At 47.6% G+C, this 63,498-nt stretch overlaps 1 protein-coding gene across 1 annotated transcript; it reads right to left on the reverse strand.

Annotated features, from left to right (window-relative positions):
* Positions 1 to 22,618: 22,618 nt before the first annotated feature.
* IL18RAP (interleukin 18 receptor accessory protein) lies at positions 22,619 to 50,487 on the reverse strand. Its single transcript, XM_081101584.1, has 11 exons — positions 50,062 to 50,487; positions 49,754 to 49,912; positions 48,986 to 49,310; positions 48,701 to 48,884; positions 42,809 to 42,959; positions 39,437 to 39,502; positions 30,299 to 30,422; positions 28,364 to 28,515; positions 26,656 to 26,793; positions 23,947 to 24,120; positions 22,619 to 23,341 (listed from the first exon to the last, which is right to left on the reverse strand). Exons 1-11 carry the CDS (start codon positions 50,336 to 50,338, stop codon positions 22,971 to 22,973), a joined length of 2,121 nt encoding a protein of 706 aa, XP_080957710.1. The 5' UTR covers positions 50,339 to 50,487; the 3' UTR covers positions 22,619 to 22,970.
* Positions 50,488 to 63,498: the final 13,011 nt, after the last annotated feature.

Genomic DNA, 63,498 nt, shown 5'->3' on the forward strand with positions numbered 1-63,498 from the left:
GTTAAGTTATTCCTAAATATTTTAATTTTAATTGTCAATGGTAAATGAGATTATTTGTTTAGTTTCTCTTTCTGAGAATTCATTATTATTTTTTTAAATGTATTTTATTGATTTTTCACAGGGAAGAAGGGAGAGAGATAGAAAGTTAGAAACATCGATCAGCTGCCTCCTGCACATCTCCCACTGGGGATGTGCCCGCAACCCAGGTACATGCCCTTGACCGGAATCGAACCTGGGACCCTTCAGTCTGCAGGCCAACGCTCTATCCACTGAGCCAAACCGGTTTCGGCGAGAATTTATTATTGATGTATAAAAATGCTATTGATTTCTGGGTGTTAATTTTGTATCCTGCTACATTGCCATATTTATTTATTAAGTCTAGTAATTTTTGGGGGAGTACTTAGGGTTTTCTATGTACAATATCATGTCATCTGTGAATAATGATAAGCTTTTACTTCCTCCTTTCCAACTTGGATGCCTATTATTTCTTGTCTGAATGCTATGGCTTATACTTCCAGTACTATGTTGAACAAGAGTGGTGAAAGTGGACATCCTGTCTTGTTTCTGTTATTTTAGGAAATGGTTTTAGCTTTTTCTCATTGAGTATGAGGTTTGCTGTGTCATGTATGGCCTTTATCATGTGGTGATATGATACCTCTATTCCCACTTTGCTGAGACTTTTTATAAAAAATGGGTGTTGGATTTTGTCAAATGCTTTTTCTGCATCTATTGATAGGATCATGTAATTTTTGTCATTCAATTTGTTTATGTGATGTATGACATTTATTGATTTGCAAATATTGTACCAGTCTTGCATCCCTGGAATAAATCCTACTTGATCATGGTGTATGATCTTTGTAATATATTGCTGGATGTGATTTGCTAATATTTTTTGAGGATTTTAGTATCTATGTTCATCAGGGATATTGGCCTGTCATTCTCTTACTTTGTAGTGTCTTTATTTGGTTTTGGAATTAGGATAATGCTGGCCTTATAAAAAGAGCTTGGAAGTGTTCCTTCCTCTTGGATTTTTTGGAATAGTTTGAGGATAGGTGTTAGCTCTTCTTTGAATGTTTGGTAAACTCCCCTGTGAAGCCATCCGGACCTGGGCTTTTGTTTGCTGGGAGTTTTTTGATTACGGCTTCTATTTCCTCAGCTGCTAGTGGCCTATTCAAATTTTCTGATTCTTCCTGATTGGGACATTGTATTTTTAAGGAATTTGTCTATTCCCTCCAGCTTGTCCAGCTTGTTGGCATGTAGCTGTTTATAGTGTTTTCTTATAAACATTTGTATTTCTGTGGTATCAATTGTTACTGCTCCACTTTTGTTTCTGATTTTATTTATTTGGGTCCTCTCATTGTTTTTTGATGAGTCTGGCTAATGGTTCATCAATCTTGTTTATCTTTTCAAAAAAAAAAAAAAAACAGCTCTTGATTTCCTTGATGTTTTGTATTGTTTTCTTAGTCTCTGTGCCAGTTATTTCTGCTCTGATCTTTATTATTTCCTTCTTTCTATTTCTATGGGCTTTTCTTGTTGTTCTTTCAGGTGTAGGGTTAGATATTTATTTGAGTTTTTTTTTGCTTCTTGCGGTATGCCTGTAATGCTATAAACTCAGAACTGCTTTCACTATGTCCCACAGATTTTGTGTTGCGGTGTGTTCATTTTCATCTTTTTTCCAGGTAATTTTTGATATCTTCCTTGCTGTTATTGGTAACCCATTCATTGTTTAATAGCATGCTATTTAGCCTCTATGTGTTTGGATGATGTTGAGCTTTTTAAATTGTAGCTGATCTCTAGTTTCATGCCATTGTGAGCCGAGATGCTTGATATAATTTCAATCTTCTTGAATTTGTTAAGACTTGTTTTGTGTCCTTACATGTGGTCTATCTTTAGGAATGTTCCATGTGCACTTGAGAATAATGTATATTTTTCTGCTTTGGGATGAAATATTCTGTAAATATCAATTAAATCTATCTGATCTAGCATGTCATTTAAAGTTGCTGTTTCCTTGTAATTTTTTTGTCTGAAAGATCTGTCCATTGATGATAGTGCAGTGTTAAAGTTCCTTACTATGATGGTATTGGCCTCAACCTCTCTTTTAACGTCCACCAAGATTTTTCTTTATACACTTAAGTGCTCCTATATTGGGTGCATGTATGTTTTCCAGGGTTATATCCTCTTGTCGGATAAATTCCTTTAGTATTATATAGTGACCTCATTTGTCTCTCATTATGGTTTTTATTTTGAAGTCTATTTTGTCATATATAAATATTGCTACCTGAGCATCTTTTTTTGTTTCCACTTACATGAAAATTTTTTCCACCCCTTTACTTTCAGCCTGTCTGAATCTTTTGTTGTTTTTTATTAAATTAAATCTTTATTGTTCAGATTATTACAGATGTTCCTCTTTATTCCCCCCATAGATCACCTCCACCCGGTTCCCACCCCACCCTCTGCCCTTACCCACCTCCCCCACTGTCCTCATCCATAGGTGTACGATTTTTGTTCAGTCTCTTCCCCCACCCCCAACACCCTTTCCCCCCTGAGAATTGTCAGTTCACTCCCTTTCTATGCCCCTGATTCTATTATATTCACCAGTTTATTCTGTTCATTAGATTATTTATTCATTTGATTTTTAGATTCACTTGTTGATAGATGTGTATTTGTTGTTCATAATTTGTATCTTTACTTTTTTCTTCTTCTTCCTCTTCTTATAGGATATCTTTCAGCATTTCATATAATATTGGTTTGGTGGTGATGAACTCCTTTAGCTTTTCCTTATCTGTGAAGCTGTTTATCTGACCTTCAATTCTGAATGATAGCTTTGCTGGGTAGAGTAATCTTGGTTGTAGGTTCTTGCTATTCATCACTTTGAATATTTCTTGCTACTTCCTTCTTGCCTGCATAGTTTCTGTTGAGAAATCAGCTGACAGTCATATGGGTACTTCCTTGTAGGTAACTGAGTTTTTTTCTCTTGCTGCTTTTAAGATTCTCTCTTTGTCTTTTGCTCTTGGCATTTTAATTATGATGTGTCTTGGTGTGGTTCTCTTTGGATTCCTTCTGTTTGGAGTTCTCTGCGCTTCCTGGACTTGTAAGTCTATTTATTTCACCAGGTAGGGGAAGTTTTCTGACATTATTTCTTCAAATAGGTTTTCAATATCTTGCTCTTTCTCTTCTTCTGGCACCCCCATAATTTGGATGTTGGTACGCTTGAAGCTGTCCCAGAGACTCCTTACACTATCTTCATTTTGGATTCTTTTTTCTTTTTACTTTTCCGGTTGGCTGTTTTCTGCTTCTTCGTATTTCAAATCTTTGACTTGATTCTTGGGATCCTCTAGTCTGCTATTGGAACTCTGTATAATATTCTTTATTTCAGTCAGTGTATGCTTAATTTATAGTTAGTCCTTTTTCATAACCTCGAGGGTTTCATTAGATTTCTTGAGGGTCTCACTAAATTTATCAGCGGTTTCACTAGACTTATTGAGGGTCTTACTAAATTTATTGGCGGTTTCTAGAAAATTCTTGAAAAACCTTATAAGTGTGGTTTTGACTCTATATCCAGTAGTTTTCTTTCCTCCATTTCTGTCATTTGTGACTTGTTTCTTTGTTTCTGCATTTTTTATGCTTCCCTGTGTTGATAGAGTGGCTTTCTGTGCTAGGTGTCCCATAGGGCTCAGTGGCTCAGCCTCCCCAATTACCTGAGGTGGACACTCTTGGTGCACCCCTTTGTGGGCTTTGTGCACAGTCTTGTTGTAGTTAAGCCTTGATTGTTGTAGGTATCACTGGGAGGAATTGACCTCCAGGCCAATTGGCTGTGAGAATCAGCTGTGTCTGCAGTGGGAGAACTTCTGTGTTGAAGACACCCTTCTGGGCAAGACTTGCTTTAGTGGGGCTTTGGTGCTCACTGAGTCTGCTCCCTGAGTGTGTCCCTTATGGATCTGAGGAGTTGTAATTGGATGGTCCCACTCTGACCACTGGATACACTGACTCTTGGATCTCTAAGGAGGTGCTAATTTAGCCTCTTCCTGAGGCTACCAGCAGGAGCTATGGAGAGATCTGCAGATTCCTCTTCTTTGTTTGGTGTTTGGAGGTGCCCAGATGAGGCCCAGCTGTGAAGCAATGCAAGCTGCTGTGGGGCCTTGGGCCTTCTTTTGGAAGTTCTGGGTCTGTCTGGCCCAGGTGCAGTTTGTTAGGTAATTTTCAGATTGCAAAGGGCCAGGCCTTTCATATGCAAAAGCCTCTGTGCACAGCTTGGGTGGGGCGAGGTCTCAGGGAATCAACAGGGTGGAGCAAGTAGCTATGGCTGCTCCTCAGTCCTACCCTAAGAGGCCCCGAGTCTCAGTGTCCCAGTAATCCCTACAAGCACCTCTGAGAGAAAGCCGCTCTCGAGTTCTTCCTGTTCTTTCATTTGGGGCTTGTTTCTTTACATCCCCATTTTAGCTGTCTCTTTGTGTTTGTTTCTATGTATTAGATACAAATGCTAAGACTCCCAGACTTTGTGGTTGGCCTTATGTAGTAGGTGTGCTCTGGGTCTCAGTGGTGCAGTCTCCTTGATCTCCTGAGTTGGGTGCTCTAGAAATGTCCCTTGTGGGTTATATTGGCCCTCCTGTTTTAATTGTGTCTTGATTGCTGTTGACTCATTGGTGGGTTGGATTGGCCCTCAGGCTGGCTGACTGTGAGCTTCCACCACAATCACATTGTGCCAACTGTTTTACAGGTGATAATAGAATGAAACAAAAGAAAACAAAAACATCATCAACAACAAAAATAAAAACAAAAATAATAAGAAAAAATGAACAAAAGAATAATAAAAGACAGAATAAATAATGTTAAGTAAAAAAGAGGAAAAAAGAATTTTAAAGAAAAGCAAGGAAAAAAGAGAAAATAAAGAATTAGGAAAAGGAAATGAAAAAAAGAGTAAGGAAAGAAAAATGCAATTAGGAAAGGAAATAAATATGAGGTAAAAGAGAGAAGAAAAAAGAAAAACAAACAAAAAAATAGAAAAGAAAAATAGAGGAAATAATAAAAAAGAAAAGGTGGAGTTTGCCTCAGCAGAGTTCAGTGCCTGCTGCGACCTCCCCTGGATATGCTGTTATGAAGCTTGTTTGGTCCTGCTCCGAGGTTGTCCCAAGCCGGCCACGTGGTGTGCTGGTTCTGGTCCTCCAGGGAGGTTCTCTGGTGCAAGCCAATGTCAGATGGTGCCCACACGGCCCTGGCCCCTGGAGACGTGTCCGAAGCAGTCTCAAAGTGGCTCCTGCCAGTCTGTGGCTAAAAGTCTCCATTTCAGATAGTCTACATTTGGTAACTTAGGGTGATGGTTCCCCAATTTAGTTGTAATTTTCAGTTTGGTTCTGGGAGGCATTGCAAACATGATCCGCCTACTCCGCCTCCATCTTCCAATCTTTCTCCTGAAAGAAGCCTTGCAAACCTGCATAAGCATAAATGCAGCTCCTTTTGGCCTGAAACAGCCCAATTCTATCTCCTGTCACTGCCCTTCTTCTAAGTAATGCATTCTGGTTCTTTAGCACTCAGGAAAAAACACCTCATTTTTTTCACTCAGAAGAGAGTTTCTCCTCAGATATATGTTAACCTGTTTCTTCCCACTGGTCAGTGAGCTCCTCAAAGCAGGGGTCATCAAGGCCCCACAGGATGGTGGACGCTTGCTTGTCTATAGTTGTTCATAGAAAAAGAGATTTGCAAGATGACAGGAAGAGAAACCAACTTCCACCTGCCAAGCAGAGATTGAAAGGAATTACTCTGGAATTTTAGGTCAGTAGCAAGCTACTGATTACCTGAAGCTTTTGGTCCAATTATCCAGAAAATGATATTGGCAATAGAAACCTGGTCTGTTCCGACCTTCTTTGGTGCCAGATCCCCCAAATCCTATGATCCTTGTCATTTGCTCTTGGAAACCCATCTACTCCAGTGTGGGAAGGAATGACTGATATCCCTCCCCAGTGGGTCATGACCATATCCAGTCCACCCTCATGAGACTAATTGATGGGTACACTCACCAGGGCAATCTCCCACCGTCCAGGGCTTCCTCTGCACACAGCTGGAAACTGAGCTGGAGGTTTGGTTTTCTTCCCTTTTTGACTTCAGGTTCCCAAGGCAACTTTTGTCTTAGAAAAGCTCTGACAGAGACAAGGGCACAGCTGGCTCTCCTCTGCCAGCACCTCATGAATGAGTCACCCTCAGGACAGTTTTAAACAAAATGATCATCACATCTTTCCTTCCTTCCCACAGCGTGTGGCAGTAATTGACTTTACTGAAAAGGGTTGGTGCAGCAATTCTGGGACACAAGTATCTGTTGCTTGTCCCTGAACTCTTGTTACTTTATAGAGACTCAAATTCCTATTCCTTTTTTAGAAAGAAGAAGAAGAATAAGAAGAAAACAGCAATAGAGAATTGGTCAGTGCTGTCCAGAAACATGACTTGCTTTCCAAGCCCATAGCTAGCAATTATGCTGGATGGCCTTGGACTGAGTTCTGGCACGGCATACTCTTAAATTGAAAGCCTGCATCCCAAGCTGGAGTGAAGTCAAGAGCTTTGACCCTGGTTTTCAGGACAGAGAAGCTGAGCTCTGTTCTTGCTCCCCAAAGTCTTCTACTTCTAAGAAAGAAACAGAGGGAGCAGCTGGAGGGTGCAGTCAACTCTGGGAGATGCCCGAGTGCAGGGAGAGGGCAGGCACCCGGATGGTGTGGTGAACATGAATGTGAGCTTGGGAACAAGACACCGTCATGGTCTTACACGTCTAATGTAATAGCTTCCAGAAGGAAGTAGGGGTTTTGTAGCAGAGAAGTGAAGTTGTGTGACCTTGGGCACGTCTTAAAGTCCTCCCAGCCCTCGGCTGCTTCATAGTTCTGATTTGCATTTCCCTAATGGCCAGTGAGGTTGAACATCTTTTCATACAGCTATTGGCTGTTCTTATGTCTTCTTGGGAGAGGTGTCTATTAAGGTCCTCTGCCCATTTTTTAATTTGGGTTGTTTGTTGGTGTTGAATTTTGTGAGTTGTTTCTATATTTTGGAAATTAAACCTTTGTTGGAGCGATAGTTTGCAAATATCATCTCCCATTTGATCAGCTGCCTCTTTGTTTTCTTGTGGATTTCCTTCACTGCGGAGCTTTTTTGTTTGTTATTGTTCCATTTATTTATTTTTGCCTTTGCTACCCTTGCCTTTTGGAGTAAAGTTCATAAAATGTTCTCTATGACCGAGATCCATAAGTTTACCTATTCTCTCATCTATATAATTTATTTCTTTGGGTCTTATATTTATGTCTTTGATCCATTTTGAGTTAATTTTTGTACATGGAGACAAACTATAATCCAGTTTCATTTTTTGCAAGTGGTTTTCCAATTTTCCCAGCACCATTTATTAAAGAAGCTTTCTTTCCTCCATTGTGTGTTTCTGGCTCATTTGTCAAAAGTTATCTGCCCATGTACATGTCATTTTATATCTGGGCTTGCAATTATGTTCCATTGATCTGTGTGTCTGTTTTTGATGGTTATTTCAATTTCCTCACTGCTGATCAGTCTATTTAGATTTTCCAGTTCTTCATGGTTTAGTCTAGGAAGGTTATGTATTTCTAGGACCTTACCATTTCTTCTAGGTTATTGAATTTGGTGGCATATAGTCTTTCATAATATTCCAATATGATCCTTTGTCTGTGATGTCAGTGGTGACTTCTCTCTCATTCCTGATTTTGTTTATATGGGTCTTTTCTCTTTTTCCTTTAGTGAGTCTAGCCAGGTGTTTGTCAATTTCATTAGTCTTTTCAAAGAACCAGCTCCTTGTTATATTAATTTTTTGTACAGTCTTTGTACTGAGTTTAAAAAAACTTCTTGTATAAGCCTGTTGGTCAGTGGATGGATTTTTTCGTCAGGATCCTCACTGTGTGGCAGTTCCTAAAGTGGAACCCTAGGACTCAGGGAAATTTAATAGTTATTGACCGAACTGCTCTGCCACAGGCACATAGTTCGGAGTAAGAAGGCGAAGGAGAAAGCCCGGAGGAGAAATGAGACAGGCACACGGAGGGAAATCAGGACCCTCCCCACAAGGAGGAAAATGTTGTGATATACTAGTAATTTTCTTGGATGCTGAAAAACATGAAAATTTCAGATGGCAAAATTCTCAGGGTGCTCCAAGATGTTAAAAAGAGCAGAGCAGTCTTCTGTCTTATATTAGTCAGGAAGGCCCCTTTCTCAGGTAGCAATGTGGCCCTCAAGGTCGCAGTGGCGGGGAGAGAGAGCATGGAAATGTTATACTTCCATTTAACAGCCTCACTCTAGACATCACACATCACTTCCATTTACCTTCAAGTAAAAAACTCACCGGTTCCCAACCAGCTACAAAGGAGGCTGGCAAAGTGGCCATCCTGTGTGTTCAGAGGATAAAAGGTTTCGGTGAACATGTAGCCCTGTTGCTGCCACACCTCTGCGCAGGCTCCACGTGGACACATGGGGTACAGCCACACCTCTGCGCAGGCTCCACGTGGACACATGGGGTGCAGCCACACCTCTGCACAGGCTCTACATGGACACATGGGGTACAGCTACACCTCTCCACAGGCTCTACATGGACACATGGGGTACAGCCACACCTCTGGCAGGCTCCACGTGGACACATGGGGTACAGCCACACCTCTGGTAGGCTCCACGTGGACACATGGGGTACAGCCACACCTCTGCGCAGGCTCCACGTGGACACATGGGGTACAGCCACACCTCTGCACAGGCTCCACGTGGACACATGGGGTACAGCCACACCTCTGCACAGGCTCTACATGGATACATGGGGTACAGCCACACCTCTGGCAGGCTCCACGTGGACACATGGGGTACAGTCACACCTCTGCACAGGCTCCACGTGGACACATGGGTTTCAGCCTCTGCACAGGCTCCACGTGGATACCACGAGGTACAGGAGTGGGCATCTGACTCCCCAGGAGCCATTGACTCACCTGGACAGAAGTGACCATCATGGCTTCCCTGCTGGCAGGGATGGGGACACCCAGAGAAGGCAGCACCTCCCTCAGTGGCCAGTGGCGGGAGGGTGGGGAGATTTTCCACACTGCCCACCTCACAGCAGGGCTGGCGGTGTGACATTTGGGTCTCTCACTCAGAGTTCACTCCATAGTGCTCCACCTGAGTTAAAGGTCCTTCCTCCTTCGCCTCTGGCTCCTCCTCCCTCTAAACCTAACAGGGAAAAGTAGAACCAGACCAGAACAGGGCAGGAGAGACACGCAAACCCCGCCCAGGGCTGGCTGCAGAGTCGCAGGCGTGGGCTTCCCCAGGGTCAGGGGGCAGCTTTCACCTGGGTTAGAGATTAAAGATTTGAATTTGGATTGGACTAAACTCTTTATATGTTTATTTTTAAACTACAGTCCCAGTGCATGAAATCCATGCATAGGTAGGGTCCCTAGCAGCTGCCAGCTGCTGGTTGGGGCCTTCCTTCATTCCGCGCCACCCCCTGGTCAGTGCACATCATAGTGAGTGAGTGATCAAACTCCCAGTCAGTCGAACTCCCAAGGGGACACTTTGCATTACATATAAATACACACACACACACACACACACACACACACACACACACACACACACTAGAGGCTTAGTGCACAAAATTCATACAGGGGGGGGATTCCCTCAGCCCAGCCTGCACCCTCTCCAATTGGACATCCCTCTCACAATCTGGGACCGCTGGCTCCTAACCACTCACCTGCCTGCCTGATTGCCCCTAACTGCCTCTGCCTACTGGCTTGATTGCCTGTAACCTCTCTGCTTGCCTATCTGATCACCTCTAACTGCTCCCCTGTCAGCCTGATTGCTCCCAATTGCTTTTCCCTGCCAGCTTGATTGCCCCTAACTGCCTCTGCCTGCCTGATAGCTCCTAACTGCCCACTCCTGCAGTCCTGATCTTGCCCCCAACTGCCCTCCCCTGCCCTCCACCCTCCTGTCAGGGTCCAGTTTGAAGGCCAGCCATGCCTCCAATCACGGGAAACCCAGAGTTCCAACGCATCCCGGCCAGCCGGTGCCCACAGCCCCCTCCTGCCGTGGATGCTCCAGTGACCCAGGACTCACTGCCACTGCAGGCGCTCTGAGGACAGGATCTTCCCACAGGCCTCACTGGAAACAGCTCAGGGAGGACACCTCAGGGCCAGTGGGACTGACGGAAGTGGGGGTGTGGCATGGGGTGGTGCCTGTGCTTCTGTTCACTTACACAATGTGTTTTATGCCACAGCATGTGGTGGTGGCCATGAATGGCACCAAGCAGAGCCTCCGGGCTGAGCTGCAGCAGTGCCTGTGGGCCATCAGGAGAGCTCATATCCGCCACCGCCAGGAGGGGAGTACAGGCCGCCCTCCGCAGGGCTCCGCCTCCCCCGCCCCTGTCCCCGCCACCAAGTGTCCCTACGACCCGAGCCTGCTGCATGCTCAGCCTGGTGTTTGCTTGTCCCTCTGGTCGTTTTGGGTGTTACGGACCCTGACTCTTTATATATTAGGATTAGCATATAATAAAATTGGTCTTTTTGGTATACAGCCTGTATGAATGTTAACACATATACACAGGGCAGGGCAAAAGTAGGTTTACAGATGTGAGAGCGTGAAACACAGAGTTTATTCTCATATTATTATTTATTAACTAGTGACCCAGTGCATGGATTTGTGCACATTGAAAGGAAATTAATTAGACGGTGGTTGGTGGGGCGGGACTGGGTGAGATGGGCTGGACACGCCCTAAAGCCAATCTCCTGCAGTCCCTCCCCAGCATCTGCAGAGTGAGAGGGATCCCTTTGGCAAGTGGGGTCCCTCGGCCTAGCCTGTGGGGATAGGGCCAACATTGGCTCTCTGGCATCTCCTGAGCAGTCCCGGAGTGCGAGAGGGCGCTCTGCAAAGTTGCTGTCATACAGGGTGTGGAACACAAATGCAAGTGAGCAGTAAACCAGATTTGGGGCCGACAGTGCCCAGCAACAGCATAACCCACAGCCAAAGGTAGAATCACGTGGCTCCGTGAGGAATTGGACTCCCTCCTCTGGTTTTGGGGTGCGTCACCCGAGAACGGCCACTGCCAAGTCACTGCAGCCCAGCAGCTCCTGCATTGAGCGTCTGCTCCCTGATGGTCAGTATGTGTCATAGCGACCGGTCGGACAGAGGGAGGGACACTTAGCATACTAGCCTTTTATACATATAGATTATTGTATTACTTTCCTTAGGCACAACTGTGAGCCTATGTCATAGATTCACATAATCACTAAGCCGGGTTCCCGTTAGTGCTCTCCCTCGGCCTGTCACACCCGCCCCAGCCCCAACCCAGGGAAGCCACAGACCTCTCCTAGCCACAGTTCTGCTTTTTATAAAAATATCATCTAAGCAGAAAAATGTAACCCTTTGAGATTATATTTTTGCTCAGCATAATGCTTTGAGATTCATCCAAGTTATTATGTATCTCAGTGGTGTTTTCTTTGTTAGGTATTGAGAAGTATTTAATTTTTGCATCACAGCCATTTTATGACTGATTTGGCCTATGCCAGTAACCATTGTATTACCCATCAGCCCAGAATTCACTATTCTCACCCGCTGCAGACAAAGGACTGGCCCTCGAAGCATTTGGTTCTCACCGAGAGTGAAGGCGAAGCTTTATGAACAGAGGAAGCTGGAGGGCACTGCTCTCCATGACCCAGCATGGGCGTGTGAACACAGCTCTTGATGGATTCAATTTGCTAATATTTTCTTGAATATTTTCTTGTCAATGTCTATAAAGAATGTTTGTCTGTAGTTTTCTTTTATTAGTTTTGGTATTAGGAAAATTCTGGTCACATTGGATAACTTTGGAAATGCTCCCTTACCTTCTATTTTCTGGTAGAAATTTTGTAGAATTAGTGTCAATTTTTTAATGTAATTAAATGTTTGGTAGAATTAAACAGTGAAACATTCTAGGTCTGAAGATTTATTTTTTTTTGGAAGTTTTAAACTATGAATTCAATTTATTTATAAGTTCTGCACATTCAGATTATCTATTTTTTCTTAAGTGTGCTTTGATACCTTACGGTATTTTTTTAGTTTTTTTTTTTCTATCAACAATTACTTTAATTGCAAAATAAATTAAATGTTCTAATCAAAAGACATATGGTAGCCTAATGGATAACCACACAAGACCCTTACATATGCTGTGTGCAAGAGACTCGTTTTTTAAAATAAATCTTTATTGTTCAGATTATTACAGTTGTTCCCCTTTTTCCCCCCATAGCTCCCCTCCACCCAGTTCCCACCCCACCCTCTGCCCTTACCCCCGCAATGTCCTCGTCCATAGGTGTACGCTTTTTGTTGCCGGGTCATACACATGGAAAATGTAGCTATTTCCACCCGCAACGTGTCCCTGTGTTCGGCCACACAGGGTCTGTCTCAGCCTCGCAGGGGCCGTCTCAGCCTCGCAGGGGCCGTCTCAGCCTCACAAGGGCCATCACAGCCTCTCAGGGGCCATCGCAGCCTCGCAGGGGGCACCAAATCCCATGTTGAGGGTGAAGGTGTGAGACAGAAGCTCCTCTTGCTGTCTCTCCTGCTGCTCCCTTGCGTATCGCTGATGTTGGAAGTTTCTGAGAGCAGTCTGCAGGTGCTGGACATCATACTTTAACTGGTCAACATGAAGTTTGGTATTCTGTCTTTTGTTGGGCGGCTCCTTGCTGGACAAAATCTCCAGGCATTCTTGTTGGCTGAATATCTGGTATGCTTGCTTGGATTTTGTTTTCTACTAAGTGCAGAGACTGCTTGTCTGCTGTCTCCCAGCGTCCTATGTAAGACTTGATTTGGTGGACCTATTTGTGTGTTTGCTGGTATAGCAGTTCCATGTTGCCGGCCCAGCTGGGTCTGGTTCTGGCTTCCTCCGAACCTGATTCTGCTTCTTGAGTGTGTCCCTTATAGGTGCGAGGAGTTGAAATCTGCCGTTTGTTTGGTTAAGCTGCAAAAGCGCAGGTGGTTCCTTTTGTGCCTCTGGCACTGCTTGGGTGGGGATGTAAATTGAGTAGGGCAGGGTCTCAGGGAATCACCAGGGCGGAGCAAACAGCAATGGCATCTCCGCGACTCCTCGTCTCTCCTTGACTCCGCGTCTCTGCGTCCCCGAGTGCCGGCAAGCAGCTCCGCGAGAAAGCCGCCCTCGCTTTCTGACCCGCTGCAAGGCCATCCCATCTCTCCCCGTAGGGGTCTGGGACCTCAGAATCTGCCCCAAACAAGCTCAGTGGATTCGAGAGTTTGTAACCCCTTTCAATTGAAAAAAACCACGCATCCAGTTGCAGCCCGCCTGGTGCGCGACTCTGTACCTCTGTTCTTGGCGCCTCCGCATATCCTACTCAGTCTCAATGCTCTTCTTTCTTTCCTTCCAGTTGTAGAGCTTCCACTGGGCCAGCTTTCCCATGGTTCTGAATGATAGCTGTTTTGTCTTATAGTTGGTATTTTCAATGTTGTTGTGGGAGGCAGCACACACAGGTCTGTACCTTATGCTGCCATCTTGGTTCTTACCTTACAGTTTTTAATAATTTGTTTATTTTTATTTAGGTTGCTGAATATGAGTCCATATAGTTATATATACTATTGTCTCATTATCCTTTTTTAGATATGCAGGGTCTGTAGTGTTATTATTTTATTCTTTCTTGATATTGGCAATTTGTGTCTTCCCTCTTTTTGTTTCTTTGCTTTTGAAAGAACTAACATTTGTTAATTTTTTTATTTTTGTGTGTGTGCTCAATATAATCAATTTCAGCTCTTATCTTTATTATTTCCTTCTTTCTATTTGTTGAAGTAGGAGTTTAGATAATTAATTTATGTATTTTCTTTTTCTAATATAAGCACTAACACTGTAAGTTTCCCCTAAGTATGGCATTCCCATCTTACAAATTTTGATATATTGTATTTTCATTTTTTTTCTGTTCAAAATATTATTTAATTCCCCCAAGGCTTCCTCTTTTACCCAGAGATCACTTAGAAATGTAATGTTTAATTTTCAAGATTAAGATTTTTCTGCTCTCTTTCTGTTATTAATTTCTATTATAAATCCATTGTAAACAGAACATACTTTGTATAAGTGTGCTACTTTTGTCAATGTTTGTTTTCTAACCTAAGATATCTGTAAGAAATGTATTAGATACTTTTCTATGTGCACCTCAAAATGCTGTGCACTCTGCTGTTGTTAGATGGGCTGTTCTACATTGTCTAGTAGACCCAGCAATTATGAAATTATGAAGTAAGGGTATTGTTCAGTTCTTCTCTATCCTTGCTTGTCAGGGCCAGCCTGACAGGTTGAGCCGGGCTAAGGCAGGGAGGTGGGAATTGAGTAAAGAAAGAAAGACAGGAAAGCGGGATCAGGAGGACTACAGCTCCAAGGAACTGAAGCAAGTTTATTAGCCACACAATCCTATTTATACACAAGACACTGAATAGGAGGTCTGTCAAGAGGAATGTATTCTTTGTTCCTCTTAATCTCTAAGGGAGAAACACAACAGAAGGACAAGTTCTCAGTACAGCATATCTCAGTAAATAGTTACAGACTTCTTGGTAAGCTATGAAAGGCTGTTCTCATTCTACAAAGGTTGCTCTCATTCTACTGATAACCGCCATCCAAACAAGTCTGGGAAAACTGTGTGGGTAAGGGTCCCAGGCTTGCTAGCCCCTTCAGGTGCAAGGACCTTGCCAGCTTACATCTGGCCCCCAACACTTGCTTATTTTGTTTACTAACTTTATTAATATCTGAGAAAAAGCATTAAAGTCTTTAGGTCCATGTGCGGACTTGTCTGTTTCTCCTTTTAGAGCTGTCCGTTTTTCCTGCATGTGCTTTGAATTTCTGCTGGTTGGTGCACACACATTTAAGATGGTTATGTCTTCTTCCAAATTCATTCTTTTGTTTTCATGTGACATCATTTTTACCCCTGGTAACTTTCTTTGCTCTGAAGTCTAGTTAAGCTGATGTTAATACAGATACTCTAAATTTCCTTTAAATTAATGTTCAGACAAAGAAATATATTGTCTGTATCCTTTTAATCTACCTATATCATTATATTTGAAATATGTTTATTGTATAGGAAATGTAGTTGGGTCATTTCAAAAAATCCATTCTAATAATAGTAGTCTTTTGAATACTATGTTTACACATTTTACATTTAATGTAATTATCGATATGTTTGAAATTATATCTACTAGTTCATTGTTTGATTTCTTATATCCTCAGGTTTTTTTTTTTGTTCCCCTATTTTCTGTTTCCTTCCTCCTTCTGGGACATTGGAGCATTGTTATTGCTTCATTTTAATTTATCTATGCCGGGAGCCGGTCCATGCTTGCTGTTTCAAGGGACCTGGCATATATGGCATACTGTTCTTAATATATTTGCTCACCTTCTTGGCACTATGTGTTTTAACCAAGGTCTCTGAGAAAGGTTGTTTCCCCAGGTAGGGATTTTCCCCTGAAGTTAGGGAGGGAATAAAACCTCTTAACTAAGTGCCAGGTGGGTAATTAATCACTTTAACTACGAACAATCATGCTTAAGCTACATAATCTTTACTCCCTGGAATGGAGATAAGAAACGCCCTAACCTTTGTAATAGAGATTGATAGGATTGAATCAACTGGTATAAATACAGTTGTAACAAGACAGCAAGAGACAGAGAGAGAGACAGAACCTAGGCACAGAACCTACACAGAACGTTCTCTAGGGACAGAAGAACTTTCTGGAGAGAACATGGCAAAAGATCCTGGACAGAAACTGGCCTCAGAACCTAGAGACAGAACCTAGCGAGAGAACATGGCAAAAGATCCTGGACTGAACCTGACTACAGAAATTGGCAAGAGAACCTGACTAGAACCTGGTGACTGAACCTGGCTGGAGAACCTGGACAGAACCTGACTGGAGAACCTAGCGAGGGAACATGGCTACAGAGCCTGGCTGGAGAACCTGGAGAACCTAACAAGAGAACATGGACACAGAACCTGGCTGGAGATCCTAAGCAGAACCTCTCTGGAGATCGAGACCAGAACTTGGCTGGAGGTCCTGGCTAGGCTGCTGATCAACTGAACTCTGTCTCCGTGTCATTCCTTCTTCGCCAACTCCGTCTACGCCTTTGGGAACCCCTGGACCCGCTGGGGTTGGACCCCGGCATCTGGTGCCCGAACAGGGACCCCGAGGTAAGCGCCCCACTCTCGGGATGGATAGGACTCCACCGTAGGAAGAGGGTGGATAGTCTTCGCCGACTCCGTCCACACCTTTGGGAAGCCCTGGAACAGGATTCCCCTAGGTAAGCCCCCCTCCCCATTGAGAACCCCCACACTCGGGACGGATAGGACTCCACCAGGGTACTGCAGACCCCCCTACAGAGGATAAGTAGGGTAAGAAGGTGGATAGTACAGAACTTAGATTGAGAAGATGTGCCATACTGAGTCCAAAGAAAGAAGACTCTGTATTGATTCTTAGATTGAGAAGATGTGCCATACTGAGTCCAAAGAAAGAAGACTCTGTATTGATCTTTAGATTAAGAAGATGTGCCATACTGAGTCTAAAGAAAAAAGACTCCGTATTGATCTTTTAACACATATGCTTGCTAGCAGAGGAGTTAAGGTTACTCCCAGTCAGATGGAACATTTTATACAAGAAATATGTCCATGCTTTTCTGAGGAAGGAAAGGTGCCGGAAAGGTAAATGTAGAGGCATGGGAGAAGGTAGGCCCAAGGAGCCTTATCCTTAACCCCACTGCAGCCTTTCCACCCCGGGAAAGTGCAGGATTGGCAAGCTCTCCCTGGGGTGATAGATCAGGACTCAGGTAATAGCGGAAAGCGCCAATCCTACTCTTAAAATGGATACAAGAGAGCATTTGGGGTTTTTCTTTTTAATGCCTGCTTTTAAAAAATAAAAAAGGGGGAATTTGCCGGGAGCAGGTCCATCCTTGCTGATTCAAAGGACCTAGCATATATGGCATACTGTTCTTAAAATGTTTGCTCACCTTCTTGGCACTATGTGTTTTAACCAAGGTCGCCTCTCTGAGAAAGGTTGTTTCCCCAAGTAGGGATTTTCCCCTGAAGTTAGGGAGGGAATAAAATCCCTTAACTAAGTGCCAGGCGGGTAATTAATCACTTTAACTACGAACAATCATGCTTAAGCTACATAATCTTTACTCCCTGGAATGGAGATAAGAAACGCCCTAACCTTTGTAATAGAGATTGATAGGATTGAATCAACTGGTATAAATACAGATGTAACAAGACAGCAAGAGACAGAGAGAGAGACAGAACCTAGGCACAGAACCTACACAGAACGTTCTCTAGAGACAGAAGAACTTCGCTGGAGAGAACATGGCAAAAGATCCTGGACAGAAACTGGCCTCAGAACCTAGAGACAGAACCTAGTGAGAGAACATGGCAAAAGATCCTGGACTGAACCTGACTACAGAAATTGGCAAGAGAACCTGACTAGAACCTGGTGACTGAACCTGGCTGGAGAACCTGGACAGAACCTGACTGGAGAACCTAGCGAGGGAACATGGCTACGGAACCTGGCTGGAGAATCTGGAGAACCTAGCAAGAGAACATGGACACAGAACCTGGCTGGAGATCCTAAGCAGAACCTCTCTGGAGATCGAGACCAGAACTTGGCTGGAGATCCTGGCTGGAGGTCCTGGCTAGGCTGCTGATCAACTGAACGCTGCCTCCGTGTCATTCCTTCTTCGCCGACTTCGTCTACACCTTTGGGGACCCCTGGACCTGCTGGGGTTGGACCCCGGCATATCTATATTGTAACAATATTTTTATCTGTCTTAGTGCTTACCTAAGGGATTAAAATATTATTACTTACAAGAGGCCTGGTGCAAAAAATTCATGCACGAGGGGGGGGAGGGGTTCCTTCAGCCCAGCCTGCACCCTCTCTAATCAGGGACCCCTTGGAGGATATCTGACTGCTGGTTTAGGCCCTATCCCTGTAACCAGCAGTTGGACATCCTTCTCGCATCCTGGGACCTCTGGCTCCTAACCACTCACCTTCCTGCCTGCCTGATCACCCCTAATCACTCTGCCTACCTGCCTTATCGCCTCTAACTTCTCTGCCTGCTTGATTGCCCCTAACTGCTCTCCCCTGCTGGCCTGGTCACCCCAACTGCCTCTGCCTCGGCCCCCACCACCATGGCTTTGTCTGTAAGGGAGTCAGACATCCAGAAGATGGCCGGTTGATCCAGTCTAATTAGTATATTACCCTTTTATTAGTGTAAATAGATTATATAGGATCAGCAGGAGGAGATGCTCTTAGCAGACAAAAGTACATAACCCCTATATCTAGCCTAATAGCCAGTCATATGCACTTTACTGACAAACCAGTCATTAAAAAAATTGAATTGCTTTCTTACACCTTACACCAAACAGCTGTTGCCCTAAAAACCCCTCCTCAATCCCCACCTTAGGTTCTGCCTTCTCACTTCACCCAGATTAGGTTCTGATTGGTCGGTTTCTATGCCAGTCAGCATCAAAAGCTCCGCCTCCTAGGCAGCTATTGGCTCCTCGCAGTTCACCTAGATTTGGTTCTGACTGGTTTCTATGCCAGTTAGCATCTCTAGGACTATCACCAGGCCTCTCTCTGTGCCTGATCTTCAGCCTCCACAGCAGCTGCTGATCAGGCTTGGCCTCTCTCTTTCTCTCTCCAGGCCTCGCCAGCAGCCATGGCGGCTGCTGATCAGGCTTGGCCTCTCTCTCTCTCTCCAGGCCTCGCCAGCAGCCATGGCAGCTGCTGATCAGGCCTCGCTAGCAGCTGTGGTGGCTGTGGATCAGGCCCTGCCTCTCTCTCTGAGCCTGATCCACAGCTGCCTCAGCAGCAGTGAGGTTGTTAGGGCTCTAGCCTGGCCCCAGGCCAGAGGCTAGCAAACTTGCCGTGCCTGCCTTGCTCTGCCCCATCCACCCCTCCCCGCCCCTCCCTGCCCCCCCGCTGCCCCTCCTGCCCGCCTGCTGCCAGCCTTGCTCTGATAGGAGCCTGTGGGCTGCGGAGGAGGGACTGAGAGGTTCTCCATGCACTTCCTGGTGACCAGTCATCCGTCTGGTCGTTTAGGTCGTGATGGCCCCTGACCTTCTATAATGTAGATGTTTTCACTTTCTACTTAGAATTAATATTTTACCACAGCAAGTGTTATGCAGATACCTTACTCAATTTATGTTTTTAAAATATATATAGTTTCATTGATTTTAGAGAGAGAGGAAGGGAGAGGGAGAGAGAGAAATGTCACCAAGAGAAACATTGATCGGCTACCTCCTGCATATCCCTTCCTGGGGTTCAAGCCCACACAGGAATTGAACTGGTGACCTCTTGGCACATGTGGCAATGCTCAGCTCCCTGAGCCATGCCAACCAGGGCCAATCTATGTTTTCTCACCCTCCCTCCTTTGTAGTATAGTTGACTCATATTATTACATCTACCTACATTGAAAATCCATCAGAAAATCTTATAATTTTTTGCTTTCAATGGATTATATTATGAATGTTTTAAATATTATGTTATATAGCCCGGGCCAGTAGTTCAATTGGTTAGCATGTCATCCTGATGTGCCAAGGTTGCAGGTTTGGTCCTCAGTCAGGGCACATGCAAGAATCAACCAATAAGTATATAAATAAGTGGAACAATAAATCTCTCTCTCTCTTTCCTTCTTCCTTCTCTTTAAAAAAATAAATAAATACACTTTCATAAATAATAAATATTAGGTTACACAACTCTGGATCTTGCTAAAATCCTGTGAAGAAGTGTTGTTTTTTTTAAAAAAAAGCAGGCAGGTGAGCCAATTGATTCAAGCCCCAAATTTAAGCCAGCCTGGGCGGTTTCAGTCAGTCCTGTTTTACTGTATTTCAGTTCTACTTAGACCAGCCCCAGTATCCCCCCTGCCTTGGCCAGTCTGGAGCTCAGGAAGAGGTCTGTTTCAGAGTTCAATCCTCAGTTTATCATGTTCTGCTTAGTGCTGGGCTCCTGCAGATGCAGCAGAGGCGTGAGCCCAGGAGTTTGGAAGTAACCTTACTGGTTTGCTTTCCTGAGTTCCCCTTTGTCTGCCATGTCCATGGAACTTTCCGGCTCCATAAGCTGCCCACCCTCCTCTTCAGATTTCTTTGGCCAGTGTGTTGTGCGTGCTTATATACCCCACTCTGAAGTGCACTTTCCACATTTGTTTCCATCTCCACAGCCAAGTGATAAGAGGACACAGAAAAAAAATCAGTAGAGATTTGTCACCTTCTCTTGGGACCCCAGTGCCTAGTATCACAGTGAACATGCCCTTCCGCACAGGTGTGGGCTCTGGAGGCCCTTCTGCTGCTGTTCTGGTGGCACAGCTGCCACCAGCGCAGAACTGTACAGGGGCTGGGAAGCGAAGGCGCGGAGAGGAAAGAGCGCGCGCCAGGAAAGCTGTCCTCGGTCGTCACGGCGGGATCGGAGGCTCCGGAGCGCCTCGGTATCACCGATGTCCACTTCTGTGCTCAGGCTGAGAAAATGAACATGGGGAACTTTGAATTCTTGGCTTCTCCAATCTGCTTGCTTCCATTTACTTTTCAGAATGATCAAGCTGTTTTCTATGCATTTTCCAGGTTTTATAGTTATAATTACTGGGAGAGAGAAGGTGGTGTATGCTTACGCCATCTTACCTGCACCTGTGACCTGGAAATAATACAGACAGTAAATACAGGCATTAAAACTCAGAGAGACCAGGAAAGCAAAGCTGTGAGATCTGCTTGCCCTGAGATGCCACCCAGGGCCCCACCGAGTGCTCTGCGGGGTATCAGAGCCAGGGCGGTTGCAATCCCCTGGGCCATGGAGATTACACTTGGACCTGTATGTGTTAGACCCAAATCATTTCTTTTTCATAAATATGCAAATCAGAGGCTCAGTTCGAGTTTCTGTTAAGCTCAGAACAGAACTCTGGACCACGGGAAGGATTAATTACAGCAATATTTATTTTAGAATAAAGTAAAGCTGGATAGACTGGCCAAAGGGGCTGTGAGTCCTAGCTCCCAGGGCGTTCGTGGCAGGAAAAGCAGCGATCTGGCTGTCCCCGGACCACGAAGTCACAACGCGAGTGCGGGTTCTTCCCCAGCGAGACCCTGCAATGAGCCTTCCCACAAGAAACTTCCTGCAGGAATAATTCCTACCCTCTAACTCGTCTTTAACTTTACTGCTGGGATTCCCAACAAGGATGCTCCTTGGTGCCAAAGCCACAGTGGCTGCTATGATGTGGGCGACGCATGAAGGAGCTCCAGAGCGCTTTGCAGCTCCGCTCGGTGGCCCTGACAGTGATGTTTAGTCGCTCCAAACTTGGATTCCACTTATACCGTGGATGTGACAGCACACGCGCATGGTGACACAGCACACGCGCATGAGTGACACAGCACACACGCATGAGTGACACAGCACACGCGCATGAGTGACACAGCACACGCGCATGAGTGACACAGCACACGCACATGAGTGACACAGCACACACACATGAGTGACACAGCACACGTGCATGAGTGACACAGCACACGCGAATGAGTGACACAGCACACGCGCATGGTGACACAGCACATGTGCATGAGTGACACAGCACATGTGCATGAGTGTCACAGCACACGTGCATGGTGACACAGCACACGTGCATGGTGACACAGCACACGTGCATGAGTGACACAGCACATGTGCATGAGTGACACAGCACACGTGCATGGTGACACAGCACACGTGCATGGGTGACACAGCACACGCGCATGGTGACACAGCACACGCACATGAGTGACACAGCACACGTGAATGAGTGACACAGCACACGCACATGAGTGACACAGCACACGCGCATGGTGACACAGCACACGCGCATGAGTGACACAGCACACACACGAGTGACACAGCACACGCGCATGAGTGACACAGCACATGTGAATGAGTCCAGAAGTTGCTCTTCTTTGTCACTCAAATGGATCATCCCACCCCCTCAGGGTTGAGAGGGCTTTATGTTCATGTGGGATTAGAGCACTATTTGAACTCTCTGAAGGAAAACAAATACATGAGAATGAAATTCTTGTCTGCGGGGAACAGCTGCTCGGTCCTCCAGCAAAGCACCTGTGACCAGCAGGCCTTGCCCTGGGGCCGGCAGGCCAGGAAGCATGTACAAGAAGCATCCGCCTCAGGGGGGAGTGGCTTAGACAGAAGCTCTGCCCAGTCCAGCCTTGCTGTCCTTTGATGTGTAGAAGCTTGTTTCTCAGGCTTGTATCTTGGCTGCTGACTCTTGCCACTGCCTTTCCACTTTGTGTGTAGCTGTGAGTCCATTCATTGCTCCAACCATTATGGCCCAGATGGTCCCTCCTTCCACTGGCCCAGAGTAAGGTTCTGTACTTCAGGTCGGTGTCCTGCCCTAAGGCCAACGGCAAGGAGAAGCTGAAAATACCCCTCCTCTGCTCCCAGGCCTGTGTCCTGGAGAGGTGCTCAGCCAGCTCATCTGCCAGAGGGGACCATGCCCACAGGATGAGTGTACAGGCTAACGTGGCTCCTGTTCCCCATCCGGCCTTGCAACTCGCCTTCTGTGCTCCAGAGCTAGTGGGTGAACATGGAGCAAGAATTACCTTCTTTACAGAGAAATACTTGACAAAGTTAAAATTGCTTGTTTCTAATGAAATAATATTTATTTTATTGCGAATATATATATAAATGTATATGTACAATACACAGGAGACATGATAGTCCATAGCCACCAGTAAAAGTGGACGCATTTGCTGATGCTGGTGACCACTAAGAAAGCCGTGGGAGTGTGCTGAGCGTCTGCAGTGGCTGGAGAATCCCCTCTCCCTCTGTCCAGTCCAGGAGACCAGAGGCCCAGCCCCAGGGCCGTCCCAGGGGGCCGAGCACCGTCCACTTTAGATCAGCCCGATCCGGCTGTGTGCCCTGCCTGGCAGTCTCTCTGCTCACCAGGCCCAGGTCGCCAGTGCCTCGGCTGGGAGCTCCTCCCAGGGGCCTCTGTCTTACTGTCTTCCCAGCGAGAAAGCCCTTGAGATAACCCTGAGGTGGCCCCAGGGGAGCCCCGTGGGGTTTTTCATGGGCATGTGGTAGCGCATGCGAGTCCAGAACCTGGAACTGGGAGGCGCCGACTTGAGGCCTCTCCAAGTGACTATGGGCAAAACCCGGAGAGCCTTCCTCACCAGGTCAGGCAGGGATTCTGGCTCTTGGAAGGGACAGAACTTGACTAAGATGAGCTTCAGCGTCTGATCATCCAAGGCAAGACTCACTGCTGCTTGCAGTTCAAAGACACTGGGTCCGTTGACATAGTTGGGGCTTAAGATGAAGACTCCTCTTCTACTTTTCTTGATAATGCTCACGATGTCTTCCGTGTACACTGGAAAGAAAGGATTTAATTAATTGCACTCTTATTGCTAAACCTGGAGTCACAATAACCCTGGTTCCCCCAGACTTACCCAGAGGTTCCCTTCCAGGCAGAGCGGACCGCTCCACTAATCTTACCAGCTACCGCCACCCTATCCACAGCAGGAATACACCCTACTGCCCAGCGCCTCAACCTGCAGTTCTCCCTGCATGCTGTCTCCTCAAAGGCCACTCCTTTAGGAGCAAAGCTTGTGGAACAGGGGGCGGGATCAGGAGCGCAGGCCGTCCAGCCCCTTGGTAGATCTGAATGGAGAAGGCAGAGGCCTGGGCCAGGCTCCAGTAGCCCGTGGCCGGTGCTGCGTTGGTGGCCGGCAGCGTCCCCCATGGCAGGGGCCACCCAGTGGGAAGGACAGGGTCATCCTGTGAGATGCCAGGGAAGCTCTGTCCTAGGCCCCGGGGCCAGTCCTCTCCCCTGGAATGGAGGCTCACGTGATAGACACGAGGCTGCCCAGGTGTCAAGCTCACAGCCCTCCCAGCGGGGCCAGCCCCAGCGGCGAGGGGACAGATTGGCACTGACCGTCCCTTTGAGCTATCACACCTCGGGCGGGCCGGGCCTACCTCCTCCCGGAGCCACGTCTCTTTCAAGCAAACACAAGGTGTAGCCATATTTGTTTTCCAAAACCTCGGGGAACAGCTTCAAAGCCAGGCAGTCCTCACTCACGGGCGAGGCGGGCTCGCTCTCAGAGGCGCTCCCCTTGGCGTAGGAGATGAAAGCATCAAACTCCTTTTTATCTGGAGAGAGGATGATAGCAGTGTAAGCCACGCACACCTACCTGTGCTCCAAACATATGGCAAATGGGTGTGAAGCAGGGTGTGGGGTCATCACTGAATTGATGACAAAAAATAAAAGCAGCAGCCAGTCCATTTCAAACCCCACTGGGCATGTGCCCTTGTCGGCCCAGGAGTCGCGTGGGTTCTCTTTCCGAAGCTCCGGGCCTCTGTTGGTGGCCACGTGGGCCCCGCGCGCCACGTCCTGCTCGGGAGGAGCCCCGCGGCCAAAGCCCCGCGGCCGCTGGCAGGTCGCAGGAGGTAGCGGACCGGAAAGCTGGTGCCTGGCCTTTGGCAGCACGGATCAGCGCCCGTCCTCCTCCTCCAGGGGCTCTGCAGCTCTGGCACTTGTCTCCCAGGACAGGTCTAGGTCTCCAGTGCCTCCGTTGACAAAGGATTTCAAATGCACATTCATGACTGGGCCACGCTAACCAACTACCTGGAGTGGCAGGAAATCTCCAGGTGAACCCCGGGCTCGGGGTTGAACACACGGGTGCTCTGCACAGGCCGGCGGTCACAGCTACAGGGTAGCCACAGCCCCAGCGCCCTGCAGGCCTAGGGGCCTCTAGGGAGGAGGGAGGAGCGGGCCTGGAGTCAGGGGCGGGCACCACGCAGCCAGGCGGGGAGCTGCTCCAGGCAGCCAGTCCCCCAGGCGGAGCAGGACGCTCAGGTGTGGCCGGCAGGGACTGCTGCGCAGTTTCTTGTGGAACATGCCACAGTTGTCCCAGCTCCTTCCAAGTCCAGCAAACTAGGACTTTTCTATAATCGGGAAACATTATGGACCTTGGGCAATAAAACTAGAGCGCGGAAGAGTTAGACAACCTGTTAGACATTCGCAAGGCGACATTCTAAGCTTCTGTGTATCATCACCAGCATGAAGGAAACATTTTGCTGGAAAGCCCCGGGTTGGCCAGAGCGGGCACTGACTGGCTGTGCCCAGCCCGTCCTGACCACACCAGGCTCCTGACGTGTCCGTGGCAGTGAGAGGAGCGTGGTCACAGCGAAGGCTCCCGCCCACCGTACAAGCTGCAGAACCGCAGGACAAGCAGATTTTAGCAGAAGCTGAAGTTGTCAGAGAAACAAGACTATGACCAGATATTGGCTTAATTCAAGAAGGCTGACCTTCGTTTTAAATGAATCTCAGCAGCCCGCTTGCCTAAGGGTTTCTAGTGTGTGTCTCAGTGAATGGTCTCAGGGAAGGTGACGGGAGCTTTTCACTTACGGCTCCTGGAGACCTGACAACCCTCATGGGTGGCTGGTGTGGGGAAGCACTGTGGGGGCTCCTGCCAGGTGAGAGCTGGCCTGGGGTGTGAGGAGCTCCCGACAGGTAAGGGCTGGCCCGGGTGTGGGGGCTCCTGCCAGGTAAGGGCTGGCCCGGGTGTGGGGGTTCCCGCCAGGTAAGGGCTGACCTGGGTGTGGGGGCTTCTGCCAGGTAAGGGCTGGCCCGGGTGTGGGGGCTCCTGCCAGGTAAGAGCTGGCCTGGGGTGTGAGGAGCTCCCGACAGGTAAGGGCTGGCCCGGGTGTGGGGGCTCCTGCCAGGTAAGGGCTGGCCCGGATGTGGGGGCTTCTGCCAGGTAAGGGCTGGCCCGGAGTGTGGGGGCTCCTGCCAGGTAAGGGCTGGCCCGGGGTGTGGGGGCTCCTGCCAGGTAAGAGCTGGCCTGGGGTATGGGGGCTCCTGCCAGGTAAGAGCTGGCCTGGGGTATGGGGGCTCCTGCCAGGTAAGGGCTGGCCCGGAGTGTGGGGCTCCCCGCAGGTAAGGGCTGGCCTGGGGTGTGAGGGGCTCCCCAAAGGTAAGGGCTGGCCCAGGGTGTGGGGGGGGGCTCCCCACAGGTAAGGGCTTAAGGGCTGGCCTGGAGGCCAGCAGAGGGCTGTGCTCTCTCCAAGCAACAGAGCTATTTGCTAAAACTACAAACATTCTAACCCTGGGCCCAGGGACCAGAGAACACGGAAGCGGCCCTCTGTTCGGGGGTGGACGGCACTTGGCCGACAGCACGGGGCCTGCAGCTCACACGACGTCACACTCGGGACGTTCCCTCCACCGTCAGGCCCCTGGCTGTACAGGTGAGGCTGACGAGGCCACACTAAGGGGCCCGCCCAAGCTCCGCCCTTGCCAAGCAGTGCCCTGGGCGAGACTGGTTGGCTGGCTGGGGGGTTGCCGGGCCGGCTTCGGCTTCCCCGCGAGGTGGCAGCGCAGGGGCTGCTCTAAGGGCCCCAGCTGTGCACACTCGCCCCACCGCCCGAGGCCTCCGGAGGGAAACCAACCATAGTCGCAGGGCCGGTCCCGCACCGAGTTCGCGGTCAGCAGGAGACCGTGTCAGGTCCCACCTGTGTGAGCTTCATGGCGGACACCCCGCTGGAGTGAGGAGCCCTGCGCCCTGCGCCTCCAGGTGCAGCCGCCCTGGCGGCTCGGCGGGCAGGTTGGCGTCAGGCACACCCGTTTCTGGGCTCCTGTGCCTGAGCCAGTCCCCAGAGGGGCAGTCACAGAGCGGCGGCCCTTACCCCCGAGCGTCTCGTCCTTGTCCTGGCAGGTCCGGCACAGCAGCACCACCTCAATCCAGTACGCGAAGAGCAGCGCGCCTGCTGCCAGCGCGCCTGCCAGGGCGGCCACGGTGCCCAGGAGGACGTACAGGAACACCACTGGGGACGGGAGGGGCGGGAGCAGAAGAGATTGGGGACCAGCTACAAGGGAAAGACCTATGGCTCCTGCTCTGTTAACCTGTTAACCGGGGCGGTTCTGTTCTGCTCAGAGAATCTCCTGGCTGGGAGCTGCACGCCTGGGGCACGGAGCTCACATGGGATCACAGTCCGTCCTCTCCCGAGAACTGCGTGTCACTATGGAAAGATTTGCAACCTCCTGGCACCTGGGCCCGGAGGCACTTTGTCCCGGAGGCACCTGCTCTTTGCACCCCCAGCCCCTGTCACCTGTAATCTGGTCCCAGGGCGCCCGGAGGCACCCACCCTCCGTGGCCGACCCCCCTCAGCCCGCATGACTTGTAACCTGTAAGATTATCCCGTGCCCACTCCCCCCTGCCTGCAATTCCTACTTCCCCACAGAACCGTGTCCTTCTACCCAATGTAAGCCGACGGCTTATGGGGCAGAGCAGGTGTTTGTGGGTGACCGGCTGCTCTCCCTGCTGCCGCCGGCAGGATTGGAATAAACGCTCAGCTAGGATTCCACCCTGTCTCTGCAATTGGCTCAAGTAGTGACCGGCCGCTGGACCCCTTGGTTGTCTGGTTACAGGGACACAGCGCCGTGAGCCAGTGCAGAGCGCCCGCCGCTGCGCCCACCCACAGCGTCTCCACCCTGTTATCCCAGCAGCATGGCCGCCACGGGAGCTTCCTCTTGAAGGCTGAGATGTGTCAGCCACACCTGGAGGGAGGTCCTACACTGAGTGGGGAGAACTGGGAAGGGGCAGGTGCTGGGCAGGGCGCCTGGGAAGTGATGGGAGCCACTGTTACTTATTTTCCGCGGGAACTGCCCCCGGGGCTCTGCACCCTCTCACTGCAAACCAGTTTCAGGTACAGTCATCCCCACTGAAACCTACGCTCCCTGCGGCCAGGAGGTGCATCTGGCGCACCCTCCGTGCACCTAGCGTAGGAGACACCCCTTTATATAGTGCCCACGGGCCAGAGCCAAAGGCTGTCTTATTGAAATCCCGTGAGCAGCCAGTCTGCTGTTCTAGAATCATTATTAACTGAATGAATGAATGATATCGCTTTCATCTCTGAACTTCATCTCAAAAGAATTAAAAGCGATTTCTCACTGGAATACCCATCCAGCTTTAAAGGGCTGTGGTCTGTGATATACACATATCCCCCGGACACTGAGCAGAAGCACTTTCTCCCCCTCCAGGCTCCAATACCTGACCATCACGTTTCCTGGATTCAGAAGTCAGGAAAGGAAAATGAGAGAGGGACGAGGTTCGAGCACAAGGCCTTCGCATGGAGCTCGCATAGGTGTTTGTGGAATGAGTGGGAGAATGAATGATGGGCTGTTCCGACACAGCCCCATGCGCCCAGTATCGGTTAAGGCGACCAGGTCTGGATCACTGATAGGAAACTGACTAGTGTGTGCTCTTGGTCAGAGCTTTGAGTTAAGCAGCGAAGTGCACAGAAGGCCGTCTGCCAGCGTCGTCTTGCTGCTCTCACCACAGCACTATTGCCAGGGAAAGCCTGGCCCGCGGGGCGGCGGCTGTGCCCGGCCTACCTCCCGCCCTCCGCCTCAGCTGGAGGGGCTGCGTGCTGTTTCCCAGCGAGTTCTGGGCGAAGCAGATGAACGTCTTGTGCAGGTCGCTCTGGGTGACTCTCTCCAAGCGGACGGTGCGCTGGATGACTTCCGCCTCCACGGTGGGTTTCACGCTAGGAGAGGAGGAGACATCACAGCTGCCAGGACGTACAACGACACCCATTCGCCGGCTCGGGGCCATGCGATCGCCAGCATCGGCCTCTGCAGAGCTGGGGCAACCAGCAGGAGGTGCCCAGCTTTGCGCGGCCGGCCGGGAGGCTCGGGTTTAAATGATGAATCTGCTAAGCATTGTCCAGAGCGCTGACTCTCAGGTATGATTCGCCTGTGGGCCTCAGCTGGCCTTGCTCACGCTAAGCCTTTCCCTGAAAAGATGCTAACAAGAATTTATGAACATCTACGACTTCCGTGGACGGCTTACTCTGTATCAGGCCGTCTTAGCACAAACAGGGGTTACGGATCCCTCCACACTGCATCTCACAGGAAGCCCACAGGTGCGGCATGAGTGTCCTAACTTGGCTAGCAATGCAGATCAGGCACAGAAGGCGAGCCCATGTTCACGCAGCCAGACGTGGGACCTGATTCCTGGCCTGTGCCCTTGCCCATCCAGGACCAGCCAGGAATGGGGGTCTTTATTTCCTCACAATGTGGATTCTCTAAAGTTGCCAATCTTGCCTCTGTCCTCACCCTAAGGAATCTTGTTCACACGAGTGATATTGTAGGGGGTGTTGCTTGGAGACGTCAACACCGACGCTTCCCCACAGAGCGCTTCTTGCTGCCGGAGACTGCTGAGGTCTCACCTGCCCGTCCGCCCCTCACAGGGGCTGGCAGGGGCTGCAGGGGGCACCGTGGCGCTCCCACACTCACACTGCCCATGGGTGGGAAACACCCACACAGAGGGCGTGTGAGGTCAGAGCACACCCTCTCTCATACTCAACTCCCTTGAGCTTAGATGCAGTATCAGCTTAATAGGGGACCCAATGACTTTTCTTGTGTTAGAAATTCTTGCTAAATCTGATTACTGCTCCAAAAACCTGTCCTTCGTTATATTTGTTTATTGAAATGTTTTATAAATCAGAGGCGTGCTAACTCACAGACTGGTGCTAACCCACAGATCTTAGAAAGACGAGGAACTATATCTTTTAGCGCCAAGCCCTGCAGATTGGCCCCAAGCCCTCATCTCCAGGGGCCTGTGTCCAGCTCTGTGAGGAGCTGGATAGATGTGAATGGCTAGAGATTTCCATTTTATGAAGCAAAACTGTCTTCCCAGTTCATTCTGGCCACTAATTCAGGTCTGTGCTCTTGAGAGCAACAAAGTCTAGAAAACAGAGTAGCTTCCAAGCATTTCAAGACAGACCGCCGCTCAGCCTCCCTTCCCAGGCTGCACTGCTGCCCTGTCCTCACTTCACGTAAGTTTTGGTCAGATCCCTTGGTCATGCAGCGTTTCCTCATTTCGTACTTTCTGGCTGTAATGACTCTGGAGACCTGGGTATGCTGAGTGGGCACTGGGGAACGGGGGGCTGGGGGACAGCATCCCCCCATTTGTCGGACACGCTGCTTCTGTCCCAGCAGCCTGGGCCACTGTCTGTCCCCTTGTCTACGTGATGTTTAAAGCAGCCGCAGCAAACTGTTGCTAAACATTGAACTTGAAAGCCACTTAAATACTTCGCTCCATGGCCCTGCCCGAAGCCGCATTTGGCCCAGGTTTAAAGTTAATGTGCACTTTGACTTTCATTTTCACCACTAGCTGGCGCTCCTGGCACACTGTCAAGAGTGTGTGTGTGTGTGTGTGTGTGTGTGTGTGTGTGTACACCTCCGTGTGCACATCGCAGAGGTTTCCGGAGATGAGAGCACGCATTGTGGGCTGCAAAGAATATTGTCCTCTGATTTTCTCCTTACCTTCTCCCTTCCTTTGTTGGGATTTCCAACTCCTGACCAGAATCTTTACTGTACCATCTCAGCACCGGTTTGAAGTGCTCTTCAAAGCCAAATCGTGCCGTGCAGTTAAGAGTCAAAGGTTTTCCTGCAAAGGAAGGGGCCACAGTAGATAGGAAGCAGTGAGGACACTGTCCGGCGCAGCAAGAGACCTGCGGACATGGCTCCCTGCCCTCAGGCCGCAGGCGCAGTGGGCCGGGAAGAGCCGCCCGCCCGCCTGCCTGCCCGCCCACCTCTAGGCAGAAACATGCACACAGCTGCGCATCTGCAGTGGCAATGCTGAGATCGCAAACATGGGCTATGACTTTTGTTGTTTGTTGTTATTTTTATGAAAGAATGTTTCTATCAATTAAAAGATTTTGTATTATAAATGTGTAATAAAGTACCAGCTATTTTTTAAAATTTTTTATTGATTAAAGTATTACAAATGTGTCTTTTCCCCCCATTGTTCCCTCATCCCCCCAATCTTGCCCTCACCCTCACCCCCTGTTGTCTGCATCCATCACTTATGCGTATATGCATGCATACAAGTCCTTTGGTTGATCTCTTCCCCTCACCCCCACCCTCCCTTGCCTTCCCTCTGAGGTTTGAGCATCTAATCGATGCTTCTCTGTCTCTGGGTCTGTTTTTGTTCATCGGTTTATGTTGTTCATTATAGTCCACAAATGAGTGAGATCTGTGATATTTATCTTTCTCTGAATGACTTATTTCACTTAGCTTAATGCTCTCCAGCTCCATCCATGTTGTTGCAAATGGTAGGAGTTCCTTCCTTTTTACTGTGGTGTAGTATTCCATTGTGTAGATGTACCATAGTTTTTAATCCACTCATCTGCTGATGGGCACTTGGCTGTTTCCAAATCTTAGCTATTGTAAATTTTGCTGCTATGAACATAGGGATGCATATATCCTTTCTGACTGGTGTTTCTGGTTTCTTGGGATATATTCTTAGAAATGAGATCAAATGGAAGTTCCATTTGATGATACATCAAATGGAAGTTCCATTTTTAGTTTTTTGAGGAAACTCCATACTGTTCTCCACAGTGGCTGCACCAGTCTGCATTCCCACCAGCAGTGCACGAGGGTTCCTTTTTCTCCACATCTTTACCAGCATTTGTCATATGTTGATTTGTTGATGATAGCCATTCTGACAGGTGTGAGAGATACCTCATTGTCATTTTGATTTGCATCTCTCAGATGATTAGTGACTTTCAGCATGTTTTCTTGTCTCTTGGCCTTCCTTATGTCTTCTTTTGAAAAGTATCTATTTAGATGTGTTGCCCATTTTGTGATTGGGTTGTTTGTCTTCCTTTTGTTAAATTGTATGAGTTCCCTGTAAATGTTGGAGATTAAACCGTTATCAGATATAACATTGGCAAATATGTTCTCCCATGCAGTGGGTTTTCTTGTTGTTTTGTTGATGATTTCTTTTGCTGTGCAGAAGCTTTTTATTTTGATGTAGTCCCATTTGTTTATTTTCCCTTTAGTTTCCATTGCTTTAGGAGCTGTGTCGGTGAAGAAATTGCATCAGCATATATCTGAGATCTTGTTGCCTGTGGATTCCTCTAGTATTTTTATGGTTTCCCGTCTGATGTTTAAGTCTTTTATCCATTTTGAGTTTATTTTTGTGTATGGTGTAAGTTGGTGGTCTAGTTTCATTTCTTTGCATGTGTCTGACCAAGTTTCCCAGCACCATTTATTGAAGAGACTGTCTTGACTCCATTGTATGTTCATGTCTCCTTTGTCAAATATTAATTTGAGTATAGTGGTTTGGGTCGATTTCTGGGTTCTCTATTCTATTCCATTGCTCTATATGTCTGTTCTTGTGCCAGTACCAGGCAGTTTTGAGAACAGTGACTTTGTAATATGTACGTAGAGCTCGGGAATCATGTCTCAGTGCTGCGGCTGATGCAATGGTGTGAGCACACTCCACCATGACATGCTTCCTCGGCACACCAGGAAGCAGCAATGCCCGCCTGAACGAACTCCTAGAGCCATGTGCACAGTACCCCAGCCTTTCAGCCATTGGTCGCCTGTAGCAATGTGTCTCCCTCTGATTGGTCCCCTCATGCTATATATACCCTGTAGTTCCACAATAAAACGGGTCTGCGTCACTGAACCTGGTCTCCGGAGTCGTGCATGCAGACGCCCTAGCACGTTGGGGCTCCGTTGTCCTCACCCCCGTGGGACCCCCTGCTTCAGTAATACAGCTTGATATCTGGTATTGAGATCCCTCCTACTTTGTTCTTCTTTCTAAGGATTGCTGCAGCTATTCGTGTTGTTGTGTTTTTTTTTTTTATTCCAGATGAATTTTTGGAGAGTTCTTTCTAGATCTGTGAAATAAGCCGTTGGTATTTTACTGGGGAGTGCGTTGCATTTTATAGATTGCTTTAGGAAGTATGGACATTTTAATGATGTTGATTCTACCAATCCATGAACACGGTATGTTCTTCCATCTGCTTATGTCTTCCTCTAACTCTTTTTTCAATGGCCTGTAGTTTTCCAAGTACAGGTCTTTTACCTCCTTAATTAAGTTTATTCCTAGGTAGCTTAATTTTTTTTGTGCAATGGTAAATGGGATTGTTTTTGTAATTTCTCTTTCTGTAAGTTCACTATTGGTGTATAAAAAATGCCATAAATTTTTAGGATTAATTTTGTATCCTGCTACATTGCTGAATTTGTTTATTAAGTCTAATAATTTTTTTGATGGAGTCTTTAGGGTTTTCTATGTACAGTATCATGTCATCTGCGAATAATGACAATTTTACTTCTTTCCAAATTTGGATGCCTTTTATTTCTTCTGCTTGTTTGATTGCTATGGCTAGTACTTCTAGTATTATGTTGAACAGGAGTGGTGAAAACGGGCATCCCTGCCTTGTTCCTGTTCTTAAGGGAAATGGTTTTAGTTTTTGACCATTGAGTATGATGTTGGCTGTAGCTTTGTCATATAAGGCTTTTATTATGTTGAAGTATGATCCTTCTATTCCCACTTTGTTGAGCGTTTTTACCAGAAAAGGGTGTTGGACTTTGTCAAATGCCTTTTCTACATCAAGTGATATGATTATATGATTTTTGTCTCTCAATTTGTTTATGTGATGTATCATGTTTATTGATTTGCAGATATTGTACCAGTCTTGCATCCTGGAATAAATCCCACTCGGTCATGGTGTATGATCTTTCTAATGTACTGCTGGATCCAGTTTGCTAGGATTTTGTTGAGGATTTTAATATCTATGTTTATCAGGGATATTGGCCCCTAGTTCTTTCTTTGTGGTGTCTTTATCTGGTTTGGGGATTAGGGTGATGCTGGCTTCATAGAAAGAGCTTGGAAGTATGCCTACCTCTTGAATTTTTTTGGAATAGTCTGAGAAGGATTGGTTTTAGGTCTTCTTTGAATGTTCGGTAAAACTCCCCTGTGAAGCCATCTGGTCCAGGGCTTTTGTTTGCTGGAAGCTTTTTGATTACTGTTTCAATTTCATCAGTAGTTATCAGCCTATTCAGGTTTTTTGATTCTTCCTGATTGAGTTTTGCAAGCTTGTATTTTTCTAGGAATGTATCCATTTCATCGAGCTTGTCCAGTTTTTTGGAGTATAGTTGTTCGTAGTATTTTTTTTTTTTTTTACAATCCTTTGTATATCAGTAGGATCAGTTGTTATTTCACCTCTTTTACTTGTGATTTTGTTTATTTGGGTTCTCTCTCTTTGTTTCTTGGTGAGCCTGGCGAGAGGATCATCAATCTTGTTTATCCTTTCAAAGAACAAGCTCTTGGTTTCATTGATCTTTTGTATTGTTGTTTTGTGTGTGTGTGTGTGTGTGTGTGTGTGTGTGTGTCTGTGTGTGTGTGTGTGTTTTGTCTCTATGTCGTTTATTTATGCTCTGATATTTATGATTTCCTTTACTGTGGGCTTTTCTTATTGCTCTCTTTCTAATTCTTTAAGTTGCAAGGTTAGATAATTTGTTACCAGCTTTTCTTGTTTTTTGAGGAAGGCCTGTAGAGCTATGAACTTCCTTCTCAGGACTGCTTTCACTGCGTCCCATAGATTTTGGATTGTTGTGTTTTCATTGTCATTTGTTTCCAGAATGCTTTTATTTCTCCTTTGAACTCTTTGGTAACCCAGTCATTGTTTAATAGCATGCTATTTAGCCTCCAAGCATTTGATTTTTTTCATTGTTTTTATTGTAGTTGATTTCTAGTTTTATGCCATATTTCTGAGAAGATGCTTGTTATGATTTCTATCCTCTTGAATTTGAAGAGACTTTGCCTGTGGCCTAATATGTGGTCTATCTTTGAAAATGTCCCTTGTGCATTTGAGAAGAATGTATATTCTGTGGCTTTGGGGTGAAATATTCTGAAGATGTCCATTAAGTCCATCTGATCTAGTGAGTCATTTAGGATTGCTGTTTTTTTTTCTGATTTTTTGTTTAGAGGATTTATCCAGTGGTGTCAGTGGGGTATTAAAGTTTCCTACTATGACTGTATTGTTATCAATCTCTCCCTTGATATCTTCCAGAAATTGTTTTATGTATTTGGGTGCTCCTGTATTGGGTGCATATTTGTTTACCAGAGTTATATCTTCTTGTTGAATTGCTCCCTTTAGTATTAAGGCCTTCCTTATCTCTTGTTATAGCCTTTACTTTGAGGTCTATTTTGTCAGATATAAGTATTGCAACCCCAGCTTTTTTCTCATTTCCATTTGCCTGAAATTTTTTTTCCATCCATTCACTATCACTCTGTGTGAATCCTTTGTTCTGAGGTGGGTCTCTTGCATACGGCAAATATATGGGTCATGTTTTCTTATCCATTCAGCTACCCTATGTCTTTTGATTGGTGCATTTAATCCAATTACATACTTGTTTGTTGTAATTTTTAGTCTTAATGTTTGTGTTTCTTCTTGCCTTTCTGTTTCTTCTTTTTACAGCAGTCACTTTAGCATTTCTTGCATTGCTGGTTTGGTGGTAATAAACTCCCTTAGCCCTTTTTTGTCTGTGAAGCTCCTAATTCCACCTTCAATTTTGAATGACAGCCTTGCTGGGTATAGTATTCTTGGATTCAGTCCCTTGCTTTGCATCACTTTGTATATTTCACTCCATTCTCTTCTGGCCTGGTGTGTTTCTGTTGAAAAATCAGTTGATATTTTAATAGGGACTCCCTTGTAAGTAATTTTCTGTCTCTCTCTGGCAGCATTTAAGATTCTTACTTTGTTGTGGGTGTTTGCCAATTTAATTATGATGTGTCTTGGTGTTGGTCTTTTGGGGTTTATCTTTTTGGGGACTCTACATGCTTCTTGGATTTGCATAGTATTTTTCTTGCCAATATCAGGGAAGTTTTCTGTCATTATTTCTTCAAACAGGCTTTCTATTCCTTGCTTCTTTTTCTCTCCTTCTGGCACCCCTATTATGCAAATATTGTTCCGTTTTGTGTTGTCCCAAAGCTCCCTTAGGCATTCCTCTTGCTTTTTAAACCTTCTTTCCAGTTGCTGCTGTGCTTGTGTGTTTTTTCTTACCTTGTCTTCTAATTCGCTGATGCAGTCCTCAACCTCTTGTAGTCTACTGTTTAAGCCTTCCATTGTGTTCTTTATTGCAACTATGTCATTCTTCATCTCCTCTTGGTTCCTTTTCATGTTGGTGACATTCTCATTCACTCCTTATAATTCTCATTGAGTTGTGTGTATTTGTCATCCAGCCATTTGAGCATCCTTATAATCATTACTCTGAATTCTTTCTCTGATATGTTGCTAGCCTCAGTTTCATTTAACTCCCTTTCTGGTGATTCTTCTTTTTCTTTCCTTTGGAGATTGCTTTTTTATCTTCCCATGTTTTGCTGTAATGTTTTAATTGTAGATCTGATTGCTTTGCTACCCAGGTTCTTTTGGGGATGATGCTACTGGTGTGACCTCTCAGGTCTCCGGGGCTTGGTAATCTAGTGTAGCTCCCTACTTGAGCTATTTGGGTTCCCTTGATGTAGGCCTGTGAGCTGGAAAGGCACAACTGCGGTGTCAAGAAATCAGCAGCAGCCGTGGAGGGGGGTATCCAAATTTTTGCTGTCTTATGCCCTTGGTTGAAGTTGTGTGTGTCCAATGGGGATTCACAGTGGCACCCAGGAACCATCTGTTGGGGTGATGGGGCACAGGAGGTCTGCGCTCTGGAAAGGCGTGACTATGGTGTCCAGAGGTTGTAGTTGTAGGGTGGGCAGACTCAGCTTTTGCTGCTGCTTCTGTGGTTGAATACACATACCCCCAGTGGCGGCTCACAGAGCGCCCATGGTGCATTTGCCAGCAGGGTGTACTGACACACTCTGAAGGGCCTTTGCGCTGAAGCCACAGAATTGCGGTGTCTGTGGGCAGGTATCCCAGAAGAGGGAATTCAGCATTTCTACAGCCCAGCAGTGCACCCCTGTTTGCATAAGTGCATGCCCAGCGGGGGCTCACAGAGGCACCCAAGGGCTGCCTATGCCACGGTGGGCTTGGGAGACTTGCGCGCTGGAAAACCATGCCCCTGTAGTGTCCAGAGTTCTGCAGCTGTGGGGCGGGCAGGCTCAGTGTTTGCTGCCATGCCTGTGGTGGATAGGCGTGCACTCCCAGGGGCAGCTCACAGGGCACCAGCGGTGCGTTTGCCGGCGTGTTGTGCTGAAGCACTCTGAAGGGCCCTGGCACTGAAGCCACATAATTGAGGAGTCTGTGGGCAGGTATCCAGGATGAGTGAATTCAGAATTTCTACTGCTGGGGTAGGGGGGTGTGTGGGAGTGTGGCCCTGTTTGTCCAAGATTGCACCTAGTGGGGGCTCGCAGGGCTCCCATGAGTGTCCTGTAGATAGATGGGCTCTGGGTCCCTGCTCGTTGGAAATGCACGACTGTGGCAGTGCCTTTGCCGGCGCAGAGCTCTGAGGCACTCTGAGGGCCCTGGTGCTAAAGTTGTGCGGCTGGGTTGTCTGTGGCAGTTATTCAGGAAGAGGGAATTTGGCATTTCTACTGTGGGGCAGTGCACCCTTGTCTGTCCAAAATCACACCCAGCAGGGGCTCACAGCGGCATCCAAGAGCGGCCTGTGGAGCAGGACTCAGAGGCCTGCATGCTGGAGGTTTGCCACTCGGAGGGGCGGCTGCACTGACTGCTGTGGGAGCAGTGCACCTTTGGAGGTGGAGGTCCCAGGGTCCTCAGGTCTGCGGGTGGGGCAGCAGGATTTTGGCTGGAGTGGCTGCCGGTTAGGGGGCCACTGTCTGGGTGGTGGTGCTGATGAGTTCCTAGAAGAGGCCTCTCTCCCCTTCAAGATGGCGTGGGCTCCATGCCTGAGCCCCACAGTGCAGGGATGCCCACAGTGGTGGTAGTCTCTCCCTGTCCCAGAGAGCCTAGTCCACCAGCCCCTGCTGTTCCTGCCAGATTTAACCCTCACTCACTCACACACACACCACACACTCCCCTTTCACCCCCTCACTCGCTCACTTCCTCTCCCTCACCTCCGTCCTGCCAGCTGCCATCTCTAGTCTCCAGTATCAACTATTTTTCAAAAGGGCATTATCAGAACCAAATTCCTACCTTATTTATTTTTTTAAATTTTTATTTGTTTATTTTTATTTCTTTTTTATTGTTGACACTGTTCCCCGTTTCTCCTCACCCCACCTTTGCCCACTGGCACCAGCTCCCAGCACCCCTCACAGGCCTTCCCCCTCCGTTGTCTGTACCTATGGCTACCATATGGGTGCTTTTTGGCTACTCTCTTTATATGCGCTCGTCAGTCCCCTCCCCTGACCTCAGTCAGTCTGTTCTGAGCTTCCATTTTGTCCATCAGTTTATTTTGCTCATTAGTTTCCACACGTGAGTGAGATCATAAGGTGTTTGTCTTTCTCTGATTGGCTTACTTCACTTAGCACCATCCTCTCCAGGTCCATGCACTTTAAAAACAACTGTGTTTTTTTTAAATGAAGGCTGGTTTGGTCAGAGCACTGGGGTCCCCCTGTGGTTTGAGGGAACAGAGGAAAAGGTGAAGTGTGAGCACTAGCTCGGGCTCCGGTGCGGAGCTGAGGGAAAGGAGACAGGCATCTTTCTAACCAGCACTTACATGCTCAGCAAACGGCATGAGATGAATGTTCCAAGACATTATTCAGACATTTCACTGCTGTGGACCGTGCACGATGGATGTGCACGGATGTGATCACATGAGCCTGTCTCCCCACTTTCTCTCGAGAGCTACCCCATTCGCTCTGCCTCGGCCTCAGTACCCTAACCATGGGGTGTGCAGAGACTCCATTTGAAAGCTCATCTTTGCACCTTACGAATGCTTCTCTCCTAGTCATACTTTAAATTCGCTGGCACCATATGTAACTTTGTTATTTTTTAATTACATAATTTTTGTTCTTTCTTTTGTCCTTCCATTCTTGTGTTGTTGCCCATATTGTGATTCCTATAATCAGGATACTGATACCCCACCTAGCGGTCTCTTGCCACAATACAGCATTTGTTTTCACATTTCTATTAGAAACAGTTCATATTTTAAATAATAATTATTTTGTGGAAGCAACCAGTACTTCGTTTTAAACAGTGCAGCTCGTAGTTGGCTGTTTGGTGAGATGTAGATGCTAGTGAAGCTGACGAATAAAATGGACGTAGAAAAGCCATTGGCCCTTCTGCCCAAAAGGAGACACCGCTTTGGGAAACACATTAAGTGAGCAGGGACGGTAACATTCTCCTACAGTTACCTCAAGGGCCAGACAATCACCTACTTTTTATAGGTTAATGCTACTCAAGATGGTAAATTGGTTATATTTATAGACTTCACTAAGCCGAAGTGCCTACTATACACGCAGCTGTTCCTGGGTAAGAAAGAGTGTGGCCCTATTGATCATGTCAAATGCTCAGCCCCCGAATGGACGCCAGCCTAGATTGCTCAGTGGGACCTTGGGAGGTCAGTTCAGTTTTGCCTATTTACAGACTTAAAAGCTGAAACTTAGGTTAAGTGACTGTATGAGGAGACAGCACCAGTCAGCGGCTGAGTCCAGATCCACATCCAATTCTATTGGGCTTGAATCCGATTCTCTTTTCCTTATATCACATCATACTTGGACGTGCGCCCAGAATCCCAATATCCGCCCAGGGTGACAGGCGCCCGTCTTACCCAGCTCCACTTCCAGGGTGTCCTGGGCCGGCTCCAGGATGTCCGGCTTGAGAGTGGTGTTTCTCACTGAGGAGAAAAAGAAGAAGCATGGTGTGCAGGGGAAGCTGCAGCCTGCGTCTGAGCGTCTGCACGCGTGGTCACACGGAAAGCGAAATATTTTGGAGCAGATTTTATTCACATTCCCCAGGCTAGGACTCGGGTTCCATGTGAAAAGCAAGCTTCCACAATGACTGTGACATCGGGGTGCAGGTGCTGGCAAAAGAGTAGTTTTTTATAAATCCATGTCTGCCTGCGCGAAATTTTCCTGAGGGCCACGGGGTGAGGCTACATAATAGGATGAGTGAGCAGGCTGTGCAGGCTGTGCTGTGCTGTGCAGGCTGTGCTGTGCTGTGCAGGCTGTGCTGTGCTGTGCTGTGTTGTGTAGGCTGTGCTGGGCTGTGCAGGCTGTGCTGTGCTGTGCAGGCTGTGCTGTGCTGTGCTGTGCTGTGCAGGCTGTGCTGTGCTGTGCAGGCTGTGCTGTGCTGTGCTGTGCTGTGCTGTGCAGGCTGTGCTGGGCTGTGCAGGCTGTGCTGTGCTGTGCAGGCTGTGCTGTGCTGTGCTGTGCTGTGCAGGCTGTGCTGTGCTGTGCAGGCTGTGCTGTGCTGTGCTGTGCTGTGCTGTGCAGGCTGTGCTGTGCTGTGCTGTGCTGTGCTGTGCAGGCTGTGCTGTGCTGTGCTGTGCTGTGCTGTGCTTTGCAGGCTGTGCTGTGCAGGCTGTGCTGTGCTGTGCAGGCTGTGCTGTGCTGTGCTGTGCTGTGCTGTGCAGGCTGTGCTGTGCTGTGCAGGCTGTGCTGTGCTGTGCTGTGCAGGCTGTGCTGTGCTGTGCTGTGCTGTGCAGGCTGTGCTGTGCTGTGCTGTGCTGTGCTGTGCAGGCTGTGCTGTGCTGTGCAGGCTGTGCAGGCTGTGCAGGCTGTGCTGTGCAGGCTGTGCTGTGCTGTGCAGGCTGTGCTGTGCAGGCTGTGCAGGCTGTGCTGGCCCTACAGGCTGTGCTCTCCTCAGTACATTACCAAAGCTCACCCAGTTGTCCAACTTGGAACCTAGCTCTCATCCTTTCCTCTCTCCTTCACTCACCATTTCCAATTCCTCTCAGATATACCCCTTAAATATTGAGTCCATTTGCTTCTCCCCGTCCTTATGGCCATCCTAGTTTCCCCTCCATCAGCCATGCCTGCTTGACTGTGGCAGCCTCCTATTTCTTCTCCCGTCTCCATTCTCCCGCCCACAAACCCATTTTCTACACAGTGGACAGTAACCTATGTCCAATACAAATCTGTTCCCAACCCTCTTCTGCCCAGAACCCTCCATGGCTCCCTGCTGTTCCTCAGATGAAGTCCGCGCTCTCTGGGACAGTGTCTGTCAGTCTTGTTTGCACACACTCACCCTGTACTGCTCGCTCTTCCTGGGCCGCAGGGTCTCCCCACACTGCCTGCGCGCTCCCTCTGCCAGAAGGGCATCTTTCCCGCCTCCATTGGCTAATTGGTTCCCATCCCAGTTCCCGCTTTGGGCTCGGGATACGCAGGTCTAGGTTTTGTGCCCGCTTTTTCTCCACTCCTCACAGTGTATTGTCATAGCCTGTTCCTTCCCTTGGGCCCCACAGAATGCTCAGTGCTGGGAGGCCAGAGGAAATGTGCAGGTACTGTTTTCACAGCCACAGCACCAAGCCCAGTGCCTGACACATCCTAGATTTTCAGCAGATATTTGTGTGAGAATGAACAAATAAACGAATGAGTAAATGAGGAAGATGTAACGACAGGCTAGGCTTGAATGAACGAGATGCCACAGGTGATCCAAGGAGTCCTTGGGGCAGAGAAAAGCCGGGGACCGATGGGCGAGGGGCCAGGCCTGTGGGAAGGACAGCCGCGGGCCACCTGGAGGGGCAAGTGGTGCCAGCGGGGCATTTGCATCTGTCTCCTTCTGCAAGGAGCGGTCTCTCGGTGTGGACCTGCTCAGGCCTGAGGCAGCAGGTGCAGGGCCAGGCTGCCCGTGCGGTTTGTGGCTCAGTAACAGGAGAGGAGGCAAAACTGAGAAATATGTTTCCAAGAGATAAATCCGCTACCCTGTAGCTGTTCAATACAAGACATGGATGACTGCCTTGGTAATGCTTTGACATCGCCATGCTTACATTAATGACTAGTTTATTCGTGCCGACACCTATAAATCCAGTGGGCTGATCCAGGGGAGAGACTGGGCCAACACATAGAGAACTGTCAGAAGAATCAGCCCAATGGGCCATAAACACAACCAGATGCTCAACTTCACTAGGACTCAGGGAAAGGTAAATTGATATAAATGAAAAAGACCCCACTTGGCACCAATAAAAATAAAGTCTGAGGACACCAAGAATAATGTAGGAATAATAGGAATCTATTCACTGATGAAGAAACTGGCAAAGCAATACCTTAGAATAACATCATGTGCTTAATAACACAAATCACATTCTATAACATAGAACATTATTCTATTTATGAATGGACATGTACATATGTAAAAAAGGCATAAATAGAAAGGATATCCTATATAATAAAAAGCTAATATGCAAATCAACAGAACGGTGGAACAACCAGTTGCTATGACATGCACTGACCACTAAGGGGCAGTGCTCAATGCAGAAGATGCCCCCTGGTGGTCAGTGCGCTCCCACAGGGGGAGTGCCACTCAGCCAAAAGCTGGGCTCTTGGCTGGCGAGCATACTGCCATGGCAGGAGCCTCTCCCGCATCCACAGCAACACTAAGGTTGTCCGCCTGACTGCTCAGGCCCACTCCCTAAGCTGTCAGCTGGACATCCCCTGAGGGTTTCTGGAATGTGAGAGGGTGCAGGCTGAGCTGAGGGCCCCTCCCCCACAAGTGCACAAATTTTGTGCACTGGGCCTCTAGTAAATTATAATACTAAACTACATCTGGGAAGGCAGGAGAAAGGGAAGAGATGATGGCATGGGCCTTGAGGTTTATCTGTAATGTTTTGTTTCTTTAAATAAAAAGCAAGATTTTAAGCCTGTGGAAAAATATCCACAGTTTTAAAGCTGGTAATAGGTATGTGGATGCCAGCTATTTCTGTGTGTGAATTATTGATATCATTTTAAAATTTATTATAGAAACAAACCAGGGATAAATGCATGGAAAACCCAACTTGGGACAACTTGGATATGCGCCTTCCCTGCAGAATGACTCTAGGTTAATGGGAATGCTGATGGTTGCTGATATTCAAGGCTTTCCCCAACGACACTATATGTCTATCTTATTTGGTTTTCCTAAAAGGAAAACATCACAAAACCTCAGGAACAGACTGGGTAGTTGGGATTCTAACATGAAATCTTGAAACCGAGATGTCACTTACCAATGGTTTTCACTTGGACAAGGGCTCTGACTGTGCGGGACCCTGCGCCGTCGGCCTGCGTGTAGTCGCAGGCGTACGTGCCCTGGTGGTAGTCGTAGATCACGGCCAGCGGCAGCGGGTTGCTCCTCTGCGCAGAGAGCAGTCTTCCATTCTAGTCCGAGAGAAAGAAAGGCAAGTGAAGCTCTTTCTCTGGGGACTGTCTTGTACTCATTGCACCTCTCGGAGACCTGCACAGTGCGAACCCGGAAGGGGACAGCCAGCCTGAGATGGGGACACGACAGTCATCCCCGGAGGGAGGAAGAGGTTCTGTTCGAAGTTGCCTTCGCAGAGTTCTTCCTTAAAATAAGAGGCGTTTTAAATGCCATCACTTCGTGCATGGAGATCAGGCGCGCATCTCGCCAGCCCACTAAGAAGTGTTTCATTTATTATTTTCCAAAGCATGACTCAGGCCCCTGAGAGTATTCTAGAAAACGCACCATATTCTAAGTAGAAAATACTAAATAATTTTTTTAAAAAACCTATGTGTTTATTATGTCTGAAAATTGATGCAGATTTTCTGTCTATGGGGCTAATATAAAGCTTCCTCTTTAAATAAATTTAACTTTAATAAAATAATAAAATTTAAATGTAAACCATTAAGTCCATCAATATGACAGAGTGGCTGAGGACTGGAACTGGGGTCTGTTGGCGAGGCCTCTGGCGCTGCAGGGCGACCTGCCTGTCCTTCCCAGACCCTTCTCCTGCCGGTGCGGTGCCCTGGCCTCCGCCCTCCCCTCAGTGCCGCGCCCCTTCTCAGCCCAGGGTGCACACACTGCACCGCCTTTGCCAGGGTGGGCGCTGCCCGGCTTCCACTCCCAGGGCGAGGGCGCCCTCCTGGGGACAAGTCGGCACCCCTAGCGGCCCCGCGGAGCGCAGCGCCCCGCTGCGAGCTCAGACCTCCGTCATTGCGCCCGTGCACCCCCGGACTTAGTGCGGTGTTCAGTGTGTAGGTCACACCCTCTCCGGGTCGTCCGGAGCAGCCTTTGTGCCCAGACATAGGCCAGGTCCCCGACACGCCGGGAATCAGCCCGGCCTCTCTCATGGGCGCGCAGCATAAGGACGCAGGCGCGTCTCCGCCAGCGGTAGACGCCCCCAGGCCCAGGCCTGCCCTCCAGTGCAAGCAGCGCTCTGAAGAAGGTGCCGGAATCAGGCGGGAAGGAAGGGAAGTGTCATTTAAGAAGCTTGAGGCAAAGCATCCATGCAGGAAGCAAGGCCCAGCTGAAGGGGCTCATGCGCCTGGCTGTGTTTGACCTCTGGGCTCCGGCCCCCAGCAGGCAGGCGGCTGCCCTCTGCAGAGGGAGAGTGAGTGAGAGCGTGCACAACTGAACAGAAGGTTGTGAAGCATAAGAGTCACATTATTAGACTTTTTTTAGTGGCAACTCAGTGTGAGAGCGCTTACCAATTTAAGCAAAGACTATCATAATCACTTCTGCACCGTGAGGGACTGGGGCGCGGCAGGACTGTGAGCCTCTGGTAGATGGTTATCACTGTGCAATGAGCAGGAGCTCCTGCCTCCACGTGGCCCTTGGCCTCCAAGTTCCAGCCAAGAGTTCCAGGAGCAGCCCTCTCACCACTGCAGCCGAGGAAAAGCGATCAACAGCAAAGAACAATAGGAAGAGCCTCTTACCCGGGTCGCTTGCCAAGTGTTTGATCCGGTCTCAGCTCACCGGACTGCTCAGAGGCCTCCCCGGCTGGGTTTGCATAGATGGTTTTCCATTTTACAGGTGGGCAGCCTGAGCTCCCGGGCTTTGTCCTTTGCTCTGTGACACAGGCTAGTCAGTGAGAGCACTGGAAATTTATCTAAATTATTCTGACTCTGAGTTTCCAGTTCTGATGGAGGAGTTCCCCTTCCACGCTGCCTGCTGCCCTGTAGAGGCAGGGATTCCCCACTCCACGTCTCTAGTGTGGTTCCTGTGGCTCAAGAGGAATTTCCAGGAGGTTGACAAGCAGCTGAGGGTTGGGGGGCAGAACTGGTTGGCGGGGCAGCTGCCGTGTGAAGGCAACCAAGGCCAAGTAGTGGGACAGGCAAGGTTAAACAACCCATCGGCTGATCTCAAGGATCAAGAACCCTTTAAGAGGGAGGTTCAGAGCATGGGACAAAAGTCAGAGACAGAATTCTGCACAGTGACACATAAAAGAACAGAAATTAGAGTGGAGGTCGTAAATCACATGAGAAGACAGGCAATAAATCACATGGGAAGGCAGAGTTAGAACTAAGACGTTGGCTGAGCAACAGGGAAGATGAGTGATAACAAAGTGGACCTAATCCTATATAATAAAAGGGTAATATGCAAATAAACCAAACAGCAGAACGACCGGTCGCTATGACATGCACTGACCACCAGGGGGCAGATGCTCAACGCAGGAGCTTCCCCCAGCCTGGGGGCCCTGATCGCCCAATCAGGGCCTGCTGGCCAACCTCTCAGTCCCTCTCCCAGCAGGCAGGCTCTAATTGCCTGGTGGGGAATGGGGCACTGGGGGTGGGTGGCTGCAGATACCAGTGGTGCCAGGCCAAGGCCCCCACCCTGCTGGTCGCACCACACAGAGGGTGACTGGCATTGGGAGACAGAGCTGGCAAGTGGGTGGGAACGGCCAACCTCTTGGTCCCTCCCCCTTCCCCTCTCCCTCCCTCCCCCCAGCCAGTAGGTTCCTATTGACCAATGGTGAACAGGAAACTAGGGGTGGGTGGCGGTGGGGGGCTGGGCTGGCTGCCAGCAGCTGGGGAAGATGGCCCTGATTGCAGGCCAAGCCCAGGGACCATACCCGTGCACGAATTTCATGCACCAGGCCTCTAGTTTTTCCCATAAAAATGTGAGAATGGCGCAGTATGTACCATTAAGATTTTATGAGGTGGAAATAAAAGGAACATCAAAGACAAGAGATAAGAGATAAGCAATTTGTGCTAAGAACGATGGAAACCCCGTTCTAATAATACAATCACAAATGATTTAGGTGGGAAACAGAGGGGCTAGTGGGCCTGTACAGGGAATGCTTTGCTTTGTTCAGAGGTAAAGAAATACACAGATAAAAAGGAGCAGCACCCCAATGAGACCTGGGCGGAGAGTGTCGGGAGTCCTGGAGAGAGCTGAGGCACGAAGAAAAAGCTGAGGGCACAAAAGGCCCCTTTATTTTATTTACTTATTTTTAATCCTCACCTGGGAATGTCTTTAAATTGGTTTTAGAGAGAGAGGAAGAGAGGGAGAGAGCCATCGATGTGAAAGAGAAGCATTGATTGGCTGCCTCCGGTATTTGCCCTGAGCAGGGATTGAACCCAGAACCTTTTGGTGTATGGGATGACACACCAGCCAATTGTGCAACCTGCCAGGGTACAGGACTCTTAAAGGAATGTGTGACGCAAGGAGACGAACAAAGCAGAGAGCGCGCCCCTCGGAGCGTTCACCGTTCTGCTCTGATGTCACCAGCCTGCTGTGCTGCGGGCAGAGCTGCCACTCCAGCGAGCACCACACACCGTGCACTGTCTGTGTGGAGGGCGCGCCCTGGAACTGGCGACACAGCATTCCTGCCTGGGCTTTTGCTGCTCGTCTGGGACTACATCTCAAGCCCTGTCTTCCAGGGGGCCCGGTGTTTTCACATCTGTTTAATGACTCAGTGTCCAGCTCACCTCTTCTCACCCCTAATTGCATTAGTGGCTACTTTCTCCAGTTTGGCAAATGCTGTGAGTTTACTTTGAGCCATAAAGTCCCCAAATGTGAAGGTCACCACTTTTACAGCCTCCACTTAAATCATTTTATCTTTTATTTTATTTCTTGAAAATATCTGTAGGGTCTACCATCTTCTTTCTATTCCCACAGGGTCCCAGGTAGGACTTATACTTGTAAAGTTCAAACACACCAACAGGGACCTAACAACCTACCACATACCCAGCCTGCCGCCTGTGCACACAGTCCACCCTGACTCCACCAGGCACGACCGCTGCCCGCTGAGCCGAGCGCTCCCAGCACGCAGCGGCCTGCAGCTCCTGTTCCCAGCGTCCATCCCCCACTCCCTGCCGAGGGCCGCCGCGCCATCCCTTGTTGCAATCAACTGACAACATTCCATTTATACACACATTTTGCTCTAATATTTATCTTTTAATGGAAATAAAGGTATGTTATGGGGAGCAATTCCACCTGGACTCAGGACACCTGCGTTAGTGCCATCTGCTCTGCCTGAGGACCTGCGGGTGTGTATGAGAGAAAGGAGCACTGGGTACTATTTCCTGCCTAATATCATCGCTTTTAGTAACACACTGCGTCCATGAGGTCTGTGAGTCTCCAGGTGTGCATGTGTCTGTGTGCATGTGCGTGTATGTACTGCACACGCACACGCACAGACCTACACACACACATGTAATGCATAAACATAGCCTAAACCATGCCTCTCCAAAGCCGCATCAGAAGCTACGACTGTAGAGCAGCATCGTTTAACTGCGTTTGGAAGAGATGCCTTTCCCACTGACACCTCTGACACATGCAGCCAGAGCCCGGAGAAGGGAATGAGCTTCCTTAGCAGACGCCAGGCAGCCTTGGGGTTTCGCTGGCAAGAGCGATGTGTGCAGAAAGTCGGCAGCCGCTCTGCTCGTGCTCACCTACGAGTGAAAATGGCCTTTCATTGCCGGGTGTGCCCTTCCACCTGAAAAGCCAGGGCAAGCCTCTCCCTGGGGCTGGGAGCAGCCCCCTGGGCAGAGCAAGGCCTCCGCCCTCCGATTGCAACACTCATCAGCCAGGGGAGTGTCGTTCTTAAGAGAGCTGAAGAGGGTGAACCGAACCATGGACTCCTTACTAACCTCATCTCAGAGGCTGTGAAATGAATGTGCCCCAAACTGGGCATTTTTGAAGCCAGCACGCTTTCAGTGTCACTTTAAAATACAAGTGTGAAACTTTAGACACATCACTCATCATTCCCGAGTAGTTATTTCTACAAAGGACATAAAGCACCTGGCCACCTGCTGTCCCCAAGGTTCAGGAGAGCCTAGTGGAAAACGCTCTCCCACCAGCAGCCCCCCTCCCCCACGCCTCTGTTGTGGGGTCAGGAAGTGCACAGGACCACCCATCAAGCAGGCTGCCTGCTGGGCATCAATCAGTGGCAAGTTAAAATGATGTTTTATATTAACAAACAAACATATTTTGAAGTCAAATTTAAAGTTTTACACAATTTTTCAGACAAAGTACTGGACTTTAAACAATTATCGTCAGTGTAGTGGCATTTAAATTCTATTCCCTGATTCCGCCGTCCAGGGTCCAACTGGCAGAGGGCTTTGGAGGTGATGCTCGGAGCATTGGCATAGATTGTGGCACTCGGTAACCCATAAGCACAAGGAAAATGCCAGGTGTTTGCTATGTGGTTTGTAACTCAAACCCATTACAGAACTTACCTTTCCTGGCCATTCTCTTCTCTTAGCACTGCACTCCCGTCTCCTGGTCTCGCCTGTCACTCAGGGCCTCGCAGAGGTGCCCACTCAGGAAAGTGTTCTACGCTCCGATTCGACCAGAGACCTTCTCACTTGCTGGGTGCTCCCTCCCTGAGCAATTCTCACTGCTTTCCAAAGGCGTCCCGCCGACCGCTCTGGCGGCTGCCTTGGCCGGTGCTGTAACTACCTCTTACTTCACATGGATATACCTGACTTTGAGACAATTTCCTGGCACAATCGAAAGGGTGCCTGGAATGGCTGGAGCGGCCGTCCTGTGGCTCCCGGCGAAGACCATGTTAGAAAGTCAGTCTTTTCTGTGGGCACAAGGCCAGCCTTGGGGAAGCTCTGGACCTGAGATCCTCAAACCCACGATTCTACAGACTGACAGAGATGCTGCCATTAGAAACCACATCTTGCATGAGTTTTGGAAAAGTCACTCTTACCTGGTACCAGGTCATCTCTGGACTCGGGGCGCCACCCTGGCAGCCAAGGCTGGGGCAGTGAATGGCGTCGGTGCTGCCCAGACGGAGGTAGCGCGTCCGCGGCACAGGGCGTGCACAGGAGAGGTTGGCCTGGGGCTGCACTTCCAGGACCATCTTCACACAGCACGCCTCGTCCCTGCGGCTCCTGGGAGAATCAGGAGAGTCAGCGTGGCCCCGTGAACACAGGTTTGACTCAGTACTAGCGGGCTTGGGGATATTTTGGATAAGAATGTGTGTGGGACACACCTCATCCTGGGCCTACAGATATAGGAGCCAGCATGGCTCCTCTCCGCGGTCAGAAAGCGCAGGGCCTTCTTGTCCAGCAGCAGGTGGGACTGGTTGCTGGTAATTTCCTTTAAGGCGCCTCCTTCCCGAGGCTGAAGGTACCACTGGGCATCAGACAGGCCCTCAAGGCCATGGCAGGGCCGGTGCGCAGGGCCCTGGGCGGGTGAGAGCGGCTGTCTGTGGTAGGAAAGGGGTTTCCGTGCCTCTGCTAAGTCACAAAATAAGACAAACTCCTCCTCGGCGCTCTCCGCAGAGTACATCCAAAGGAAGTTTTTGATGGAGCAACCTAGAAACCACAATAGACAAGCAACACAGAAATGCATTCAAGGATGAAACTGACTTACATTTACAAAGAATAGTTGTTATTTTCCACTTCACTGTCCCCCTTTTGTGGGAAAAGGAAGTTTACATGCTAACGCGCTCCCCCTCGCCCCCCAGGGCACCCCAGCCACTTCAGCTTAGCAGTGGGTAATATTCGATTATTATGTAATTGTATTTTGAGCAGTGTATTCCTGCTCCCACCCAACACCCACCTGAGTAACTGGGTCCCCCATCAATGCTTGGCGTCAGCTGAAAGCTGTTCACCCCAGTAACTTCTCCTTCTACAACCTCTTACTAGTAGGAAGAATGTGTTCTGTGATAGTGTGTCATGCTACTGATATATCAAATTATCTGTCACTTTAAGCTTTGACCATAAGATTCAGTGTTGACTTGAAAAGTGAACCCTACCTGAGATGTTAAACCCTTTGATCCTCTCTCCTGTGACAAACCAAAGGAAGATCCACCCCAAACAGAGCATCGTCCGCCCAGGGGCCGGTCCCTCAGGAAGCACTCGTGGCGCGGGGGTGCGCTGGGACTCAGAGTCCACCCCGCAAAGCCTCTTCATTGCTGAAATAAGTGGGAGATAAGAAATTGAAACTGTGATCAAAATGCAAGTCACACAGGAAGCTTCGAAAGGGCAGGTCCTTCCTAGCAGGCGGTCACATGTCCACGTGTGCATGGCATTCAGTGGGGTGTGCAGGCTGCGTGCCACTCACCCCTGGGGCGGGGGGAGCATGGCGAGCTCACAGCACCGCGGGGCCTGGCACAGGCAGTGCTCGCTTCCAACCCCATTTCCTCATGGGGTTTCCTCCCCATGTTCGCAGCTAGTGCACACATTTCCATGAGTAATTTGGAAAGAATTAAATGAAAATTTTCCTGAAAAGAAAATGACACGTTGAGTGAAAATGTTAGACTCCCCACACTTAGGGGAGCTGGTGGAGTGCGAAGTCCGCGCTGTGTGCACATTGCTAGTGTGTGGGAACTGTAGCGCATGCAGGATGCGGGACTTTCTGTGTCGCAAATAAGAGGAAAGCGCTGCTGCTGGAGGGCATTGCTACCAACCCTCTGACTGGAAGACGAGGATAGGCCACCGCAGAGAGTGCAGGAGCCTGGGCTGTGCTCCCAGCGCTTGTCCCCTTGCTGGTCGCGTGGTCATTGGAATTTTCAGATCACCTACAAGAGATGAGGGGTCAGGGCACTGGGAGGGCCCTGTCCATCCAGGCCGCCACAGGATGGTTGTGAAGCAGGAACGCCCTCCTGGCAGTCCTGGAGCCTGGGGCCCGCACCGCGGCGCCAGCATGCCCAGCTCTGGTGAAGGCCTCTCAGCCTGGCCTTCTTGCCATTACCGCGCTTCGCGGGAGGCTCGGAGCTCTCTCCGGAGTCTCTATTACAAGAACACAAATCCCATTCATGAAGGCTCTATCCTTATTATCTAAACACCCCCCAAGGCCCCACCTCTAGTACCATCACTAGGGTATTATCTTTGAGGGTTAGGATTTTGACATATAAATTAGGAGGTTGGAGGGAACACAGACATTCAGGTCATAGCAGTGGGTAATATTTGATTATTATTTAATTTTATGAGTGGAAAAATAAAAGTAATTTTCCTATAGAACAGTTTTCCTGTGCCTCTGAGAGTTCTGACTGTTGTCACTAACATAGAAATAAGCTGTGCATTATTCTTGGGGTTACAGACTAAGGCATTTTAACCCCAGACCTCAGCTAACATTTCTCCGAGAACACTTCCACCTGTTCCAGGCAATCCGGGAGGGGACACATGAAAATGCACAGCCCCTGTTCTCAAGGGCCTGGCAGTGTGGAGAACAATATTAAAGAAAAAATGATTTGACACTGATTAGAACAGCAAGGAAGACTTTGTTCAATACTAGTGCAGCGGAGAGAGCAGCCAAGACTAGTGCAGCGGAGAGAGCAGCCAAGACTAGTGCAGCGGAGAGAGCGGCCAAGACTAGTGCAGCGGAGAGAGCGGCCAAGACTAGTGCAGCGGAGAGAGCAGCCGAGACTAGTGCAACGGAGAGAGCAGCCAAGACTAGTGCAGCGGAGAGAGCGGCCAAGACTAGTGCAGCGGAGAGAGCAGCCGAGACTAGTGCAACGGAGAGAGCAGCCAAGACTAGTGCAGCGGAGAGAGCGGCCAAGACTAGTGCAATGGAGAGAGCGGCCAAGACTAGTGCAATGGAGAGAGCAGCCAAGACTAGTGCAGCGGAGAGAGCGTCCAAGACTAGCGCAGTGGACTAGGGCCTGGGGAGAGATTAACTCAACTCAGAGCACAACAAGGACAGGTGAGGGCTTCCAGCCCAGGAGCAGGGCAAGGCCATCAGGGGATGGAAACTTACCAAGAGGAGAGATGAAAGGCTGGGGATTCTGATTAAACTGCCCTAACAGGATTCTTTCTGAAGACAGTTTAAGGACTTAGAAACAAGGGTGGGGAACAGAAACTGGATCAGATATCAAAGGAAAAATAAAGGGGGAAGTAAAAGAAGGAAGTGGGGGATAAGCTATATTAAATACTGTATGGCCAAGCTGAAAGTTCCCTTAAAAAATCTCCCCACGCATCTTTGATTTTTAGGAAGCTCGCAGCATCAGTCTCTCTCTGTATCCACATCTAACCAGCTATGCAGGTCTTCTGCTCACGCTTTCCTGCACTCACTGGTCCTTCCTGCAACCACTCCCTCCACCCACAACTTTCCCAGGAGCCTTCTTTCCAGGTGTCTCCATCTTTTTTCATAAAGAAACACTTGCCTTTCCTCATCTTATAAAATTCTTCCTTTTCAACCAGTTTCCAACACACACACACACACACACACACACACACACACCGTGTCTCCAACATCTTGGGATGCAGAGGAGGAGGGATAACTTTAATATTTATAAATTAGTTATCAATAAGTAATGTTTCTCTAGCAGAAACAATGAGCTTGAGGTGTCTTTGGGGATCCGGTCAGAGCAGAGGAGTCTGGGGCAACAGCATGGGGGAAAGGGGCTCAAGCCAGAGAAGTCTGGAAGCTGTCAGGGAGAAGAGATGGGCTTCCCCGAGGAGCACTGGCCTGGCAGGGTGGGTCAGGGCCAAGAAAAGTTAAACAGAATATACCCCAAAAGGAAGAAAATAAAGAACAGAGCACAGGGACCACCCTGACACTGAGCGCAGGGAGAACTTGAAGGGAAGACTAGATGCCAATGGCAGCAGCTATAGAGGAATCAGACACAAAAAGACTGCAAGTGTCCACTATGTTTGGCCACCATCGGGTCAGATGAGTGCACAGGGAGGGGAGGTGATGAGAGCTGTGCTGTGAGGAGGGAGCAGGGGACAATGTGGGGAGTGGGGACGTGCCATGCCTCCCACAGGCCACACTGCGGGGAGTGGGGGGAGAGGGCGGGTCTGCTCCTCTGCTGGTGAAAGGAGAGTTGTGACAGGAGTCTCCTGTGTGGGGAGGAGCAGGCAGATAGCAGGTGAAACAGAAGTGAGAGTGAGATTCATGGACCTATTTCTGAGGGGGCAGGAAGCGAGACAGCCTGGAAATCACAGAGCCATGGGCTGGGACAGGAGGCGGGCAGGTCTGTCCAGCCCAGAGCTCAGGCGGGAGGCAGAGCCCGGCTGTGAGATGCTGAAAGAGGGGAGCGCCCAGCTCCCAGGAGCTTCCTGAGGGTGGCGGGCAGGAGAGGGCTGGGCAGGGCTCGAGTCACTGTGCTGTCTGTCCCCATGGGCTGCTCTTTCTCATAAAGACTGTGGTCAAGGAAGGCAGGCTAAAGCAGCTGCCTTTCAAGACATGGCCTGCCCACTCATCTTCCTTTATTTTGCCCACAAAGCCCTGAACAAATAGTCTACCCATCGCCAGCCTCTGGCGGCATTTTTCTAAAAGCAAGGGTGAGGGTGTCCCTTCCATGCTGACTTCACCGGCCCTCTGCCTGCGAGGTGAAGAATCCAGTCTCAGCACCCCTGTGAAGCCCTGCATGACCTCATTTGGCTCTCATATATGACCTGGATTTCCTCAGAGAGACCCTCCCTGGACACCTGCATGATGACATCCCCCCGCCACCCACTGCGCCTGCCTGCCAGTCAAGCTCCTGTTACTCAGGTGACATTCCTTTGTCTCAGTGACCCAGGCTCTCTCCTGTACTCTTTGGGTGAGAGCTAATGTCCTTCTGTTTTATTGACAGACAAAATTTACCATGAAATAGTGGTCCCCGCTATTAATGGGTATAATAAGGGGAATTTACGTACAAATGTAGAGTCTCAGAGACACTGTCCCGTTAACACATGCTGTGGCCTCACAGAAAGAGATGAGAGCCCGTCAGGGTGACTCACATGTCCGCAGGGTCTCTTCCTCAAAGCGTTTTCATGGTTCTATATGAGCTGCGTGTCTTCTGTCAGAGGTTGACCCCTCAGTGGGTCAAGGCTACAACTTCAATGATATTTGGTTGATAATGAATTAAGAATTTCACTGACCAGAGCTTTGGGTGGGAAAAAACAAAAGAGAAGAAAATGCTGGAGATGTCAGGTGTCAAATTGGACAAACATCTTGAGTCTTTATCCACAAAATGCTCAAAGCCCTATGAATAGATTTATGTTAGTTAGAATCACCAGTTTTTATAAACTGAAGACTCCAGACATGTAGAGATATAAATTTTGCCATTTAGATAGCACACATATTATTACAAAACATTTTATGAGAAGGAATTGTGTTAGCAATTCATTTTGAAATTTATTTAAACTCTTTTCGCAGCTTACATTTTCTGGTTAGGAAATCTAGTGAAAAAATGTACTATTGCCTTACCTTTATTTCCTGTTCTGAAGACAAAAAAGAGGAAGGAAGTTCACATCACTTCAATGACTGCCGGCCGTTCTTTCTGAAGAACATATGAGAATACCCATCTTCAAAGAATTCTCCTGTTTCTCTTCCTACTCAGACAGGTAACTGGAGAAGATGCAACAACAGTTAACTCTCACAAGTTTGGAAATACACCTGGAGAAAAAAGACAATCTTTATTATCTTGTGAGGGACCACTGACATTGTCAAATCCATGGTCACATAGAGGAAAATCAAATAACTCCCTCTATCACTCGAAGGAAATGCCCTGAAGATGAAGCAGCTAAGACTCTCTGACACCCCTCGACTAGATGAGGTTTGCGGTTAGGCTCGGTTGAAAACTGAGCAAGCCTATTTCCTTTACAGGAATTTCCTGTAAAGCCTATTAGCACTCAATTTCTCAATTGTGGGTTTTTGTTTGTTTGTTGTTTTTGGTCTTGTACAACTAACCTCCCAAAGGGTAACCTTGAAGATAAACGCTAAGCTTTTCTTGTGATTAGGAAATAACCTGAAATCACCACGGTTTTTTGGGTACATGTTTATGAAGAGAAAGCTTCAAAATATAAGACAATTAAGAATACCACGGTCCTTTGATGTGACAACTAAAATCCTTTAAGTCAGACCTTCCAGCACCCAGAGATCATGCTGGTCAGAAGAGCTTCACCTACACAGCATGGGGGCGAGCCAAGGAAACACCCTCCTCTCATGTTCCAGTAAAGATGAGGCCTCTTTGCAGAGCCCCCGCCATTCCGGGTCACTTCTGCACACAGCTGGAGGGGAGCCTCAAGGACAGCTGGAGACCAAGTTCTCTTTGGGATGAAGGTAGCATTCGTGTTTGCCTGAGGTGACTTTGGGAGGCCGAAGGCAGCATCAGCGACTGTGGCTAGAAGCACCTCAAAGCATTTCTGAGCTCGTCATGACCTTGCAGATTCCTAGAGAACACATGTCTTTCCAGGCTGGTCCCGAGGGAGGCCAGGGAGCAGGTGAAAGGACACTCCGCGAGGGAGGCTCAGCCTCAGTGTCCTGGGAGCAGCACGGAGACCACCTGGGGGCTGGGGAGAGATCAGGTAGGATGGGGGAAAGGGCTGACATAGGGTTCCTACGACAGGTCCCAGTAACTGTTGAATTGAACTGGACTGCAGTGCAATGGGGCATGGGCTATCTTCCTGAAGATTCAGAGACTCTGACTTAGATCTTGAAGCTGAGAGTAAAGTATTTAGAAAGGTGTTTCTGAAGTAAATTTGCTCACTGGAATGGACTTGGAATCGGGTTTGCTGGAGATGGAGTGCTCTGGTCCAGGCATTGTGGACATACTCCAAAAATCTGCTCCTTGTGCCAAGATGTGCAGTCTATTTCTCCTGTCCTCAAATGTAGGCAGACTGTGACTTGCTCTAACCCACTGGTTCTCAACCTTCCTAATGCCGCAACCCTTTAATACAGTTCCTCATGTTGTGGTGACCCCCAACCATAAAATTATTTTTGTTGCTACTTCATAACTGTAATTTTGCTACTGTTATGAATCGTCATGTAAATATCTGATATGCAGGATGTATTTTCATTGTTACAAATTGAACATAATTAAAGCATACTGATTAATCACAAAAACAATATGTAATTATATATGTGTTTTCCGATGGTCTTAGACAACCCCTGTGAAAGGGTCGTTCGATCCCCAAAGGGGTCGCAACCCACAGGCTGAGAACCGCTGCTCTAACCCATGGAATGCAGAGGCCGTGACGCTGTGCCAGCTCTGGACCTAGTTTCCAAAAAGTCCTCTGCTTTCATTTTCTTTCTCTCAGAAGCCAAATATTCTGTAAGCAAGCCCAAGGTAGCTATAAAAAGCAGCTGTAAAAACATGAAGAGAAGGAGAGGGAGAGGGAGAGGGAGAGGGAGAGAGAGACAGAGAGAGAGAGAGAAAGAGAGAGAGAGAGAGAGAGAGAGAGAGAGAGAGAGAGAAGAGAAACATTGATTGGTTGCCTCCGGTATGTGCCCCAACCAAGGATCAAACCCTCAACCTTTTAGTGTACAGGACAATGCTCCAACCAACTGAGCATACTACAAATGAGGTGCTACCTCACACCTGCCAGCAAACGACAGGTGCTAGTGAGGATGTGGCAAAAGGAAACCCTCATGCACTGCTGGTGGGAATGCAGACTGGTGCAGCCACTATGGAAAACAATGTGGAGTTTCCTCAAAAATTAAATATGGAACTACCATTTGACCCAGTGATCCCACTTCTAAGAATATATCCTAAGAAACCCAAAATACCAATCAGAAAGAATGTATGCAGTCCTATGTTCATGGCAGCACCATTTACAATAACTAAGATCTAGAAGCAGCCCTAGTGCCCATTAGTGGATGAGTAGATAATGAAGCTGTGGTACATTTACACCATGGAATACTATGCAGCAGTAAAAAAGAAGGATCTTTTACCCTTTGAGACAGCATGGAGGGACCTGGAGAGTATCATGCTAAGTGAAATAAGTCAGTCAGAGAAAGAAAATTATCACATGACTCACTTAGATGTAGAATCTAATGAACAAAATAGGTTCAGAAACATGGAAGCAGGGAAGCGACTGACGAATCTCAGAGGGAAGGGGTGGAAAAGAGATTAACCAAAGAACTTATATGCATGCTAGTGGCCTGGTGCATGAATTCGTGCACATTGAAAGGAAATTAATTAGGAGAAATATTTTAATATTGCCATTTGCCCTTGCTCTATAATAGAAGTGTCAATCAAATTCACAATTGACAATGACAGATGGAAACACACATGTGCAATTGGCACCAGTGAGAGCTTTATATGTATTGTGCTTTCACGAGTCAACTTAGCCTTTTATAGATATAGAATAAACTTGCTTAATTAGACCTGCTTTCTGATTTAGCTAAACTTTTTTCAGCCCAATGAAGCACCCCATCTTCTCTTTCAGGCAATTGTCAGCAACACAGCAGTAAATATCAACACAAAGCAGATGATTATTGTAGATCACCCAGGGAGAACAAAGGGTAAAATATTTAACTGCAGCAGTTTGTTAGGTAATTTTCAGATTGCAAAGGGCCAGGGCATTCATATGCAAAAGCCTCTGCTGCAGCTTGGGTGGGGCAGGGTCTCAGGGAATCAGCAGGGCAGAGCAAGCAGCTATGGCTGATCCTCAGCCCGGCCCTAAGGGGCCCCGCGTCTCAATGTCCCGGTAATTGCTGCAAGCACCTCTGAGGGAAAGCTGCCCTCAAGTTCCGAGTTCTGCCTGCTGCCAGACAATCCAGTCTCTCCCTGTATGAGTCTGGGTCCCCAGAGACTCACCCGGAACTGGAGTTCAGAGCAGTCGGGGGCTTGTGACTCCCTTCCAATTCAAAAAGACAGCCGTGTCCTCAGTCGCTAGCACCTGCCGCGTGCGCCACAGTACCTCTGCACTTCCGCAGCTCCTCTGAGTCTCAGTGTGCTTTTCTCTTTCCTTCTAGTTGTAGAATTTCCACTCAGCCAGCCTTCCTGTGGTTCTGGATGATGTCTGCTTTGTCTTTTAGTTGTATTTTTGAATTTGTTGTGGGAGGCAGCAATTTCTGGTGTTTATCTATGCTGCCATCTTGGTTTCCTAAAATGATGGTTGTTTTCTTTCTCTCTTCGAACCACTGATTTCTCAGACATTATACCTCCCTCCTCCTTAAAAATCCCCAACTTCGAATAGCATGGCCTTCTACTATAACATCACCCATGACCCGCTTCGCTGAGGCAGTTCACAAAGCCTGGGTTACTCCACTTTGTTCCCTGGAGACATTAGCACTCTACTCACTCTTACTCTCCTCAGAGCTCTTCCTGTTCTGATTCTTGCTAATGTTAGCATTCACACAAATGATCCATGGAACACCTCATTTCCCTCTTCAAAATGTCTTGTTCTCCACCTTGACCTCAGACATTTGTTCCTATGGTCACAGCATAGACTCATTATTACTAATCATTGCCAGACCTCCATAACCTGCATTTCAAGTGTCCCTCTCCCTGATACTTACCTCTTATAAGCTTACTCCCTAAAATACACTAATTTCAATTCAACTGTGACCATTATTTTGTCGCAGACGCTCATATTGACCCCATCAAATTTTCAATTATTTCCCTCTATGCTTGCATTTTCTCGCTTAAATTTTATTATTATACATTATTATCACTCTCTTGCATATGACTTTAGTTCACTTTCCAATCTCTTTATCATACTAGCTAGAAAAATGTGAACTCTATTCCCTAGTTGTACATACACAGCTCAACAGCTGACAGAACACACAGCCATGCTGATTAGCTCACTCTCCATTAAAGAAGAGTAATGATTCTTGACAAGTGTACTATATTTCTCTAGTTCTTTCAGTCTCCCATTCTTCTAGAAAACAATTTTATAGTGTTTCCTTTCATCTAAAATCTCTTCCTTCAACCTCATTCTCATCTGAAGACTGGAAATACTACAGCAAGCAGGAAACAACTTTTATGAGTTCTCTCCAAAGCATCTACCCACCTGTCTTTGCAAGAAATAATAAGGGCTATAGGTAAGGCAGTCATGAAGCTATCATAGAGAATATAGGTCCAGGGTGGACTTACTGGCTGAATCTGAGAAAGGACATGGGACAAAGAGAATTGATATATAATAGTCTCACCTTATGCACATGGGATACATTCTAAGACATACAGTGGATGCCTGAAACTATGGAGTACCAAACCCTATATATACAACACCTTTTCCTATGTTTATATACATACATATTATAAATTTTAATTTGTTAATTAGGCACAGTAAGGGATTAACAATAATAATTTAGAATAAGATAAAAAACATACTGTAATAAGAGTTATGTGGTCTCTCTCTGTTATAATCAAGATAGCTACTGAGAGAGAGAAAATGGACAGGTAGCCATGGATACACTGGACAAAGGAATGACTCACATGCCCAGCAGAACAAAATGGGACAGCATGAAATTTCACCACACTACTCAGAACAGCACAACAGTGCGCAATTTAAAATTTATGAATTAGTTTTTTGAAGATGGTGGCTGGCAGGATGGCAGTGAGGGAGAGAGTGTGGGTGGGGGAGGGAGCGAAAGGGGAGAGTGTGGATGTGTGGGGTGGGTCTGTGTGTGTGAGTGAGGGACAGATAGATCACGCAGAACAATTGGGGGCTGGTCAAGTGGGCTCACCTAGCTGGACAGCCTCTGCTACTACTGCAATTAAACCCAGGGCAGCTGGGTCTGCTGCAACAGCCATGCCATCTTGAATGGGAGAGCTGCTGTGCCTGGGAGCCCAACCTCATCACCACCCAGGGTGCCCTCAGACACCACCTGGGAACCTACAGTCACTCCGGCCAGCCACCTGCTGCCTTGGCCGCAGACCCACAGACACTGGGACTCCAGCCTCCTTGGCTGTGGGCTCCTGTGTGTTCCAGAGCACGCTCCCCTCCCACCAGCCCACCACTCTAGCCCTGGGTGCCATGATTGCATGAGGTGTCACCAAGCCCTACACATCAACCCTGGGCTTGGTGACCATGCCAGCCACCACCAAGCCCACCGCTTTGACCCCAGGCCTGATGACTGCACGGCCTGTTGCTTCAACCCAGGGCACTGCACAACTTGATGCCTAGATCCCTCCGTGAGAGCAAAGATGGGGATACAAAGAAACAATCCCCAAAGAAGAAAAAGGAGGAATCACCAGAAAAGGAACTAAATGAAACTGAGGCATGCAATGTGTCAGAAAAAGAATTCAGACTAAGGGTCATACAGTTCATAAATCAGATAGATGAGAAAAATCAACAACTTATATAAGAATCAAGAGGAAATAGTTATATAGCTATAATAAAAAACACTAAGGAAGGTTTCAACAGTACACTAGGAGAAACAGAGGACTGATTTAGTGAATTAGAAGACAGGGCAGACAAACACACCCAATCTGAACTGCAATTAGACAAAAAAAAATAAAAGTCAGGAGGAGAGCCTAAGGGAGCTTTGAGACAACATGAGACGAAGCAACATATGTATAATAGAGATGCCAAAATGACAAGAAGAGGAGCAAGGATTAGTAAACCTATTTGAAGAAATAATGTCAAAAATTTCCCTGATTTGGGGAAGAAAAAAGTCACATGAGCACAGAGAACCCCAAACAAGATGAACCCAAAAGACCCACACCAAGACATGTCATAATTACAATGGCAAACGTTAATGACAAGGAGAGAATCTTAAAGGCTGCAAAAGAGAGAGACATCAAGAGTATTACAGACAAAGAAAGCTAAGGGAGTTTATCACTACCAAACTAGCAATGTTAGAAATGCTAAAGGGACTGTTGTAAAAAGAAATAAAAAGGGGAGGAATACAAGCAAAAAGAAATAAAAATGACTACAAAAAGTGTCTATCAATAATAACCTTAAAGGTAAATGGACTAAATGTTCCAATCAAAAGACATGAGTGGCTGAATGGATAAGAAAACATGACCCATATATATGCTGTATACAAGAGACCCACCTCAGAACTAGGGACTCACACAGACTGAAAGTGAAGGGATGGAAAAATATCTTTCAGGCAAATGAAAATTAAAAAAAAAGAAGCTAGGGTAACAATACTTATATATGACAAATTAGACCTCAAAGTGAAGGCCAAAACAAGAGATAAGGAAGGCCACTTCATAATACTGAAGGGATTGATACAACAAGAGAATATAACTCTGGTAAACATATATGCACCCAATGCAGGAGATGACGAATACATAAAAAACTTTTGGAAGATATCAAGGGAGATATTGACAGCAATACAATCATAGTAAGGGACTTTAATGCCCCACTGACCTCACTGGATACACCCTTAGACAAAAAATCAGCAAAAACAAACAAACAAACCAGCAATCCTGAATGATTCAGTAGATCAGATGGACTTAATTGACATCTTCAGAACATTTCACTCCAAAGCAACAGAATATACATTCTCCTCAAGTGCACACAGGACATTTTCAAAGGTAGACCACATATTGGGTCACAGGCAAAGTCTCTCCAAATTCAAGAAGACTGAAATGATATCAAGCATCTTCTCAGACCACAATGTCGTCATATTAGATATCAACTACAGTAAAAACAATAAAAAAATTCAAACACTTGAAGGCTGAATAGAATGCTATTAATAAATGATTGGATTGCAAAAGAGATCAAAGAAGAAATTTTAAAAACATCCTGAAAATGAATGACAATGAAAACACAACAATTCAAAATCTATTGGACACAGTGAAAGTGGCCCTGAGAAACAAGAAAAACTGGTCATAAATGATCTAACTCTACAACTTAAAGAATTAGAAAGAGAGCAACAAGAAAATCCCAGAGTGAGCAGAAGGAAGGAAATAATGAAGATCAGAGGGGAAATAAATGACATAGACACCAAAAAACATCATAAAAGATTAATAAAAGCAAGAGCTGGTTCTTGAAGGGATAAACAAGATTGATGAACCTCTAACCAGGCTCACCAAAAAGCAAAGAGAAAAGATCTAAATACACAAAATCAGAAATGAAAGAGGTAAAATAACAACTGACCCCACAGAAATACAAAGGATTGTTAAAAAATGCTATAAACACCTCTATTCCAAAAAACTAGACAACCTAGGAGAAATGAACATATGCCTAGAAAAATACGACCTTCCAAAACTCAATCGGGAAAAATAAAAATAAAAATCTCAATAGGCCAATAACTACCAGAGAAATTGAAGCAGTCATGAAAAAGCTTCCAGCAAACAAAAGCCCAGGGCCAGATGGCTTCACAGGGAAGTTTAACCAAACATTCTAAGAAGAACTACAAACTATCCTCCGCAGAATATTCCAAAAAAATTCAAGAGGAAGGACCACTTCCAAGCTCTTTCTATGAAGCTAGCATTACCATAATCAAAAAATGAGATAAAGACACTACAAAGAAAGAGAATTAGAGGCCAATATCCCTCATGAACATAGATGGCAAAATCCTCAACAAAATTCTGCAAATCAGATCCAGCATTTTATCACAAAACGCATACACCATGACGAAGCAGGACTTATCCCGGGGATGCAAGGATGGTATAATATCTGCAAATCAATAAATGTGATACATCACATAAACAAAATGAGAGATAAAAATCACATAGTCATATCTATTGATGCAGAAAAAGCATTTGACAAAATCCAACACCTTTTTTTGATGTAAACCCTCAGCAAAGTGGGAATAGAAGGATCATACCTCAGCATAATAAAAGCCTTATATGAAAAACCTACAGTCAACATCATACTCAATGGGCAAAAACTAAATCCATTTCCCCTAAGAACAAGACAGGGATGCCCACTCTCACCACTCCTGTTTGACATAATACTGGGAGTACTACCATAGTGATCATACAAAAAGAAGAAATAAAAGGCTTCCAAATTGGAAAAGAAGTAAAACTGTCATTATTCTCAGATGACATGATATTGTACATAGAAAACCCCAAAAACTCCATAAAAAAACTACTAGACTTAATAAATGAATTCAGCAATGTAGCAGGATAAAAAATTAACACCCAGAAATCTATGGCATTTTTATACATCAACTACTGGCCTGGCGCATGAAATTAGTGCATGGGTATGGTTCCTAGGCCTGGCCTGCAATCAGGGCCATCTTCACTGGCTGCCCACAACCACCTCTGGTTCCCTCTTCGCCATCAGGCAATCAGAGCCTGATGGTCAGGGAAAGAGACCTAGAGGTGGTCTGTGTGCTTCATAGTGACTGATTGAGCAGTCGTTCTGGCTGTTCCACTGTTAGGGTCAATTTGTATATTACCCTTTTATTATATAGGATAGAGGTCTGGTGCGCAGGTGGGGGGCGGTCAGCTTGCTCTGATGGGGGCCTTGGATTGGGGTGGATGTCCCTGCTGGGAAGGCCGGCCAGGGAGAGGGACCACGGGTGGTCTGCAAGCTGGCCATGCCCCTGATCGGGGTGGAGGTCCCTGCTCAGGGGCGGGGCCAGCCTGGCCATGGTTGTTCTGGTCTCTGCTCATTCTGGTTGTTCCACCGTTTTCTTTATGGGCTTTTATTATATAGGATAGTGATCTTACAGAAAGAGAGATTAAAAAAAAATCTGATTTACCATTGTAAAAAATATTTAATATACCTAGGAATAAACTTAACTAAGAAGGTAAAGGACCTCTACTCAAAAAACTACAGGACATTGAATAAAGAGATAAGGGAAAATGTAAACAAATGGAAGAATGTACCATGTTCATGGGGTGGTAGAATCAACATCTTTATCATGTCCATACTACCCAAAGCAATCTATAGATTCAATGCAATCCCCATTAAAATATCAATGGCATATTTCACA

Source organism: Myotis nattereri (assembly GCF_964212035.1).
Source record: "Myotis nattereri genome assembly, chromosome: 10".
NCBI lineage: Eukaryota > Metazoa > Chordata > Mammalia > Chiroptera > Vespertilionidae > Myotis > Myotis nattereri.

What these genes read in the sequence shown, in the direction of transcription:
- IL18RAP (XM_081101584.1), bottom strand. Translation starts at nt 50,338, where the DNA reads ATGCGCTACAGTTCCCACACACTAGCAATGTGCACACAGCGCGGACTT. An exon ending in TGTCCAAGTGAAAACCATTG is followed by an intron (nt 39,503 to 42,808) that starts GTAAGTGACATC and finishes TTTTCTCCTCAG; the next exon opens with TGAGAAACACCACTCTCAAG. An exon ending in CAAGGACGAGACGCTCGGGG is followed by an intron (nt 24,121 to 26,655) that starts GTAAGGGCCGCC and finishes TCCTCTCTCCAG; the next exon opens with ATAAAAAGGAGTTTGATGCT.